A 72,089-nucleotide genomic window follows, 5' to 3' on the forward strand; every position below is an offset into this window, starting at 1 on the left:
TTGCCAGTAGTGGCAGAGAGAGGACTGGGCATTCAGAAGCAAACCAGAGAGCTCTAATAACCCATGGAGTCAGGCTGTGGTTGCTGGCCTGGGAAAACTGACAGTTGCACGAGCATTCCCTGTGTCATGGGGCCTGTGCCGACTCTTGAACAGTCTCTGGGAGTCTCGGGCTGCTGGCAGGACCCCTGGAAGTGAGTCAGTCACCAGCTCCATCCCTACTCAGCCGGCGCAGACTGGGAAGCATCAGGAGTCAAACCGTAGCTGTCAGCTTGGGGAACTGCGAGTGGCCTGTGCTTTCCAGGTGGCACGGGGCCTATGCCGGCTCTTGCCTTGGGGAATTGAGAGTCAGCTTTGCATTCCCTGTGGTGCGGGAACTGCTCCGGGTCTGGAATGGTCTTGGGGAGTCTCAGGCTGATGGCAGGGCCCCTGGAAGAGAGCCAGTCACCAACTCAATCCCTACTCAGCTGGCCCAGAATGGGAAGCACCAGAAATCAGGCCGTGGCTGTAGACTTGACAGAACTGTGTAGACTTGTCCTGTGTGTTCAGCCACAGCACAGGGAAAGGTCTGTGCCCAAGGCCTGCAAGGCCAGGAAAGCCTGGCTGGGAGTGTGCATCCTCACGCCAGACGAGGGCTGGAAAGTCTGGAGAAAAATGTGCTCTAAGTGGGGTGTGGGAGAGCACTGCCAGACTGGATCTTGGGAGGGAACTGGCAACACCAGTTGAGCTCACCGAAGCATGAGAAAGGCCACACTAAGAGCCCCTCGGGCTGCTGCAGGCAGTGAGACCAGAAGAAAAGGTTTGACCAGCTGGAAACCAACCAGAGGAGTAGGTGAAAGGGGAGAACACCATGATACCTACAGGAGAATGCACCACTAAAATTCACAGGTATCTTACCACAGAAGTTAACACCGTAAACCCAGGGAACCAGAACAGGTCAATTTAAGAAGATGAGGCAAACAAGAAGAGCATCACAAACAATGGGAAGATAAAGAAACAATACCCAAATGAAAGAAAAGGAGGAAGTCTCAGAAAGAAAGTTAGATGAAATAGAGGCAAGTCAACTATCAGATATTGAATGCAAAACACTGGTTATAAGGAAATTCAAAGAGCTTAAAACAAGCTACCAGAAACTACAGGGGAGCTACAATGAACTCTTCCAGAACTACACTAACATGAAAAAGGAAATAGAAACCATAAGCAAAGGCCAAGAAGAAATGAAGAATGCAATTTCTGAACTGAAGAACACAGTAGAAGGTATGAAGAGTAGGACTGATGAGGAGGAAGACCACATAAGCGAGCTCAAAGACAGGGTAGAAAGAATCTCCCAGATGAACCAAGAAATGGAAAAGAGAACAAGAAAAAATGAAGAGAGTTTAAGAGAAATGCAAGACAATATAAAATGTAATAATACCCGAATAATAGGAATACCAGAAGAAGAAGAAGAAGAACAAGGGATAGAAAAGCTACTTGAAAGAGTAATAACGGAAAATTTTCCTAAGTTGAGGAAAGAGAAAGTCACATGAATTTAGGGAACCGCAGAGAGGCCCATGGAGGTGGAACCCAAAAAGGCCTATTTCAAGACATATCATCATTAAAATGGTAGGCCTCCAAGACAAAGAGAGAATCCTAAAGACAGCAAGGGAAAAAAAAAAGGAAGAAACATACAAGGGTGTCCCAATGAGGTTGGCTACTGACTTCTCAATGGAAAGATTCCAAGCAAGAATAGAATGGCAGGAAACATTCCAAGTAATGAGAAAGAGAGGACTACAATCAAGGCTACTTTACCTAGAAAGGCTCTCAATCAAGACAGAAGGCCAAATAAAGAGCTTCCAAGACAAAAGAAGTCTAAAAGAATACGCCTCCGCCAAACCAGCTCTACAAGAATTACTAAAAGTGCTGCTTTAAGGAAAGGAAGGAAAAGAGAGAGACAAAGAGGAACTCTGGTACACAAATGGCAATGAATAACTACCTTTCAATAATAACCTTAAACATAAATAGATTAAATGAACCAATTAACGGACACAGAATAGCTGAATGGTTAAGAAAGCATGACCCACACATATGCTGCCTACAAGAGACCCACCTCAGGTCAAAAGACCACCACAGACTAAAAGTGAAAGGATATAAACAAAAGTTCCAAGCAAAAAGACAAGGAAAAAAAAGCCTCGGTAATGATACTAATATCAGACAAAATAGACTTAAAACAAAGGACAATAAAGAGAGACCCAGAAGGTCACTTCATAATACTCAAGGGAAGAATCCACCAAGAAGACATTAACATCGTAAATATATATGCACCCAACATAGGAGCACCCAAATATATAAAGAAAATCCCAGAGGACCTCAAGAAAGATATTGACAGCAACACAATTATAATAGGGGATTTTAACACCCCACTGTCAAAAATGGACAGATCTTCCAAACAAAATATCAACAAAGATATTGCAGCATTAAATGACACTCTAGATGAAATGGACCTAATTGATATATAGAGAGTCCTCCATCCCAAAGAAGCTAAATTCACATTCTTTTCAAGTGCGCATGGAACATTTTCAAAGATAGACCACATGATAGGACAGAAAAGACATCTCAACATTTTCAGGAAAATAGAAATTATACCAAGCATTTTCTCTGATCACAAGGGACTAAAATTGGAAACCAAACCCACAGGAAAAAACCAAAAACACCCAAAAGCATGGAGCCTGAAGAGTGTGCTATTAAACAACGAATGGGTCAAGATTGAAATTAGGGAAGAAATCGAAAAGCTTCTGGAAACAAATGAAAATGAACTCACAACAATCCAAACCTTATCAGACACAGCAAATGGGAAGTTCATAGCAATTCAAGCTTACCTAAGGAAGATAGAAACATTTCAAACAAACAACCTACCTCGATTCTGGCAAGAACTCGAGGAACAACAATAAGGGCAGCCCACAGCAAGTGGAAGGAAGAAAATAACCAAGATCAGAGCAGAATTAAATAACATAGAGACTAAAAGCACAATTCTAAGGATCAATGAATCCAGGAGTTGGTTTTTTGAAAAGGTAAACAAAATAGACAAGTCTTTAAATAGGCTCATCAAGAAAAGCAGAGAGAGGACACAAATAAACACAATGAGAAATGAAAGAGGAGAGATTACAACTGATACCACAGAAATAGAAGGAACTGTAAGAATTACTATGCAGAACTGTATGCCAAGAAATTTGAAAACCTAGGTGAAATGGACAAATTTCTAGAAAAAATATAATCTTCCAAAACTCAATGTAAAAGAAGTAGAAAACCTGAATAGGCCAATACCAGCAGCTCAAATTCAAGAAGTAATAAAAAAAACTCACATCACAAAAAAGCCCTGGAACAGATGGTTTCACAGGAGAATTCTACAAAGCATTTAAAGAAGAGCTAACCCCTGTTCTTCACAGACTACTCCAAAAAATCCAAAAGGATGGGAAACTCCCAAACTCTTTTTATGAAGACAGCATCACCCTAATTCCAAAACCAGATAGAGACACAACAAAGAAAGAAAACTTCAGGCCAATATCGCCAATGAACATAGATGCTAAAAGACCTCAACAAAATACTGCCAATCGCATCCAACAATACATCAAAAAGATCATACACCGTGACCAAGTGAGATTTATCCCAGGGATGCAAGGATGGTTCAATATTTGTAAATCAGTAACTGTAACACACCACATAAACAAAAGCAAAGGCAAAAACCACATGCTCATATCAATAGATGCAGAACAATCTTTTTTTTTTAAGATTTTATTTATTTATCTTCAGAGGGGGAGGGAAGGAGAGAAGGAGAGAAACATCAACGCATGATTGCCTCTCCCGAGTCCCCTGATGGGAACTGGCCTGCAGCCCAGGCATGTGCCCTGACTGGGAATCGAACCGCGATCTTGTGGCTCGCAGGCCCATGCTTAGTCCACTGAGCCACACCAGCCAGGGCCAGAAAAATCTTTTGATAAGTCACAACACCCATTTATGATAAAGGTACTCAGAAAAATGGGAATACAGGGAGCATTCCTCAATATAATAAAGGCCATATATGAAAGACCTATAGCCAACATCATACTCAATGGGCAAAAACTAAAATCTTTTCCACTAAGAACAGGAACAAGACAAGATTGCCCACTTTCACTACTTCTATTCAATATAGTATTAGAAGTTCTAGCCACAGCGATCAGACAAAAAAGGAAATAAAAGGGATCCAGATCAGAAAGGAGGAAACAAAACTGGCATTGTTTGTAGATGACATGATAGTATACATGGAAAAAACCTATAGACTTTACCAAAAAAAACCTGCTCGAACTAATAAATGAATTTGGCAAAACAGCAGGATACAAAGTCAATGTCCAGAAATCAAAGGCACTTTTGTATACCAACAATGAAACAGCAGAAGCAGAAATCAAGAAAAAATCCCATTCTATATAGCAAAAACAAAAATTAAATATCTGGGAATAAACCTAACCAAGGAGGTAAAAGACCTGTATGCAGAAAACTACACAATACTGAAGAAAGAAATCAAGGAAGACATAAAGAAATGGAAATATATACTATGCTCATGGATTGGAAGAATTAACATCATCAAAATGTCCATACTACCCAAATCAATTTACAGATTCAATGCAATAGCTATTAAAGTACCAATGGCATATTTCACAGACATAGAACAAACACTTCAAAAATTTATATGGAACCATAAAAGACCCCGAATAGCAGCTGCAATTTTGAGAAAGAAGAACAAAGTAGGAGGGATCACAATACCTGATGTCAAACTATTACAAGGCCACTGTAATCAAAACAGTCTGGTATTGGCATAAAAACCGGCACATAGACCAATGGAATAGAACAGAGAGCCTAGAAATAAACCCAACTCTCTACAGTTATTCAATATTCGACAAAGGGGGCAATAACATAAAATGGAGTAAAGATAACCTCTTCAACAAGTGGTGTTGGGACAACTGGACAGCTACATGCAAAAAAATTAAACTCGAGCACCAACTTACACCATACACCAAAATTAATTCAAGGTGGATAAAAGACTTAAATATAAGCGGGAAAACGTTAAAACCCTAGAGGAGAACACTGGCAGGAAAATCTCAGATATTCCATGCAGCAAGATTTTTACTGATACATCCCCTAGAGCAAGGGACATAAAGGAAAGAATAAACAAATGGGACCTCATCAAAATAAAAAGTTTCTGCATGGCTAAGGAAAACAGTATCAATATAAAAAAGGAAGCAACACTTTGGGAAAACATATTTGCCAATGATACCTCAGACAAAGGTTTAGTCTCCAAAATATACAAAGAACTCACTGGACTCCAGTCAAAGAAGATGAGCAACCCAATTAAAAAATGGGCAAAGGACTTGAACAGACATTTGTCCAAGGAGGACATGCAGAGGATCCAGAGACACATGAAAAGATGCTCGGTATTGCTAGCTATCAGAGAGATGCAAGTTAAAACCATAATGAGATACCACTTTATACCAGTCAGAATGGCTATCATAAACAGAGAAACAAACAACAAGTGCTGGAAAGGTTGTGAGGAAAAGGGGACCCTAGTTCACTGTTGGTGGGATTGCAGACTGGTACAACCACTATGGAAAACAGTATGGAACTTTCTAGGAAAAGTAAAAGTGAACGTGCCTTTTGACTCTGCAATTTGACTGTTAGGAGTATATCCTAAGAACCCTGAAACACCAATCCAAAAGAACCTATGCACCCCGATGTTCATAGCAGCACAATTTACAATAGCCAAGAGTTGGAAGCAACCTAGATGCCCATCGGTAAATGACGGGATCAAAAAGCTATGGTACATTTACACAATGGAATTCTACACTGCAGGAAGGAAGAAGGAACTCCTATCTTTTGCAACATCATGGATGGAACTGGAGGGCATTATGTTGAGCAAAATAAGCCAGGTGGTGAAAGAAAAATACCATATGATCTCACCATTAACAGGAATCTAAACAACAAAACAAACAAGCAAGCAAAATATGACCAATGACACTCAAATAGGGAACAGGCTGTTAGGGTCCAAAGAGGAGAGGGGAGAGAATCACAGGGGAAAAGGGGAAGGACTCACATGAACAAGTATAAGGGACACATGGACAATAATTAAGATGGGGCGTGGAAATGGGAGGGAGGTGGGAGCACAGGTGGGCAGGGCAGGGAATATAAAACAGAAAACTGTACTTGAATAAGAATTAAATAAATAAATAAATAATAAACCTCAGGTAGCAGGAAAGGAAACTAATATATTGTTAAAAATATCGCTACCACTTCAGAATTTTGTGAGAATGCAATCATTTGAAAAAATAAAATAGTTGTATTTGGGGGGCTAGTCTATATATGTATCGCAAAGTAATGTTGAAGTGGCGCAAAAAAATTAGAAAAAAAAAATAATGCACTGGCCTCTTTAAGAGTCCGACAGTTTGTTGGCGCTTTAATTGCATTTATTGTTTCTGCTATAGTTTTCCTGGCTACTGCTACCATGACAACCGCTGCCCTCGTTGGGTCAATTCAAAGTGCTCATACTGTTGATGTTCTCTTAACAAACTTAACTTTAGAAATGCTTCAACAGGCCCAGATTGATCAAGAAATCCTGACTGGACTTTCTGCAGTCGAATCAGTGCTCAACTGGATCAGTGAATGCCAGGATGTTCTAGTGACCCATCAGCAGCTGACCTGTGATCCTGGTTTCTCCAAACTGTGAGTCACCCCACTACAATGGAACTCCAGCCAATACTCCTGGAGTGATATTCAACATCACATAAGAGGAACTTTTTCTACTAATTTAAAAGGACAAATCAATAAATTGCAACTGGAGTTACACCAGCAGTTGTGAGACATTCAACACTTACCTAACTTTAGGTAAGACAACCTAAGATTGTGGGTCACTGGAGCCGCCGGTTGTTTACTGATTTTAATAATGTTTAGTATATTACGATGCATTTACAAATTATTTGCCAGGGTCACAAAAGAGACCAGCAAGTAGCAAATCTTGTTGGATGCATCACCACAACAGCCTTAAGAGAAAAAGAAAGAAAAAGGTTGGGGGGAGGTTGCAGGGGACTGGTTTGTTTAAGTCTGGCAAATGTGACTCAGCTATGTATGGAAAAACCTGCAGAAGAGAAGTGGTAGGCAGGAGCCAGATCTTCAAAGGGAGTTTTCCCATGGGAATCAGGCCTAGAAAATACTTACAGACTGTTATGCCTTGCTCTTGCTAAAACTCCATCACCTTAGTCTAAAACAACAAATGTGTATTGTCTATCTTCAAGGTAATTTCCAAAGCCTGTGTGAATTTTCCCAAGGACAGAGCTAATCAGCTTATCATCATCCCCCTCTGCATGTTATTTTCATTTCCTTGATTGTACCTAAAATGTAAACAATAATCTTCTATGTAGTAGGTAATAAATCTTTCTCTGATGTAAGACCCAAGGAAAACAATAAAATCCTGTCTAAGCAAGGGTCAAGGCGCTCCTCTCTTGAAGTAGTGGCCATCCATAGGCACTCTCCCCTTGAGAGAGTAGTCATGCCTGTTCCCTTTTTCTCCACAGGATTGTTGTTGCCTGTGCATTCATTCTCATCATTGGCCACAACAGGCAGACTCTGCTGGCTAGAGTCTACCACAATTCAGTGTTTTACTATCATGTTATTTAGCCACCATGACTTTTTATGGTTTTTTTGTTTGTTTGTTTTGGTTTTTCTTTTTCTTGTGGTTGATTTTGAGTTTCATATCACTAAGGTCAGAGAAGATGCTTGATAACATTTCAATCTTCTTAAATTGTTGACACTTGTTTTGTGGCTTAACAAGTTGTGTATGCTAGAAAATGTTCCATGTGCAATGGAAATAAAATGTATATTCTGCTGCTTTGGGATAAATTGCTGTAAAGATCAAATAAATCCACCTAATTATAATGCCAATGTTTCCTTGCTGATGTTCTATGTGGAGGATCTATTCGTTAGTGTCAGTGGGGTGTTAAAATTCCCTATTATGGCTGTGTTTTTGTTAATCTCTCCTTATATACCTGTCAAAATATCCTTTATATATTTAGCCACTCTTATTTGGTGTGCATAAATATCTACAAGATCTCTACCCTCTTGTTGGATTGCTCCTTTTATCATCATCTAATGTTTTTTGTCTCTTACTAAACATTTGTTTTTTAGTCCACTTTGTCAGATGTAAGTATTGCTACCCCAGCTTATTTTTCATTTCCATTTGCATGAGATATCTCATTCCATCCATTTAATTTTAGTTTTTGTATATTTTTATTTTGAGGTTGTTCCCTTTGACAGAATATATATGAGTCTTTCTTTCTCCACCATTCAGCTACCCTATGTACTCTCATTATAGCATTTAAGCCACTTACATGTAAATTGTTTATTGACAGATACATTTTTATTACCGTTTTATTTATCTCTATTTTTATTTTCTCTTCTTCTACTTTATAAAGCAAGCCCTTTAAGATTTCCTTTAGTGTTCTTTTTGTGGTAACATGTACCTTTAGTTTTTTCTTCCTTGGGAGTCTTTTTATTTCTCCTTCAGTTTTAAATGATAGCCTTGCTGGGTTAATTATTCTTAATTGTCGGTACTTTCTTTAAATCACTTTGAATATATTATTCAAACAGGCCACTTTCTTCTGTCATGTAACGTTTTTGTTGAGAAAGCAGACAGCTTTATGGGAGCTCCTTTGTAGATGGTTATTTGCTTTTCTCTTTCTGCTTTTCATATTCTCTGTGTCATTAACCTTCACCATTTTAATTATGATGTGTCTAGAGGTACGTGTGTTTGGGTTTATCTTGTTTGGGAATCTGTGCTTTTTGGACTTGTGTGTTTTGTTTTTTTTCCACGATGTGAAGGAAATTTGCTGTCATTATTTTTTCAAATATATTCTCATTCCCTTGTTCTCTCTTTCTTCTACTGCTGGTATCCCTGCGATGCAGATATTGTTATGTTTCATGTTGTGCCAAAGTTCCATTAAACTATTCTTATTCTTTTTATTTTTTTCATTTTGCTGTTCTTTATGTGTTTTGCTCTACCTAGTCTTCCAAATCACTGATTTCATACTCTCCTTCATCTGATCTACTTTTTACACTTTCCGATGTATTCTCGATATTAGATATAGAATTCTTTATTTCCAACTAGTTTTATTCCATGATTTCTATGTGCTTTTTCATGGAATTCTAGTCCTCACAAAGTTTCTTGAGCATCCTTATAACCATTTATTTGAACTGCATATCTGATGGATTGTTTGCCTCCATTACTTTTATTTATTTTTCTGGCATTTATTCTGTTATGGGCCTGTTTTATTTTTCCCCTCTCCATTTCAGCTGTAATTTTGTATTTGCTTCCATGTATTAAATAGATCTGCTGTGACTCCAAGTCATATAGTAGGTGATTTGTGAACCCAGTGGTGTAGTCCCCTTTAGCTCCTGAGCTGTGTGCCCTAATAATGTCCTTTGTTTGGGTCATCTGGGATTTCCTATTGTATTTGTGTTTTATTGTTCTTGACCTATTTGTTTGTGAGATTCTCCCTTAAGCTGGCTGACTATGAAGCTCAACCTTGATCATGACACAAAGCTGTTGTGCAGGTACTTTGAAAAATGATAATAATAAAAATAAATGATGCATATGATGAATAAAAATAAATAAATACATAAATAGAAATAGAAATAGAAATAAAAATAGATAATAGTAAAGTAAAATAAAATTTAAAAAGACCAAGAAAAGAAAACTGAAAGAGAAGAATAAAAAAGAATGCATAAAGGAAAAAGAAAATAAAGCAGGAAAAGGAGAAAAACAGAAATAGAAAACAAAGAAGAAACAAAATTTTAAATTTTCCTTGGCAGAATTTCATGTCTGCTGTGATCTCCCTCTGGATGTGATGTTTCTGAAATTTGTTAGATCCTGCTCTGATGTTGTCTGAAGCTGACCACTTTGTGTGTTGGTTTTGGGCCCCGTAGGAGGGACTCTGGAACAGGCCTGTGTCAGACTCTGTCCATTCCTGGCCCTCAGCAACCTGCTTAAACCTACAAGTGATCAGGTGATGCACAGTTTGAGGCTATCACTTCTGGGCCTGGATTCACAGAGGAAGGACCAATATGGGCTCCACACCCTGCTTTTTACCTGGGAGTAGGCCAGCTACCATCCTAAGGTAGGCTGGGATCTGGCTCCACCTCCCTCTGATCATCTGCTTCCTATTAGGCTCAGTCACTGATAGATTATCTGGTGGAATCTAGAAGATCAGGTTAATGGATCTCCTATAAAGTAGAGGTGCTGTTCAGACTTCAGAGATGTTGGTCAGTATGACTGACCCTTTTCCCCAGAGTCAACGTGACTGAGTATGTCCTGGATTTTTCCCTAACTATGGCAAGGCAGAGCCCCCATTAGGTAGAGTTAGCCACTGGAGCCCAGAGTTTGGATCTGCTGGGTGGGTATTTCCATGGAATTTCCTGTGAAGAGTACATTCTAGTCAGGTTTATAAGAAAGTGAGGGAAATTAGGTTGTTCTAAATTTAGTTTCTGACAATCCGGAATCTACCCAGACTTCTGTGGCCAACCCTATGTTAGTGACTTCTCAGCTGGAGTTAAGATCTGCTGGGTGGGGTGAGAGAAACTTCAGAGGCTAAGGTAATTGCTTTTCTCCATGTTGATGATGCTCAGAGAGGATTGCTCCACCTTGGTAAAATGGCATCTGTGGTATCTGAGAATGATGCAGCACTGGGATCTTGATGGCTGACCACCTCTGAGTCCCTCACTGACAGATCTCTCCCTAGTGCCACAATTCCCAGGCTCTTTTTAAGTAATACCAGTTTTCACTGTCTTCTCCCTCCCGTCCCCAAAGTAATTTGCTTCAAGTGAAATCCTCCTCATTAGCTGTTTAAGAGGTTGCTTATGTCTCCAGTGGCCTCCATCTCTTCTTGGTAGATAGAAACTCCCTACTTTTCACAGTTGGTTGCTACGTGCATGCTTCGTCCAAGTTGTGGTGCTCTTGTCTGGGGAGCCCAGCCTAGGGTTCAGGTCAACATTCTCACCTCTCAGAGAGAATTTCCTGCAGCTGAGATATCCCACTGGCACATCAGGCACCAACCGTGGAAATGGGTACCAGTGTCTTTTGTGTCTTTGCCCTTCTTACCAGTCTTGTTGTGGCTTCTTGATTATTAGTTATAAGGGTCTTCTTCCGCTGGACTTTATTTAGATTTTCAGTGTGGTTATTTCCCAACTTAGTAGTATTTCCACTTTGGTCCTAGGGGGTGGTGAATTCAAAATCCATCTACTCCCCTGCCACCTTGAAAAAAAAACCTGTCAGAGTTTTTATATATGATATATTTAGATACTTTTCAGCAAAACATTGGTATAAGGAGCAAAAATACCCAAACATTCTTTTCAAAAATTTTCATCCATGTTATGTTTACTTAGAAAGCATATAGTTTCTCATTATTAAATACATGCAAAGGGCTTGAAAAGACACTTCTCCAAGGAGAACATACGGAGGGCCCAAAGTCATATGAAAAGATGCTCAGTATCACTAGGCATCAGAGGGATGCAAATTAAAATCGCAATTAGATACCACTTCAAACTGGTCAAAATGGTCAACATAAACAAATCAACAAACAAGTGTTCGAGAGGATGCAGAGAAAAGGGAACCCTAGTGCACTGTGAGTGGGAATGCAGACTGGTGCCACTACTGTGGAAAACAGTATGGAATTTCCTCAGAAAACTAAAAATGGACCTGCTTTTTAACTCAGCAGTTACACTGCTGGGATTATACCCTAAGAATCAAGAAACACCAATCCAAAAGAAGCTATGCACTCCAATGTTCATAGCAGCACCATTTACAACAGCCAAGTGCTGGAAGCAACCTAAGTGCCCATCAGCAAATGAGTAAATCACGAAACTATGGTACATTTATACAATAGAATTCTACACAGCAGAGAGTAAGAAGGAGTTTATACCCTTTGTGATAGCATGGATGGAAATGGAAAGCATTATGCTAAATGAAATAAGCCAGGTGGTGAGGGACAAATACCATATGATCTCACTTTTAATTGGAACATAATCAACAACAACAAAAAGCAAACAAAATATAACCAGAGTTGTTGAAATAAAGACCAATCTAACAATACCTAGAGGTGGGGGCGGGGGAAGGGACACTGGAGTTTTCAGAAACTACTATCAAGGACACATGGACAAAACCAAGGGGGAGGGTGCAAGCAAGAGAGGGAGGTAGGTTTAAAGGAGGTGGGGAGAAGGGTGGGGAGAAACTACAGACAACTGTAATTGAACAACAATAAAATAATTAAAAATAAAAATAAATAAATATGTCATATTTCCATTCTACCAAATTAAATTTATTGGGACAAAATTGTTTTATAACATTATATAAATTTCATTTATCCATCTTTTTCTAAATTTAATTATTTTTCAAGTACAATTTTCTGTCTTTTACTCCCATCCCAGACCACCCATCGTGCTCCCCCCTCCCTCCCATTTCCACCCTTCTTAATTGTTGTCCATTTGTCCTTTATACTAGTCCCTGTAAATCCTTCCCCTTTTCCCCCTGAAATTCCCTCCCCTCTGTCCTCTGGTCATTGTCCCCCTGTTCTCTATTTCAGTGCTTTTATTTTTATTGTGTTTGCTTGTTTGTTTTGTTGTTTAGCTTCTTGTTAAAGGTGAGATCATATGGTATTTGTCTTTCACTGCCTGGCTTATTTCACTCAGCATAATGCTTTCCAGTTCCATCCATGCTGCTGCAAGGGGGATTAGCTCCTTCTTTCTTTCTGCTGCATAGAATTCCATTGTGTATATGTACCACAATTTTTTGATCCATTCATTTACTGACGGGCACCAAGGTTGCTTCCAACTCTTGGCTATTGTAAATTGTGCTGCTATGAACACTGGGGTGCATAGGTTCTTTTCAATTTGTGTTTTAGGGTTCTTAGAATATAATCCCAGCAGTGGAATTGCTGGGTCAAAAGGCAGGCCCATTTTTAGTTTTCTAAGAAAATTTCATACCGTTTTCCATAATGGTTGTACCAGTCTTCAATCCCACCAACAGTGAACTAGGGTCCCCTTTTCTCCACAACCTCTACATTTGTTGTTTGATGTTTTTTTTTTTTTTAATGATAACCATTCATTTATCCATCTTTTTTCACTTTTTCTCACCCGAGGATATGCTTACTGACTTTAGGGGTAAGGGAAGAGAAGGAAAAAGAAGGGAAGAAAATATTGATGTGGGAGAGAAACTTGAATCAATGCTTCTTGTATGTGCCCTGGCGAGGGACTGAACCTGTAACCTAGTCATGTGCCCTGACAGGGAATCAAACCCATGGCTCTTCGGTTTACAGGATGGTGATCCAACCAATTTAGCCATGCCATCCAGGGAAGATGTGCAGTTTTATAATCTATTATATGTATAATGTATTGTTGTTGCTGTAGACAGAATCAGAAATTTCTCCAGTTGGCCAAGATGGTGGTATGGGGAGGTTCTTACATTAAGCATGCTAAACCTAGGAAGATGAATGAACTGGGCCAGAGTACCAAAAGCTTGCAAGATAATTGGATAGAAGAAGAAAAAGCTCTCCCCTACTTACCCCTTTAAGAACCACAGACTTGAGAAGGAAGCAGGGGATGGCTTTTGAGATGGGAGCTCACTATTTGTATAGGTCATGGTACCTGGATAAGTTTCTTTCTTTTTGTACCAGTGACTTTCTCCCATGTCTGGTTTTTGTTGTTGTTGTTTTTTAAGTAGCAGCTGCCAGCCAAACCTGCATTTTCGGTTACATTATGTTATCACCACTCAAAGTTGCCCCCTTTACCATTGCATAATCTTCCTTTCCATCTTCTAACCTTCATATTGTTGGCTGTGTCTATGAGTTTCTTTATTTTGCTTGTTTGCTGCTTTTTGTTTTATACCCCATATGTGAGCAAATGATATGGTTATTAGCCTTTTTTATTCTGACTTATTTCTCTTAGCATGACACTCCTGGACAAATAAATGAAATTTATTTAATGGCTTAGTAGTACACCATTGTATATAGTATTTACCACATCTCCTTTAACCAATTCTCCTTCTTAAAGATAGTTAAATTGTTTCAGCTCTTGGATATGGTGAATAACACTGCAATGAACATAGTGGTGCATATATATTTATGAATAAGTGCTTACAAAATTTTCATATAGATACCAAGAGGATAGATATGGGTCATATGTTAACTTTATTCTTAGTTGTTTATTTTTTAAGAGATTCAATACTGTTTTGCATACTGGCTGCACAATTTTATATTTCCACCAGCAGTCAATAAGGGTTTACTTTTTTTCCCACGTGCTCTCCAACACATCATTTCTTGTCTTATTGTTAATAGATGTCCTAAGAGGTATGGATGGCATCTCATTGCTATTTTGCTTTGCAGTTCCCATATAGCTAGTGAAGGTGAGCATCTTTTCATATATCTAATGGCCATTTATATTTCTTCTCAGAAACAACAAAAATGTGTTTTAAATTATTCTGTCTATTTTTTAATTGGATTGTTTTAGATTCTTTTTCTCTTTTAAATTTTGAGTTGTTATGAGGTCTTTTTAACCTCATACAGAATAGAATAGAATATTAACCTAATAGAATATTAACCTCTATTCTCAGGTATTATTTGCAAATATCTTGTTCAATTTTTGTGGTTTCCATTTTGTTGTTGTTGTTCTTATTCTTTTTTTTTTTTTTTTTTTTGGCTGTGAAGAAACTTTTCAGTAGGATGTAGTCCTCTTCAAACATTTTTGGCTTTACCTTTCTTGCCTTTGGGAACAGTTTCACAAAAACTCCTCTGAGTCCAATGTCCTTAAGGTTTATTTTGTATGTTTTCTTCTATTCATTTAATCATTGCAGTCTTATAGTCAAGTATTTGATCCACCTTAACATTTGTGTGTGTGTGTGTGTGTGTGTGTGTGAGGGTGTCATGCAAAACAAGTCACAATTTTGCGTGTGAATTTCCATTTTTTCCAACACCATTTATTGAAAAGATTTTTCTGCCCTGGCCCCTATGGCTCACTGGATTGAGTGGTAGCCTGCAAATCAAAGGGTCACCAGTTCAATTTTCAGGCAGGGCACATGCCTTGTTTGTGGGTTAGGTCCCCAGATGGGAGCATGTGAGATGCAACCAGACAGTGATGTTTCTCTTTCTCTCTTTCCTCCTCCTTTTCCCTTTTTCTAAATATAAATAAGTAAAATATTTTTTTTAATGAAAAGGCTTTTCTTTCTTCATTTTATGTTGTTGACTTCTTTTAAAAAATGAGTTGTCAATAAATGTGTAAGTTTGTTTCCGGGCTCTTAATTTTGTTCCATTGGTCCCTGTGTCTATTTTTGGACCCCATGTTTTTTTTTTTAATTATTGTAGCTTTGAAGTATAATTTGAAGTCAGGGTATAATACCTCTGGCTTTGATCTTTTACTCAAGATTGCTTTGGCTTTTGTGGTTCCATACAAATTCAAGAATTTTTGTTCTATTTCTATAAAATATGCTACTGTGATTTTTATTGGGATTGAATTAAATCTGTATATTGCTTTGGGTAATATAGTTAACAATGTTCATTATTTGAATTAATGGGTACAAAACATCTTTTTTATTTCTTTGTGTCTTTTTTATTTCTTTCAAGAAGATCTTGCAATTTTTGGTGTATAGTTTTTTAATTTTCTTTATTAAGTTTATTTCTAGGTGTTTTATCCTTTTTGTTGCAATCACTATTTTGAGATGCTAAATGGAAAGTTTTCTTCATTTTTGTTTCTGTTAGTTTATTGTTAGTATATAAGAACACAATGGATTTTTGCACATTGATTTTGTATCCTGAAACTTTACTGTATTAGTTTACTGTATTTTATTGTATTACTATGTCTTAATTGTTCAGTTGCAGTTATTCCACCTTTTCCCCCATTGCTGTCCCCTTCCAACCTCCCACACTGTAATGCCCCTGACACTGTACATTCCCAAGAACAGTCCATTGCTCCTAATAATTTGTGGGGGTGTCTTTAGGGTTTTTAATGTACTTTGCAAGTAATGACCACTTTACTTCCTCATTTCTAATTTGGATAAGTTTTTTTTTTTCCCACTTTGGCTTGATTGCTCTAGTAAAAGCTATTAGTACTATATTAATAACTGTAGCAAAGTGTTCATCCTTGTCTTACTCCTGATCTTAGAGCAAAAGCTTTCAGTTTTACACCACTTAGTGCAATATCAGCTGATGATTTGTTATATATAACCTTTATTATGTTGTTATACTTCTTTTCCAAATTCATTTCATAAAATATTTATTTAAATCATTTTATTGTTCTCCAATTACAGTTGTCCGTATGTTTTAAAATTATAAGTGTGGTTGTATCTTGTTAAATGATATTTGTGTATTTATTGATATGATTACATGATATTTTTGCTTTTATTAATGTAGTGCATCACCTTGATTGATTTGTGTATGTTAAAATATTCATTGTATTTGATTTGCTAGTATTTTGTACATGATTTTTGCACCTAGTTCATCAGAAATATTGGCTTACAATTTTTTTTGTGTGTGTGTTCTCTTTTCTTAGTTTTGGTGTCTGGGTTTGCCTTGTAAATGAATTATGAAGTATTACTGCTTTAATTTTTTAGAAGAGTTTGAGTAGGATTGATATTTAATTTTTTTTAAGATTTTATTTATTTATCTTTAGAGGAAAATGGAAGGGGAGAGGGAGAGAAATATCAATATATGGTTGCTTCTCATGTGTCCCCTGCCGGGAACTGGCCTACAACCCAGGCATGTGCCCTGATTGGGAATCAAACCGCGGTTGTTTAGTTCGAAGGCCCACGCTCAATCCACTGAGCTACACCATCCAGGGTGATATTTAATCTTTTAAAATATTTGTTAGAATTCATTAGTGAAGCCATGTGGTCCTGAACTTTTGGTTTCTGAGAGGTTTTGATTACTGTTTTAATTTTTTTCTGTTGACTGATACATGTAGGTTCTTCAGTTCTTCATGGTTCAGTGCAGGGAGGTTATATATTACTAAGAATTATTGCATTTCTGATAAGTTATCAAATTTTGTGTTGTCAAGTTTTTTCAGACTTCCAGACAATATGGAGGTTAAGGTAGATACACTTTGCTTCACCTCACAACCTAAAGAAAGACAACAAAAAACTTAAAAACAAAAAATACCCAGAACTGCCAGAAACTCAAACTGTGTGGAAGTCTAACAAACAAGGAGTTAAACATAAGACACTCATCCAGACCTGTAGAAGGGAGTGAGACAGAACAAGAATCCCAGGGTTCCAGTGCAGGGAAACAAAGCCCCAAAACCTCTGATTGAAAAAAAAAACCTGTGGGAGTTGAGGTGGCAGGAGAAACTCCCAGTCTCACAGCAAAGTTCATTAGAGAGACCCATAGGGCCCTAGAATGTACACAAAATCACCTAACCAGGAATCAGCACCAGAAGAGTCAATATACTTGTAGGTGGTGAAGGAAATGACTGAAAACCAGCTGAGAGCTGAGCAAGTAGCATTGTTCCCTCTCAGACCCCTCCCCCTCATATAGCACCACAGTGTAGCAACCTGGGTTGCCTTGTCCTGGCAAATATCTAAGTTTCACCCCTCGCTACATGCCAAGACAAACAAAAGGCCCAAATGAAAGAACAAACCAAAGCTCCAGAAAAAAATTAACTAAGCAATGAATAGATGGACAACCTATCAGATGCACAGTTCAAAACACTGGTAATTAGGATGCACACAGAAATTGTTAGGCAAGTCACAAAATAGAGGAAAAAGTGAAGGTTATGAAAAGTGAAATAAATGAAAATGTACAAGGGAACCAACATTGATGGGAAGGAAACCGAGACTCAAATCAATGGGTTTGGACCAGAAGGAAGAAATAAACATTCGACCAGAACAGAATGAAGAAACACTATTTTTTTTTAAATGAGGAGAGCATTAGGAACCTCTGTAAAAACTTTAAACATTACAACATCTGAATCATAGGGATGCCAGAAGGAGAAGAGGAAGAGCAAGAAATTGAGAACTTCTTTGAAAAAATAATGGAGAAGTTTTCCTCTCTGGCAAAGGAAATAGACTTCCAGGAAGTCCAGGAAGCTCTGAGAATTCCAAAGAAGTTGTACCCAAGGAAGCACACACCAAGACACAATAATTAAGTCACCCAAACATAAAGATAAGAAGAGAATCTTAAAAGCAGCAAGGGAAAAGGAGACAGCAACCTACAAAGGAGTTCCCATAAGACTATCAGCTGATTTCTCAAAACAAACCTTGCAGGCAAGAAGGGGCTGGGAAGAAGTATTCAAGTCACGAAAGGTAGGGACCTACATCCAAGATTGCTCTATCCAGCCAAGCTATCATTTAGAATGGAAGGGCAGATAAAGTTTACCCCAGATAAGGGCAAATTAAAAGAGTTCATCATCACCAAGCCATTATTCTATGAAATGTTAAAGGGACTTTATCTATGAAAAAGAAGATAGAAAATATGAACAGTAAAATGACAACAAACTCACAACTATCAATCACTGCACCTAAAAAAAATAAAACTAACTAAGCAACAACTAGAACAGGAACAGATTCACAGAAATATAAATCTAATGGAGGGTTATCAGCAGGGAGGGCGAGGGTGGAGAATGGGGAAAAGGTACAGGGGAAAAGAAGCATTATTGGTAGGTACAAAATAGAGAGGGGGATGTTAGGAACAGTATAGGAAATGGAGAAACCAAATATATATATATATATATATATATATATATATATATATATATATATATATGGGATATATATATATATATNAGTGAGTTAACCTCTATCCACGTGGGCCTGGTCTGCTCTGTGGCCCTGGTACTTTTTCCAGTACAGGAAATTCACCATCTGTCCTCTCTCTGGCTTTTTGTTTTCTAGGCTAAACCATCAACAGCCATCTATATCATCTATATCTATATCTATATGTCTATATATCTATATATATATATCTGGAATATATATATATATTCCATGGACATGAACTAAGTTCAGGGCATGATGGCAGGGGGCACAGGACAGAGGGGAATAATGGGGAGGGAAAAATGGGACAAATGTAGTAGCATAGATTCTAAATTGTGATATCCTACGTATTTGTTTTCATGGACTTTTTTCACTTCTGCTTTAATCTCATTGTTAATCCCTTCATTGTTTTGTAATATGTTGTTTAGCTTCCATGTCTTTTTTTCTTGTGATTCATTTGAAATTTTATAATTAATTTCCAGTTATGGTCATAGAATATGCTTGATGTGATTTTAATATTCTTGTAATGGAATAGTTCAAGCCAGAGGTTCCTGGAAATCAGAAGAGATCCCAGGTCCAGGTGAAGCACCCTCACCAAACTTGCAAAAAGTAATGGAGCAAGATAGCTGCTGATGCTCATAGATTAAAATCCCCATGTCTTCTCCAAGGCAGGGAAAACTTCAAGGAGCATAAGACACAGTTACTTAAGGCACATTGAATAACAAAGGCAGATTAATGTATCCCATGCCTTTCAGAAGGAAGGGGCTGTGGGAAGAGGCTGCTGCCCAGGGTAAAGTGTTAAACAAAGATAACTTAACTGTGAGAACATTTGCAAGTAGAGTCACTCATGACATAGCCAGGGGAAAGCTCATACAGCCCCTGTGTAAGCTGTGGAGGCCGTATGCAAAACCCCAAATGAATGGATGCCTGTGTACCTTTGTGTGTCTGAAAATCTTTTCCCATAACTAAAGATGACAAACCAAACATGGCCAAAGATACTGAGGAGCTGACAAAAATATCAGACACTAATACATGGTATGAAAAGATGGACACCCCACAAGCTTCCTGTACACATGGGATTTTGGGAGGGACTTTTTTAAAAAAGGGCAGAAAGGCTCTCTCTTGTGCATGTTCTTATTATTTTTTTATCTTTTATTTTTATTTAACTCTTGTTCAAGTACAGTTTTCTTTCTTGTATTCCCAGCCCTGCACCTCCCCAGTGATCCCCACCTCCCTCCCATCTCTGACCCCCACCTTAGTTATTGTCTATGTGTCCTTTATACTTGTTTATGTGAGTCCTTCCCCTTTTGCCCTATGATTCTCTCCCCTCTCCCCTCTGGACCCTGTCAGCACGTTCTGTATTTCAGTGTCTTTGGTTACATTTTGCTTGCTTGTTTGTTTTGTTGTTTAGATTCCTGTTAAAGGTGATATAATATGGTATTTGTCTTTCACTGCCTGGCTTATTTCGCTCAGCATAATGCTTTCCAGTTCCATCCATGATGTTGCAAAGGGTAGTAGTTTCTTCTTCCTTTCTGCAGCATATAATTCCATTGTGTAAATGTACCATAGTTTTTTGATCCAGTCATTGACCAATGGGCATTTAGGTCGCTTCCAACTCTTGGCTATCGTAAATTGTGCTGCTATGAACATCGGGGTGCATAGGTTCTTTTGCATTGGTGTTTCAGGGTTCTTAGGATATACTCCTAGCAGTGGAATGGCTGGGTCAAAAGGCACGTTCATTTTTAGTTTTCTTAGAAAATGCCATACTGTTTTCCATAATGGTTGTACCAGGCTGCAATCCCACCAACAGTGAACTAGAGTCCCCTTTTCCCCACAATCTCTCCAACACTTGCTGTGTGTTTCTTTGTTCATGGTAGCCATTCTGACTGGTGTTAAGTGGTATCACATTATGGTTTTGATTTGCATCTCTCTGATAGCTAGCAATACCGAGCATCTTTTCATGTGTCTCTGGATCCTCTGTATGTCCTCCTTGGTGAAGTGTCTGTTCAAGTCATTTGTCCAATTTTTAATTGGGTTGCTCATCTTCTTTGAGTAGAGTTGTGAGATTTCTTTGTATATTTTGGAGATTAAACTTTTGTCTGTGGTGTCATTGGCAAATATATTTTCCCAAACAGTTACTTCTCTTTTTATCTTGATACTGTTTTCCTTGGCCATGCAGAAGCTTTTAAGTTTGATGAGATCCCATTCGTTTATTCTTTCCGTATGTCCCTTGTTCTAGGTGACATATCAGTAAAAATGTTGCTGAGTGGAATATCTGAGATTTTTTTGCCAATGCTCTCCTCTACAGCTTTAATGGTTTCCTGGATTATATTTAAGTCTTTTATCCACCTTGAATTAACTTTGGTGTATGGTGTAAGTTGGTGTTTGAGTTTCATTTTTTTCCACGTAGCTGTCCAGTTCTGCCAACACCATTTGTTCAAAGGCTATCTTTACTCCATTTTATGTTACTGCCCCCTTTGTCGAATATTAATTGACTATAGAGATTTGGGTTTATTTCTGTGCTCTCTGTTCTAGTCCATTGGTCTATGTGCCTGTTTTTATGCCAGTACCAGGCTGTTTTGATTACAGTGGCCTTGTAATGCAGTTTGATATCAGGTATTGTGATCCCTCCTACTTTGTTCTTCTTTCTCAAAATTGCAGCTGCTATTCGTGGTCTTTTGTGGTTCCATATAAACTTTTGAAGTGTTTGTTCTATGTCTGTGAAATATGCCATTGGTACTTTAATAGGCATTGCATTGAATCTGTAAATTGCTTTGGGTAGTATGGACATTTTGATGATGTTAATTCCTCCAATCCATTAACACGGTATATGTTTCCATTTGTTTGTGTCTTCCTTGATTTCTGTCTTCAGTGTTGTGCAGTTTTCTGCATACAGGTCTTTAACCTCCTTGGTTAGGTTTATTCCCAGATATTTTATTTTTCTTTTTGCTATATAGAATGGGATTTTTTCTTGATTTCTGCCTTTGCTGTTTCATTGTTAGTATACAAAAATTCCTTTGATTTCTGGATATTGACTTTGTAACCTGCTGTTTTGCCAAATTAATTTATTAGTTCCAGCATTTTTTTGGTAGAGTCTATAGGATTTTCCATGTACAGTATCATGTCATATGCAAACAATGACAGTTTTGTTTCCTCCTTTCCGATTTCAATGCCTTTTATTTCCTTTTCTTGTCTGATTGCTGTGGCTAGAACTTCCAATACTATATTGAATAGACCTGGTGAAAGTGGACAACCTTGTCTTGTTCCCGATCTTAGTGGAAAAGCTTGTAGTTTTTATCCATTGAGTATGATTTGGCTGTAGGTCTTTCATATATAACCTTTATTATATTGAGGAATGCTCCCTCTATTCCCACTTTGCTGAGTACCTTTATCATAAATGGGTGTTGTACCTTATCAAAAGGTTTTTCCACATCTATTGATATGATCATGTGGTTTTTGTCTTTGCTTTAGTTTATGTGGTGTATTACATTTACTGATTTAGGAATATTTAACCATCCTTGCATCCCTGGGATGAATCCCACATGGTCATGGTGTATGATCTTTTTGATGTATTGTTGGATGCGATTTGACAATATTTTATTGAGGATTTTAGCATCTATGTTCCTCAGTGATATTGGCCTGAAGTTTTCTTTCTTTGTTTTGTCTCTATCTGGTTTTCGAATTAGGATGATGCTCGCTTCATAAAAAGAGTTGGGGAGTTTTCCCTCCTTTGGGGTTTTCTGAAATAGTCTGTGAAGAATTGGGGTTAGTTCTTGCTTAATAACTTCGTAGAATTCTCCTGAGAAAACATCTGGTCCAGGGCTTTTGTGTGATGGGAGTTTTTTGATTACTGCTTCAATTTCATCTGCTGTTATTGGCCTGTTCAGGTTTTCTACTTCTTTTTCATTGAGTTTTGGAACATTATATTTTTCTAGAAATTTGTCTATTTCATTTAGGTTTTCAAATGTCTTGGCATTCAGCTCTGCATAGTAATTCCTTACAATCCCTTCTGTTTCTGTGGTATCAGTTGTAATCACTCCTCTTTCATTTCTGATTGTTTTTATTTGGGTCCTCTCCCTTTTTTTCTTGATGAGCCTACTTAAAGGTTCATCTATTTTGTTTATCTTTTCAAAAACCACTCCTGGAATCATTGATCCTTAGAATTGTGCTTTTAGTCTCTATGTCGTTTAATTCTGCTCTGATCTTGGTTATTTCCTTCCTTCTACTTGCTCTGGGCTGTCTCTGTTGTTCTTCCTCGAGTTCTTGCAGGCATTGTGTTATGTTGTTTGTTTGAAATGTTTCTACTTTCTTTAGGTAAGCCTGTATCAGTATGAACTTCCCTCTCAGGAGTGCCTTCACTGTGTCCCATAAATTTTGGATTGTTGTGAGTTCATTTTCCTTTGTTTCTGAAACTTTTATATTTCTTCCCTGATTTCTATTTTGACCCATTGGTTGTTTAATAGCATACCATTCAGTCTCCATGCTTTTGGGTGTTTTGGGTTTTTTCCTGTGGGGTTAGATTCCAATTTCAGTCCCTTTTGATCAGAGAAATGCTTGGTATGATTTCTATTTTCCTAAATTTGTTGAGTCTCATTTTGTGATCTGTCTTGGAAAATGTTCCGTGTGCATTTGAAAAGAATGTGTATTTAGATTCTTTAGAATGAAGGGTTCTATATATATCGATTAGGTCCATTTCATCTAGAGTGTCATTTAATGCTGCAATATCTTTGTTGATATTTTGTTTGGAAGATCTGTCCATTTTTGACAGTTGGGTGTTAAAATCCCCTACTAAAGTTGTGTTGCTGTCAATATCTTTTTTGAGGTCCTCTAGGATTTTCTTTATATATTTGGGTGCTCCTATATTGGGTGCATATATATTTATGATGTTAATGTCTTCTTGATGGATTCTTCCCTTGAGTATTATGAAGTGACCTTCTGGGTCTCTCTTTATGGTCCTGTTTTTGAAGTCTCTTTTGTCTGATATGAGAATTGCTACACCAGCTTTTTTTTCTTGTCCATTGGTTTGGAAAATTTGTTTCCATCCTTTCACTTTTAGTCTGTGATGGTCTTTTGACCTGAGGTGGGTCTCTTATAGGCAGCATATGTGTGGGCAGCATCTGTCATTGTGTGCAGCATGCTTTCTTGTCCATTCAGCAATTCTGTGTCTTTTAATTGGTGCATTTAATCCATTTACATTTAAGGTTATTGTTGAAAGGTACTTATTCATTGCCATTTATTTACCTGTGTTCCTCTCCATCTCTCTCTTTTCCTTCCTTTCCTTAAAGCTGCCCTTTTAGTAATTCTTATAGAGCTGGTTTGTTGGAAGCGTATTCTTTTAGACTTCTTTTGTCTTGGAAACTCTTTATTTGGCCTTCTATCTTGATTGAGAGCCTTGCTGGGTACATTAGCCTTGGTTGTAGGCCTCTGTTTCTCATTACTTGGAACATTTCTTGCCATTCTCTTCTTGCTTGGGATGTTTCCATTGAGGAGTCAGTAGCCAGCCTTATTGGGACCCCCTTGTATGTCACTTCCTTTTTTTCCCTTGCTGCGTTTAGATTTTTCTCTTTGTCTTGGAGGTTTGCCATTTTAATGATGATGTGTCTTGCAGTAGGCCTCTTTGGGTTCCACCTGCTGGAGACTCAGCAATTCCTGGATCCATGCGACTCTATCTCTCCTCAACTTAGGAAAATTTTCTGTTATTACTCTTTCAAGTACGTTTTCTATCCCTTGTTCCTCTTCCCCTCCTTCTTGTATTCCTATTATTCGCATATTATTACTTTTTACATTGTCTTGCATTTCTCTTAAATTCTCTTCATTTTTTCTGATTCTCTTTTCTCTTACTTGGTCCGCTGTGAGATTTTTTCTATCCTGTCTTCAATCTCACTTATGCAATCTTCCACCATATCGACTGTATTCTTCCTACCTTCTACTATGTTCTTCAGTTTAGAAATTGTATTCTTCATTTCCTCTTGGCCTTTACTGATGGTTTCTATTTCCTTTTTCATGTTGGTGTAGTTTGCAGAGAGTTCCTTGTAGCTCCCGTGTAGTTTCTGGTAGCTCGTTATAATCTCTTTGAATTTCCTGAAAAGCAGTGCTTTGAATTCCACATCTGATAGTTGACTTGCCTCTACTTCATCTAACATTCTTTCTGAGGCTTCCTCCTTTTCTTTTATTTGGGGATTGTTTCTTTGTCTTCCCATTGTTTGTGATACTCTTCTTTTCGGCCTCTGCTTCTTAAACTGATCTGTTCTGGTTCCCTGGGTTTATGGTGTGAACTTCTGTAGTAGGATACCTGTGAAAGTCAGCGGTGCAGTCTCCTGCAGTTATCTTGGTGTTCTTCACTTCCACCTACTCCTTTCTTTATTGTGTGTGTGTGATCAGTTGGGGCGGAGGCAAAATGGTTTATGATAGCAGAAGATTATTTTATGTTATTTACAGACACAGTGGGCAGAGAAGAAATAGACAATTTTTAAGCTATGTATGGAGTTAACCGTGCTCTTCCACCCAGCTTACCACTTTTAGGAAAGGATGGGCATAAGTTAAGTGTCTTGTTAAGGGGAGGGGGGCTTGTGAGTTGTATCTAGAAAGCAATGTGGTTGTGGGTGGTCAGAATTGATGTAAGGTGACAGTACAGGTTAGTAACTGGTTGTAGCGCACCAGTAAATAGAGTAATATAATTTAGGCACCTGTAAGGTGGTCTAAGGTCTGAGAGATGTGTTATGAAGTATTACTGTTGTACAGAACAGCTCTTATTTACAATAATATTAGAGCAACACTCACGTGATAGATTCTATGTGATCTGTCTAAATGGGGGTTATAGAGCTTGGGTAGTATAGCAAAGGAGAGCACGTGAAGTATAGAAAATTAGCAAAACACTGTGGAGGAAAGAGCAGTGGGAACCTGTCAGGTAGTACAATTTACCCAGCCAGGACTAAAAAACCTGTTCAGAAAAAGGAGGGATACAAAGATATTCTTAAAATAAAAAAAGGGGGTATGAATAATGCAAAAAAAATAAATAATAGACCTAAAAGAAAATTAAGCAACACACAAACAAACAATCCAACACACACACACACACATACACAGACACACACACACACACACTCAAAAGTCAGGAGAAAAGGGGAATAAGCAGAAAATTTGGGAGGAACAGAAGGACTAAAACTGGAGAAAAAGAAAAAGAAATGAAGGACAGAGTATTGAAAGATAGAGCAACAATACAGTTTACAAGATATAAGATTAATTACAAAAGAGGTTGAGAGAGAAAAAAAAGTGGGAAGGGAAAACACACATACACACACACTAGAGAAGGAAAAAAAAAAAAAAAAGGAAGCACCCTTCATTTGTTGGTTTCAAACTGTCCAAATAGGTTTTTCTGGTTCCGGTGTCTCTGAGGGCAGGTATGCAGGCAAGCGCGAGCATGCTGCTGATTGGTCTGTGGTTGCACACAGCCTCCGGAAGCTGCCTGTGTCCCTCGGTATCAGGCACAGTCCTCCTCAGTCCCCTGGAGGGACCCAGGAGTTTCCACCCCTCCCCTGGATGGCTGCTGGGTGGGTGGGCCGTGAGGCAAGCTTCGGTCTTAGAGCCACTCAGTTCACTTTCCAATAGAGACTCTCCACAAAGCCTGTCTCTCAGTCCAGCCCAATCCCAAAAGACCAGCAATGACAGTGTCCTTAAATCCCTTGGGCTGGCGGGCTGGCAGGCTGGCAACCACAGAGTCCACAGTTGCCACCCTTTACGTTAACTTAAGCACACAGATTTCTGCCTAGTATTAACCTGCCGGCCTAGACGGGGAGGGAGGAGTCAGTTCTCTCCCATGGAGTCTGTTGCGGACCCACCGGGTGCTAGTCCTCCAGCATTCACTCCGTCACCAGCGCCCTGGCCCTGGATTCAGACAAGGCTTCTGTTTCCCACTGAAGGTGCCAGCCCCCATTGTGCTCGAATTCTCGTTGGTACTCATGCTCCGCAGGAGGTTGCCTGTCCTGGGCTCGCCCGGGCGCAGCCCGCAGCCTAGGAAGCCGCGGGTGCGGGTGCGCAGCTGCTCTTGTCCTCACTCACCTTCCATAGTCCTCGCCGACCTACAGCTGTCTGGTTCCTCTGTCACACTCTCTGGTCTCCTATTTTCATAAATGTTGGAGAACTGTTGGTTTACTATGTTGTTCTTCGGTAGATCCACCCGGATTTTACACCAGATGCACGAGAGCTGGGTTCCCTCGGTGCTACTCTGTCGCCATCTTAACCCCGGATACTCACTCTCTTGTGCATGTTCTTGTTAGAGAGAAGTCACTATCTTGCTTTGGAGTTTGGTGTGCACTTTCTGCTTGGCCTTTTGGCATTTGGATGTTCTGGGCCTCTGGCCCTACTCCCTGCATGAACAAGAGCATTCATGGGACCAGGCAGATACCAGGCCCACCAAGGATTTAGACCCTGCATAGATGGGATCCCAGTTCTGAAGGCGGGGTCCCATGCTGGGATATGTGCTCACCTAGTCTACAGCCTCTGGGACAATACGCAGGGCATGTGGTTCCTGGACCACTACAGGGAATTGGGAGCAGTATACCCCAGATCCCGAAAGAGAGAGCTGCTGTGAGAAGATGGCAACTCTGAAACCACATGTGCACATGCCAAAGAGGATGGAGATCTGTTTATGAGAACAGTCTAAGGACAGTAAAGGAAATGGGCAACTTCTGGGCATGTTTTTTGCTCATAGCATTTTGGGGAGCAGGAGAAGTTCTAGTTCTCAAGGGAGAGAAGGGCTAAGAGCAGGAGTGCTCAGCCTCCACAAGATTGGAACCCTGTTAATAAAAATTTGTCTCCTTCAACACAAGTCATTGTGTCATATATAAGGGTACCAAGCAGTTGAAACCCAGTTTTCATGGTTACATTCTTAAACTTACTGAGACTTGTTTTGTGTCATAACATGTGGCAAATTTTATAAAATGTTCCATGTGTACTGCAAAATAATACATTTTCTGCCATTTAGGCATAAAAAAAGCTCTGAAGATATAAATTAAATTAATCTAATCTCGTGTGTCATTTAAGGCCACAGTTTTTTGATGGTTTTCTGTCTGGAGGAACTATCCATTGATGTCAATGTGGTGTTAAAATCTTCTACCTTGACTGTACTACTATCAGTCTCCTTTATGTCTATTAATTTCAACATATTTTTAAATATCCCAAATCTATTCCATTATTTTCCAATTTAATTGCATTGTGTTTGGGAAATATATTTTGTATAAATTTAATCATTTTATATTTACTGAGATTTGTTGTATGTCTTCACATATAGACAATTATAGAAACTATTAAATGTTCACGTGTCAAAAAATGTGTCCCTTCTGTACTGGAATGGAATGTTTTATAGGTTTCTGTTAGGTCTACTTAGTTTACAATGTGGTTTAAGTCTTTTATTTTCTTTTTGGTATTATCCCTACTTGTCTTATCCATTATCAAATGTGGATATTTAAGTCTCCAACATTATTGTTGAATATTTTTGTTATTTTTTCATTTAGTTCTATCATTTTAAAAAATGTGTGTATTTTTATTCTCTTTTTTTAGGTCCAAAAATGTTTACAACTTAAATACCTTATTAATCTACCCTTGTTTCACTATAAAGTCTTATCTCTAGTCTTGTTTTTGTTTTAAATTCTACATTTTAAGTCATCAAGTTGCTTCAGCATTCTCATGGTTGCTTTTGGTCTGATATTTTTTATGTATATAGGTTACAAACCAAAACGTCATACATAGTATTTTATATAATTTTACATTTTTATAGCTGCAGAGTAATGGAGATCATTTTTATATTTATTTAGCTTGTTATCTTAACTTTCCTATTTAACATATCTGGTTATTTTAATTTTTTCCCTGTTGATTCGCATTACAATCTGGTGATTTTTCCTTATTACAAACAACTTGGATATATTCTTTGGTGTGTAACTGCACATGTAGGTTGCTTTCACATCTTGAATATTATGAATAGTTCTCATGGGAGTGTTAATATCTCCTCAATGTCATGATTTTAAATCTTTTGAGTACATACCACATAATGAGATTGCTACATTATATAAGGGTTTTAATTTTAATTATTTGGAAAAATTCAATACTGTTTTCCACAGAGACAATAGCATTTTACTTTCCTCCAACAGTGCGCATTGATTCCATTCTCTTCACATTCTTGTCTGTCACTTGCTGTATTTTTTTTTTTTAACAATAGCCATCCTGACCAGTATGAGGTGATGTCTCATTCTGGTACAGATTTGCATTTGACTGATAATTAGTGATGATGCTTATTTTTTTAAATAATTCTTTTAAAGATTTCATTTATTTATCTTTAGAGGTGAAGAGAAGGAGAGAGGGAGAGAAATATCAATGTATGGCTGCCTCTTGTGCATTTCCTGCTGGGAACTGACCTGCAACCCAGGCATGTGCTCTGACTTGGAATTGAGCCCTGATCCTTTGGTTCACAGTCCTGCACTCAATCCACTGAGCTACACCAGCCAGTAAATGATGATTCTTATTTTTTATCCACCACTGACCATTTATATATTTTCATTGAAATTTATCTATTCATGCCCTTCATATTTTTAAAATCAAATAATTAGCTTTATTGTTATTAAGTTCTAAACCCCTGATTAGTTATATGGTTTTCAAATATTGTCTTTCATTTCATAGGTTGCGGTTACTTTTTTCTTGCAGAATCTGTTTAGATTGATGCAGTCCTACTAAATCTGAGTTGTTGCCTATACTTTTGTTGTCATGACCATTGAATAATTGCCAAGACCAATATATAAAGCTATTTTCCTGTGCTTTATTTTTTTATTTGTTCATGTCTTTCATTAATTTTGAGTTGATATGTGTGTGGTAAAACATAATAGTCTAATTTCATTTTTTAAACATATGACTATCTATATTTCTCAACACAGTTGAAGAAACTATTATTTCCCTATTTTTTATTCTTGGAACTATTGTCAAAGATCAACTGACCATAAATATGTGTATTTATTTCTGTGCTTTCTCTTCCGTTTCCTTGTTCTTTGTGTCTGTCTTTATGCTAGTACTATACTTGTAAATTACTGTAACTTCATAATCCATTTTGAAATCAGGGATGGCAATACTCAATGCTTTGTTTCTTCATGAGATTAGTTTGATAATTAAAGAATTTTTGTGGTTTCATGTGAATTTTAGAATTGCTTTTATTCTATTTCTGCTTAAAAAAGCATTTGGGTTATTCATTGAATTTTTAGATATCTTTAGCTAATACAGATCCTTTAACAATATTTATTCCATGAAAATGGGGTGTTTTTATTTTCTTTTGTCCTTCTTAATTTCATTGATTTTCGTAGTTTTGCATAAAATCATACATATCCATATTTAACTATGGTTGTAAATGTTTTATCATTATTTTTAAATGGTTTTATTGAGATATACTTTATATACCATGCAACACTCCATTTGAAGTATATAACTCAAAGGTTTCTTTAAATGTATTCACAGATACATGCAACCATCACCATAAGCAATTTTAGAATATATATATTACCATAAAGTAAATCCTGTGCCCATTTACCTATTACCTAAAAATCCTCAACACCCAATCTGACAAGAACAATCACTAAGCTATGTTCTCTCTTTATAGCTTTCCTTATACTCAATATTTCATATGAATGTAGTTATATACTGTATTTTGGGACCATAAGACACAGCTAGGTTTTAAAGGAGGAAAATAGGAAAAAAATTGAACCAAAAAGTGTGGTAAAATATTTAATAACATAAGTAACATAATATTTCACCAATGTAAATGTAAACATAGCTCAACAGCAGCATTAACAACCAACATTTTTCCCAAATTTGGAGGCGGTGCATCATAGTCCAAAAATATGGTAATATTCAATATTTTGTTATTGGCTTCTTTTACTCAGCATAATGCTCTCATGGTTCATCTTTGTTGCAGTATTTTATTACTTTTTGTGGTCAAATAATATATATTGCCTAAATATGTTACATACTAGATATATTCACAAATCAACGAAAATTTGTTTTCTTCTACTGTGGTGTTGGCCATGGTTCCCCAGGGAAAACAAAATCAATAGAATATATGTGTGCATATCTGTATATTATCTATCTAACTGTCTATCTACCTATCTATCATTTACCTATCTAATCTATACATATGTGTATGTGTGTATGTGAAAGAGATTTATTATAAGCAACTAGCTCATGTGATTTTAGAAGCTGTCAAGTTTATATCTGCGGTGTAGGCAGACAGGCGTGACACTCAGTGTAGTCTAGAGTGCAGTGCCAGTTTAAAAATTGGTAAACAGAAACTGCAGAGGCAATTGTGTAGATAAATTTCAAATTCTATCTTCTAGAGAATTCCTTCTAGCTCAAAAAAGCTGGGTTTTTTTTTGTTCTATTCAGGCATTTAATTGATTTGAAGAGATCCATCACATTTACTCAAAGCTTATAGATTTAAACTTTAATCCCATCCAAAATCAGTCTCCATTTTGGCAACCACAAATAATCATTATGAACTATGCTGCTATGATTATTTCTGTACAAGTTTTGGTGTGGACATATAAATTCATTACTTTTGGAAATATGCCTTAAAGTAGAATTGCTAGGTCATATGATAACTATGTGTTTGCTTGAAAACCTAGCAGATTTCTTTTTATAGTAACTGCATTATTTTAAATTATTACCAGCAGTGTATGAGAGATCATCATATTTTCCATATCTTCAACAATGCTTATTTCCTGACTTTTTAAAATTTCAGCCATCTTGCTGGCTGTAATGTGGTACCCATTTGTGGTTTAGAGTTATGCTTTCCTAATGACAAATAATGTCACACATTTTCCAGGAGCTTATTGGCCATTGCATTTCACTTTGAAATTTTTCTATTAAGATATTTTGCCAATAAAATACATTAAAATATTTTACTAGTTTAGTATTTTACTTCTTAAATATAATTATTTGAATTATTGTGACTTACTTTTATTAAATGATGTGTGATGATGTTTAACTATTATTTTGCATGTGGCTCTCCAATTATACCAATGCCACTTTCAGAAAAAAGTATAAAGGACACATGGACAAAACCAAAGTGGGGTAGGATCAAGGATGAGATGGATGAGGTCAGGGAGAGTGGTGGGTGGAAAGGGAGTACAATTGTACTTGAACAATAATAAGAAGTGTGAAAAAATTAAATAAAAAAAATAAAGCAAACTATGGCCCACATACAAAAGAGCCCATGACCTGTTCATAAATAAAGTTTTATTGTTTAACACACACATACGCACAAAAAGTATTGAATAGACCTTGATTTCTGTCAGAAAGTCAATTGACAATATATACAAGTTTATTTCTGAACAATCTATTCTATTCCACTGGATTCCAGTATCAAAGTGACTCAATTATGATTGCATTATAAGTTTTGAAATAATGTGAGGCTTCTAACTTTGTTTTTATTTTAAAGACTAACTTAGCTATTTTTTACTTCTTGAATTTTTAAATTGTAAGTTCTATTTACCAATACCTGCCAAAAATCCATCTTAAACTTATATGAATTGCTTTAAATCAGTAGTTCAACTTGGAAAGTATTGCAATTCACCTAATATTCAGTGTTTTTATTGATTATTGTGGGATATTTATTTATTTATTTATATATTATTTCATTTCTTTAAAGAACATTTTCACTTTTGAGAATGTAAGTTTCCACTATGCTTAGTTATTTAAGTGAGGCTGAGAAATAAAAATACCATGTGATTCCACTTGCATGTGGAACAAAAAATAAATAAACAAACAATACAGAAACAAACTTATAAATACAGATAATGAATTTGGTGGTCACCAGATGAGAGAAGTGTTGGGGAAATTAATAAAACATGGAAAGTGATTAATATATACTAACTCAGATAAAATATAAACTATAATAGGGATGTAAAGTACAGCATATGGAATATAGACCGTAATATCATAATACGTATGTACAGTGTTAGAAGAATATTAAATTTACTGGGGTTATTACTTTGTAAGTAATATGTTGAATTGGCCAAAAAGTTATTTTTTTCCCCAGAAGATGGCTCTAGGAGTGCTTAGTTGTCTTTAACTTCATTAGAAATAATCGTGTTAGATTGTATGGTGACAGCTGTCATAGAAGCATGCATTAAAAATCTATTTATCAAATTGGAGAATTTTCATGTAGCCATTTTAATATTGAAGATGGAAGAAAATAAACAACATTTTTGGCACACTATGCTTTATTATTTCAACAAAAGTAAAAACACAAAAAAAATATGTTTGCAGTGTATGAAAGTGCCGTGACTAAACATGTCAAAATGATTTGCAAAGGGTTTTTTTATTCAGTCATTGTTCAAGTACAGTTTTCTGTCTTTTACTATTTGCAAAGTTTTCGTTAGGAAATTTCTCACTGGACAATGCTCCCCAGTTGGGCAGACCAGTTAATGTTGATAGTAATCCAATCAAGACATTATTTAAGAGCAATAAACATTATACCACATGGGAGATAGCCATTATATGCAAAATATTTAAATCAATAAAGTTGTTGCTGAAAATAAAAAATGTATTTTATGAAAACAATTCTAAATAGACAGCTTAGCCAATCCAATAGCATGCTTCTCTCTGAGTTAGTGACCTTCATTATGAGCTAAGCACTCAGTGAAAAAGGAAATAGCTTGCTTCTCTTGGATTAGGACCACTGCACTACAAGCCAGGTAAGAGTGATCAGGACCTTAGTATTTTCAGACTGTCACATCCAAAACAGAGCTCCCATTCCAGAAGTGGAAAATTCAGGAAACAAACAATCCCCCATTCTTAGGTCCAGAACTTAGCCTAAGCAAAAATTAGCTGAGGGTAGCATTGGAATGCTAAAATTTTGTCTTCCAGAGGACACTTTTCAACTAGGCCTGAGGTAGAGGCAGCACTTTCCTCTTGGCTGCTCCAGCCTGGTGTAGACTTCTAGGTGGGATAGTTAGACAAAAAGTAATCATTCTTGTTTAAAATACACAGCCTCTCACTTTTCTTAGTAAATTTTCATAGGATATACTGAATATGTCTTATTTTTTATTTGCTATATGCCTTGAGAATAATTTCCGAGAGGCTTCACTTTTTAAAAAATATTGTTTTCATTAGTTTTGCTATTGGAGATAGGGGTGATTCCTTGGTTTCTCAGAGCTGTCATATTAGAAGTCAACTTTTGGGCCAAGATGAAGGCATAAGTAGATACACTGTGCCTCATCGCACAACCAAAATTGACCCATGCACGGGCCCACAGTGTCAGTGGCATTATGGATGAGACACAAGACAAATTAACACTGACTACTGACTCCTGTGGAGGAAAAGGGATAGCACTTCTACCCTCTCAAGGGGAGAATGTCCCGGATGGACCTGACCACTCTCTCAAGAGGAGAGCGCCACATGCCCTTGTCTTGGCACACCTTTATTGAGTTTAATTTGCACAGGAATACAGGTAAAGCTCATTAATCATTGTCAGGCAGTAAAGATCAATAGGTAGCATACAAAGAGCTACTAGGGCTTAGTCTGAGTCAGGTCTATTAGGTAAAAGGCTACAAAATTTTGGGAAACAAGCTCATTTCCTGCTCAGACCCTTATCATTTAATTGAGAGCATTCTTAGAAAAGCAGGTTTCTCAGGATTTTATATATTCTTTCTCAGGCCTGATCACCCAGGGAACTCACCCTTTCCAGCACAGGGCTGCACTGCCTTTTGACATTGTTTCAGGTTTAAGTCAGGGAGGGGAAGAAACCAGCCAAGAGATTAGGAGACTCCTTGCAGACAGAATGAGAACTAAGGCTATGTCAAAGCTGAAGGGCCAGGGTCCATCACCCCATTTTGTTGTAGCCCCCCAAGTCCTTCCTCGAGGCCTCCACGTGATTGTGCCTGTCTTAGGTCATTCCCCCCTTGGGGAATCTTACCTGTCATTGGCTAACTGACCAAGCACTGGGGGCCAGTTATGGGTGAAGTAAAAGAAGCAGAGGTGGTACCCCTGCCAGGGAGATAAGCTTTGTCTCCTTAGTGGCTTATGGTCTGATGTGGGGAGTTACTGCTCCTGAAACCAGGCAAGGCAGCTCCCAACACAAAAGAAGGATAACAACAAGTAAAAAAAAAAAAAAAAACCAGAACTGACAGAAAATTTAACTGTATGGAAGCCTGACAAGCAAGGAGTTAAAGAAGAAACATTCACTTAGGCTGGTAAGAGGGGCGGAAATAGCAGCTAGGTGTGGAGGACTTGCAGCAAGATGGAGGCTGGAGGACCTGTAAAGGTGATGGCTGGTAGAGTGGATGGTCCCATATTTGTGTGTGGATAAACTGAGAGGAACAACTGGAGAGCGAGACAGACCTTGCCACCCAGGGTTCCAGCACAGAGGGAGATAAAGCCTCAAAGCCTCTGGTTATAGAAACCTGGGGAAGAGGTTGGGGAGGTGGTAGAAGCTCCCAGGCTCACAGGAGAGTTTGCTGGAGAGACTCATAGGGTCATAGAACATACACAAACCCACTCACCTAGGAATCATCCCCAAAAGAGCCCAATTTGCTTGCAGGTAGTGGCAGATGTGACTGAAAGCTGAAAGAGAGCTGAATAAGCTGTATTGTTCCCTCTTGGATCCCTTCCCCACATACAGCAGTGTGACAATGTAGAAGCATGGGTTGCTCTGCCCTGGAGAATACCTAAGGCTCTGCCCTTTACCACATAATAGGTGGGCCAAGACAAAAGAAACTAGCCCAAATGAATGAGCAGATCAAAGCTCCACAGAAAATAGAACTAAGCAATGAAGAGATAGCCACCCTATGGGATGGCTATCTAGTAATGGAGATGTTCACAGAATTGGTTGAGTATGGTCACAAAATAGAAGAAAAATGAAGGCTTTGAAAAGTGAAATGAAGGAAAATATACAGGAAAACAACAGTGACAAGAAGAAAACCAGGACTCAAATTAGTAGTTCAGACCACAATGAAGAAATAAACATTCAACCAGAATAGTATGAAGAAACAAGCATTCAAAAAAAACAACAACAAAAAAAAGAGAGAGAGGTTTAGGAACCTCAGGGACAACTTTAAACATTCCAACATCCAAATCATAATGGTGCCCAAAGGAGGAGAAGATGGCCAAGAAATTGAAAACTTATTTGAAGAAATAATGAAAGAGAACTTCCCCAATCTGGTAAAGGAAATAAACTTCCAGGAAGCGCAGGAAGCTCAGAGAGTTCCAAAGAAGTTAGACTGAAGGAAACACACAAGGCACATCATGATTACATTACCCAGGATTAATGGTAAGGAGGGAATCTTCAAAGCAGCAAAATAATTGGAGACAAAAAAGAGTTACCTACAAAAGATTGCCCATAAGACTATCAGGTGATTTCTCGAAAGAAACCTTACAGGCCAGGAGGGGCTGGAAAGAAGTATTTGAAGTCAGGAAAGGCAAGGACCTATATCCAAGATGACTCTATCCAGCAAAGCTGTCATTTAGAATGGAAGGGCAGATAAAGTGCTTCCCAGATAAGGTCAAGATGATCACCAATTTCTTATTAATGTTAAAGGGACTGTTAAATTTTAAAGGGACTTATCTGAGAAAAAGAAGACAAAAATGTGAACCATAAAAGAACAAAAACTCACAACTATCAAAAACCTTACTTTAAAAAAAAAAGAAAGAAAAAAGAAAAATGAACTAAGCAACAACTAGAACAGAAACGGTTTCACAGAATAGAGATCACGTGGAGGGTTATCAGTGGAGAGGTGGTCGGGGGAGAAGGCATGAAAAGGTACAGGGGATAACAATTATAAATGATAGGTACAGAATAGACAGGGGGAGATTGAGAATAGTGTGGGAAATTGAAAAGACAAAGAACTCATATGTATGACTCATGAACATAAACTATGGTGGGGGTAATGCTGGCAGGAGGGGCTGCGCAAGGTAGAGGGGAATAAAAGAGATGAAATGGGACAACTGTAATAGCATAATCAATAAAATATATTTTAAAAAGAAGTCAATTTATTACATAGAAGGAAGAAAACTAATTTTATTTGATAGTATACCTTTCTTTTTTAAATTTATTTAATTATTTTTCAAGTACAGTTTTCTGTCTGTTACTCCCATCCCACCCTCCTTCGTGCTCCCCACCTCCCTCCCATTTCCACCCTTCTTAGTTTTTGCCCATGTATCCTTTATATTTGTCCCTCTAAATCCCTCCCGTATTTCCCCTGAAATTCCCTCCCCTCTCCCCTCTAGTCGCTGTCCCCCTGTTCTCTATTTCAGTGTCTTTGGTTATATTTTGCTTGCTTGTTTGTTTTGTTGTTTACCTTCCTGTTAAAGGTGAGATCATATGGTATTTTTCCTTCAACACCTGGCTTATTTCACTCAGCATAATGTTTCCAGTTCTATCCATGCTGTTGCAAAAGGTAGGAGCTCCTTCTTTCTTTCTGAGGCATAGAATTCCACTGTGTAAATGTACCATAGGTTTTGGATCCATTCATTTACTGACGGGCACCGAGGTTGCTTTCAACTCTTGGCTATTGTAAATTGTGCTGCTATGAACATTGGGGCATATAGGTTCTTTGGGATTGGGGTTTTAGGTTTCTTAGGATACAATCCCAGCAGTGGAATTGCTGAGTCAAAAGGCAGGTCCAATTTTAGTTTCCTGAGAAAATTCCATACTATTTTCCATAATGGTTGTACCAGTCTGCAATCCCACCAACAGTGGACTAGAGTCCCCTTTTCCCCACACCCTCTCCAACATTTGTTGTTTATTGCTTTGTTTATGATAGCCATTCTCACCAGTATAGAGACACAACAAAGAAAGAAAACTCCAGGCCAATATCGCTGATGAACATAGATGCTAAAATCCTCAACAAAATATTGGCAAATCGCATCCAACAATACATCAAAAAGATCACACACCACCACCAAGTGGGATTCATCCCAGGGATGCAAGGATGATTAAATATTCGTAAATCAGTAAATGTAATATACCACATAAACAAAAGCAAAGACAAAAACCACATGATCATATCAATAGATGTGGAAAAAGCTTTTGATAAGGTACAACGGCCATTTATGATAAAGGCACTCTGCAAAGATAGTATACCTGTCTTTAAAAATAAAAATAGATTAATCTTTTCTGGACATAAACTAATATGTAAACATAATCACACTGCTATTAAGAATGATTTAACAAAAATTAAATACTTAAATGAATATCATTTAAAAATGACAAAAATTTAAAGTGCCTATACAAAAAATTTAGAATGTAATTAATTTTATGATATTTAACAAAATTTTTTATTTGATTTGATGTAATATTTATTACATTCTCCATTGCCTTTTAGCCCCCTTTTACCTTACTGTCTCCAGCAATCAGCACACTGTTGTCCATGTCCATGACTTCTTTTTCATTTTTGCTCAATCCTTCCATTCCCTCACCTCCCCTGCAGCTTTCATCCTGGTCTTCAGGATGAGTTGATACCCATTTCCTTGTTAGTTCAGTTTATTTATTAGATTCCACATATGAGTGAAATCATATGGTATTTTTTTTTTCTCTGACTGGCTTATTTCACTTAGCATAATGTTCACTAGGTCCATCTATACTGTCACAAATAGTAAGTTTTTATTCATATCGTTTTGTGTAAATATCCAAAAGTTGTTTTATCCATACATCTACTGAGGAACACTTGGGCCATTTCCCTTTCTTGGTGATTGTAAATAACACTGCAAAGAACATAGGAGTGCTTTTATTCTTTCTAATTAGTGTTTAGAGTTCCTTCAGCTATATTCCCAGAAGTGGGATTGCTGAGTTAAAAGGTAGATCTATTTTTAACTTTTTGAGGCATCTGCATACCACTTTCCACAGTGGCTTCCCCAATCAGCATTCACACCAACAGTGCAAAAGTGTTCCTAACTTTCTCCACATCCTTGCCAGGACTTTTTGTTTATTAACTTATTGATGATAGCCATTCTGTCAAGAGTAAGATGATATCTCATAGTGGTTTTAATTTGCATTCCCTTAATGATTAATGATATTGAGCATTTTTTCATGTCTATTGGTCATCTGTATATCCTCTTGGAGAAGTGTCTATTTAGATCTTTTGACCATTTTTCATTTATTTTTGGAGTTGAGTTTTATAAGTTCTTGATAAATTTTGGATATTAATTACTCATCAGATGTATTGACAAATATGTTCTCTGATTCTGTGGGTTTTCTTTTTATGATAATTTTATTTTCTGTGCAAGACATTTTAGTTTGATATAATCCAATTTATTTATATTTTCTATTTTTTCTTGCCTGGGAGATGTATCCAATAAAATATTTCTTTGAGCAGCATCCAAGATTTTGCTGATTATATTTTCTTCTAGGAATTTTATGGTTTCAAGTCTAACATTTAAGTTTTTGATTTTTGATTTCATTCTTGTGTGTGGTATCAGAAGTTGGTCTTGTTTCATTTTTCTGCGTGTACCATATTTTTAAGACTGTAAGATGCAGTCTTTTCCTCCCAAATTTGGGAGGGAAATGGGGAGCATCTTACAATCTGAATGTAGCTTATCTGGCTCTCTGTGGCATGGGGCGTGCTGGCAGCAATGGAGTGGGGTCACAGGAGGCAGGATCCTCCTTTTTTTTCCTGCTCTAAAACCTAGGTGTGTCTTATAGCCTGAAGAATATGCTATCTGTCCAATTTTTCCAACACCATTTATTGGATAAACTGTCTTTAGCCCATTGTAAGTGCTTCTTTTCTCTGTCAATTACTACTTGACTATAAAAGTGTGGGTTTATTTATAAGAACCCAATTCTGTTCCATTGATCAATGTGTCTGTTTTTTATGTCAATACCATCCTGTTTTGATTACCATGGCCTTACAGTAGAGTTTGATATTAGGTAGTGTGATTTTCCAACTTTGCTCTTCTTTCTCAGGATAGGTGGTGCTATGTGGGACTTTCTGGTAAATTTTTGAAATATTTATTCTAGTTCAGTGAAATAAGTAATTACAATCATGATAGGAATGACATTGATTCTATAGGTTGCTTTGGGAAGTATGGACATTTTAATGATGTTAATTCTTTCCATCCAGTAACATGACATGTGCTTTCATTTATTTGTATCTTCTTCAATTTCCTTCTTCAGTTTCTTACAATTTTCTCAGAACAAATCTTCAACATCCTTGGTTAGGTTTGTTCCTAGGTAGTTTATTTATTTATTTTTGTAGCAATTGTGAATGAGATTATTTTCTTAATTTCCTTTTTTAGTTCATTATTGGCATGTAAAAATGCAACTGACTTCTGAATATTACTTTTGTACCTTGCTATTTTGCTAAATTCATTTATCAGTTCTAGTTATTCCTCAGTTAGTATTTGCACTTCTTTTTGCACAGAATCATGTCATCTGCAAATAATGATTGTTTATTTCTTCCTCTCCAATTTAGATACCTTTTATTTCTTCTTCTCTTATGATTGCTTTGGCTAGGACTTCCAGTACAGTGTTGAATAAGAAAGGTGGAAGTCGACATACCTGACTTGTTCCATCTTAAATAGAAGGCTAGTAGTTTTTACCCATTGAGTATGATGTTGGAAATTGGTTTGTAATATATGACTTGTATTATGTTTAGGTATGTGCCCTCTAATCCCACTTTTCTGAGAGTTACTTATTTATCATAAATGGCTGCTAGATTATATCCAATGATTTTCCTCATCTATTGATATGATCATGTGGTTATTATTCTTCATTTTGGTTTTTTTTTGTTTTTTTAAATAATTTCTTTTATTTAATTCTTGTTCAAGTACAGCTTTCTGTCTTATATTCCCAACCCTGCCCTCCCCCCGCCCCATGCTCCCCACCTCCCTCCCATTTCTGCCCCCCACCCTTAGTTATTGTCCATGTGTCCTTTATACTTTATACTTGTTCATGTGAGTCCATCCCCTTTTCCCTTATGATTCTCTCCCCTCTCCTCTTTGGACCCTGTCAGCCTGTTCTGTATTTGAGTGTCATTGGTCATATTTTGCTTGTTTGTTTGTTTTGTTTAAATCCCCGTTAATGGTGATATCATATGGTACATATTCTTCATTTTGTTGATGTGGTGAATTACATTCATTGATTTGTAAATGTTGCACCAACCTTGCATTCCCAGAACAAATCCCACTTGAACATGGTGTATGATCTTTTTGATGAATTACTATATTCAGTTTGCTAATATTATGTTCAATATTTTTTGTTTAGGTTTTGTTGCTTATGTTCCTATTATAGGAGAGATCATATGCTATTTGTCTTTCACTGCCTGGCTTAATTCGCTTAAACAAACAAGCAAAACATAACCAAAGACACTGAAATAGAGAACAGGCTGACAGTGACCAGAGCAGAGAGGGGAGGGAATTTCAGGGGAAAAAAAAGGAAGGGTTTACAGGACACATGGGCAAAGTATAAAGGACACATGGATGAAAACTAGGGTGGAAGAAATGGGAGGGAGGTGGAGAGGGCTGGGGAATGGGCTGGGATGGGAATAAAAGAAAACTATATGTGAACAACAATTAAAATAAAATTCAAAAAAGAAAACTATTTTATTATTTTTTAAATTTATATTTTAATTTTAGTTACTTTTTAAAATATTTTTAAATATTATTTATTTCTCTTTAGAGGGAAAGGGAAAAGAGAGGGAGAGAAATATCAATGTATGGTTGCCTCTCATGCGTCCACTACCTGGAACATGCCTGCAATCCAGGCATGTGCCCTGACTGAAAATTGAATCATGATCTTTTGGTTCACAGGCCCACCTCAAACCACTGAGCTACACCAGCCAGGGCTATCTACTTTTTTTTTAGAGAGTGGGGAAGGAAGGGAGAAAGAGAGGGAGAGAAACATCAATGTGTAGTTGCTCTCGCATGCCCACCCTACTGGGGACCTGGCCCAAAACCCAAGCATGTAACCTGGCTGGAATTGAACCAGTGACCCTTTCATTCACAGGCTGGCACTCAGTCCACTGGGCCACACCAATCAGAGCTATGTTCAAGATTTTAGCATGAATATTCATTAGGGGTTTGGACTTTAGTTTTCTTCCTTGTTAGTGTCTTTATCTGCTTTTGGAATTAGCATAATGCTGTCATAAAATGATATTGGGAGTCATTCCTCCTCTTGACTGCCTGTAATAATTTGAGAAGGAAAGGTGTCAGTTATTCTCAGAATATTTGGCAAATTCATCTTGGAAACCATAAGGTATAGGGCCTTCATTTGGGGGAATTTTTTATTAGTGTTTCAATTTCACTAGGTGTAATCTATTTAGATTCTCTAATTCTTCCTCATTATGGTTTGGCATATTGTATTTTTCTAGAAATACATCCATATTTCTCAGATTGTCCAATCTCTTGGCACACAGTTGTTCATAATATTTTCATACAATCCTTTGCATTTGTTTAGTGTCAGCTGTTATTTTTCCTGTTTCATTTCTGATTTTACTTGTTTGGGTCCTTTCTCTCTTTTTTTTTTCTTAACAAGTCTGGTTAAAAGTTTGTCAATCTTACTTATTTTTCCAAAGAACTAGCTCTGAGATTCATTGACCTTTTGAATCATTTTTAGACTTTATTTAATTTACTTCTGCTCTGCCCCTTATTATTTTTATGCATCTACTAATTTTAGGCTTCCTTTGTTTGTCTTTTTAAGTGTTTTTATTTTTGCTCAAGTATAGTTGTCTCCATTTTCTCACTACCACTCTCATTTCCAGCCAATCATACCCACCTCCCACTCTCAAACTTACCCCACTTTGGGAATGTGTATATGTCCTTACAAGTTTCTTGATGAGACTTCTGCTTTTCCCCACCATTATCCTCTCCTCCCTCCTGTCTGGTTACTGTCAGTTTGTTCTTGATTTCATTGATTCTGGTTATATTTTGCTTGCTTGTTTGTTTCATTGCTGAGGTTCCTGTATAGGTGAGATCATATGGTATTTGTCTTTCACCGCCTGGCTTATTTCACTTAGCATAATGCTCTACAGATCCACCCATTCTACCATGAAAGTTAGAAGTTTCTTCTTTCTTTCTGCTGCATAGTATTCCATTGTATAAGTGTACCACTAATTTCTGATCCAGTCATTTACTAATGGGCACTTAGGTTGCTTTCAGCACTTGGTTATTGTAAATTGTGAGGCTATGAACTTTGGGGTGCATAGGTTCTTTTCCATTGGTGTTTCAGTGTTATTAGGGTATAATAGCAGCAGTGAAATTGTTGGGTCAAAAAGGTGTTCTATTTTTAGTTTTCTGAGAAAACATGATATGGTTTTACACAGTAGCTGCACCAGTCTGCATTCTCACCAACAATTTACTAGGGTTACCTAAACTCTACAATTTCACCAATACTTGTTATTTGTTGATTTGTTTAAGATGGCCACTCTCACTGGTGCAAAGTGACATCTCATTGGGATTTTAATTTGCATCTCTCTGATAGCTAGTGATCCTGAGCATACTTCAATATGTTTCTGGGACCTTCGTATGTCCTCCTTGAAGAAATGTCAGTTCAATCACTTTGCCCGCTTTTGTATTGGATTATTTGTCTTCCTGGTGTGTAGTTGTGTGAGTCCATGCCTTTATATATATTTGGAGATGAAACCCTTGTCTGACATATCATTGGAAAATATATTTTCACACATAGTTGGCCCCCTTTTGTTTTGCTAATGTTTTCTTTAGCCAAGCAGAAGCTTTTTGTTTTTATAAAGTCATATCTCTTTATTCTTTCCTTTATGTTCCTTGCTCTGGAGGGTATATTGCTGAAAATATTGCTGCATGGAATATCTGAGACTTTTCAGCCTATCTTCTCCTTGAGGACTTTTATGGTGTCACAACTTCTGTTTAAGTCTTTTATCCATCATGAGTATATTTTTGTGTATGGTGTAAGTCAGTGCTCCAGTTTCATCATTTTGTGTGTGTGTGTGTGTAACTGTCCAGTTCTCCCAACACCATTTGTTGAAGAGACTATTTTGACTCAATTTTATGTTTCTGCAAACTTTGTCAAATATTAATTGACAATAGAAAGTTGGATTTATTTCTGGTCTCACTATTCTGTTACACTGATATGTGTGTGTATGTATCGTTTTGCTAATACCAGACTGCTTTCATTACCATGGCCTTGTGATAGCTTGATGTCAGGTATTTTGATCCCACTTACCTTGTCCTTTGTCAAAATTTCTCTGACTATTCAGGTTCATTTATAGTTCCATGTAAATTTTTGAAATATTTGTTCTATATCTGCAAAATATGTCATTGGTACTTTGATAGGTGTTGTGTTAAATGTGTAAATTGATTGGAGTTGTATGGACAGCTTGATTATATTAATTACTCAAATACATGAACACAGTGTATGCTTCCATTTGTTTGTGTCTTCCTTACTTTTTTTGTTCAGTGTTGTGTAGTTTTCTGGGAACAGATCAGTACGTTGCCTCAGTAAGTTTATTTCTAGACTCTTTATATTTCTTGTTGCTGTAGCAAATGGGATTTCTCCCCTGATTTATGTTTCTGATACTTATTATTGGTGTAAAATGTCTTTGATTTCTAAATATTGACTTTGTATTGTGTTGTTATACCCAATTAACTTATTATTTGGAGTAGGTTTTTGGTGAAGTCTATAGAATTTTCTATATACACTATCATATCATCTGCAAACAATGACAGGTTTGCTTCCTCCTTTCCAATTTGGATACCTTGTAATTATTTTTTTGTCTGATCACCTTGGCTAGGACTTCCAATACTCTGTTGAATAGAAGTGTTGAAAGCAAACACACTTTTTTGTTCTGATCTTAGTGGGAAGAAATTTAGTTTTTGCCCATGGACTATGATGTTGGCAGTAGGTTCCTTATATATGGCCTTTGTTTCGTTCATGCATGCTCTCTCTATTTCCAGTTTGCTGAATGTTTTTATCATGAATGGATGCTGTACCTTATCAAATGCTGTTCTGCATCTATTGATTTGATCATGTGATTTTTGTCTTTCCTTTCTGTTTGTGATATATTATGTTGTTGTTGTTTTTTAAATTTCCGAATATGGTAGCATCCTTGCATCCCTGGGCTGAATCCTAATTGGGCATGGTGTATAATCTTTTTGATGTATTGCTAAATGTGGTTTGCTAATTGTATTTTATTATTTTTTTTAGAATTTAGCATCTATATTCATCAGTGATACTGACATGCAGTTTTCTTTCATTGTTGTGCCTTTATCTGGTTTTGGGACAAGGATGATACTGATTTCTTAAAAAGAGTTTGGGAGTCTTCCATTTTCTTGGTTTCCTAGGAATAGTTTGTGAAGGACAGGGGTTAACTCTTCCTTAAATGTTTTGTAAAATAGCCCTGGGAAACTTCCCAGAATAGAGAGTTTGTGTTTAAGGAGTCTTTTGATTACTGCTTCAATTTCATCAGCTGTTATCAGTGTGTTCATGCTTTCTGCTCCTTCATCATTCAGTTTTGAAAAAATATATTTTTCTAGAAATTTATCCATTACACCCAGATTGTCCAGTTTCATGACATATAACTGTTAATAGTTATTTCTTACACTCCATTGTATTTTTGTGGTAGCATTTGTAATCTCTCCTCTTTCATTTCTGTGTTTACTTGGGTCCTCTCTCTTTTTCTCTTGATGAATCCACCTAAAGGCTTGATGATTTTATATATCTTTTCAAATAAACAGCTGTTGAATTTATTGATTCTTAGAATTGTGCTTTTAGATGATAGGTCATTTAATTCTGCTCCAGTCTTGGTTATTTCATTCCTTCTACTTGTTTTGGGAGGTCTTTGTTGTTGTTCTTCAAGTTCTTGTAAGAGTAGGGTTAGGTTGTTTGTTTGAAATGTTTCTATCTTCTTTAGGTAGGCCTATATTGCTATGAACTTCCCTCTAAAGACTGCCTTAACTGTGTCCCATAAGTTTTGGGTTGTTGTGAATTCATTTTTGTTTGTTTCCAAAAACATTTTTATTTCTCCCATGAACTTATTTTTGACCCATTCATTGTTTAATAGCATGCTATTTAATCTCCATTATTTTGAGTGTTTTGGGATTTTTCCTTGAAGATGGTTTCTACTTTTAGACCCTTGTGGTCAAAGAAAATGCTTGATATAATTTCAATTTTCTTGAATTTGTTGAGGCTTGTTTTGTGTCCTATCATGTGGTCTGTCTTTGAAAATGTTCCATGTGCCTTTGAAAATAATGTGTTTTGTATTTTGGGGATGAAAGGCTCTCTCTATATATACACACCAGTTAAGTTTGTTTGAATATTGTTCAACGCAGCAATATTTTTGTTGATATTTTCTTTGAAAGAGCTATCCATTTTTGACAGTTGGGTTTTGAAATCTCCTACTATAATTTTGCTGCTATCAATATCTTTCTTGAAGTCCTCCAAGATTTTCTTTATGTATTTGGGTGCTGCTATGTTGGGTGCATATATATTTACAATGTATATTTTCTTAATGGATTTTTCCCTAGAGTATTATGAAATGGAATTCTGGGTCTGTCTTTATGGCCCTTTTTGCAGTCTATTTTTGTCTAATATGAGTATTGCTACCCTTGCTGTTTTTTCCTGACCGTGTGCTTGTAAAATTTGTGTTCAGCCCTTTACTTTCAGTCTGCACAGGTCTTTTGTCCTGAGGTGAGTCCCTTGTAGGCAGCACATGTGTGGGTCAGGCTTTCTTATCTGTTCAGCTATTCTATGTCTTTTGATTGGAGTATTTACTCCAATTACATGTAAGGTTATTATTCATAGGTATTATTCCTTGCCATATTTTTCATATTTGTGTTCCTCTGTCTCTCACTCTTTTCCTTCCTTTCCTTAAAGCAGTCCCTTTAGAATCTCTTGCAGATCTGTTTGAGTGGAGGTGTATTATTTTAGACTTCTTTTGTCTGGAAAGTTCCTTATATGGCCTTCCATTTTAATTGAGAGCCCTGCTGGGTAGAGCAGTCTCAGTTCCAGGCCTCTGGTTCTCATACTTGGAATATATCTTGCTATTCCCTTATTGCTTGGTGTGTTTCCATCGAGAAGTCAGCTACTAGCCTTATCAGGGCTCCCTTGTGTATTATTTCATGTTTCTTCCTTGCTGCTCTTAAGATTCTCTCTTTGTCTTGAAATTCTAATATTTTAATTATGATGTATCTTGAAGCCGGCCTCTTTAGGTTCCTCGTGATTGGGAACTCTGTGTTTCCTAAATTTGTGTGAGTTTTTCTCTCATCTAACTTGGGAAATTTTCCATTATTACTTTTTCAAGCAGGTTTTTTATCCCCTGCTCTTCTTCCTGTCCTTCTGGTATCCCATTATATGGATATTGTTACATATCATTTTGTCTTACAGCTTTCTTACCACGTATGCATTCTTTCTTTTTTTAAAGCATTTTTCTTTTACTTTTTTCTTTTTTAATTAATTATTGTTCAAGTACAGTTTTCTGCCCCCCACTCCCATCCCAGCTCACCTCCATGCTTTCCACCTCCCTCCCATTTGCACCCACCTTAGTTGTTCTCTGTGTGTCCTTTCTACTAGTTTCTGTGAATCCTTCCCCTTTTCCCCTGAAATTATCTCCCTTCTATCCTCTGGTCCCGGTCACCTTGTTCTGAATTTAAGTGTGTTTGGTCATATTTTGCTTGCTTGTTTGTTTTGTTGTTTAGGTTCCTGTTAAAGGTGAGATCATATGGTATTTGTCTTTCATGGCCTGGCTTATTTCACTCAGCATAATGCTTTCCAGTTCCAACTATCATGTTGAAAAGAGTAGTAGCTCTTTCTTTCTTTCTGCTGCATAAAATTCCATTATGTAAACATGCCACAGTTTTTTGATCCATTCATTTACCGATGGGCATCTAGGTTGCTTCCAGCACTTGGCTATTGTAAATTGTGCTGCTATGAACATTGGAATGCACAGGTTCTTTTGGTTTGGTGTTTTAGGGTTCTTAGGATATAATCCCAGCAGTGAAATTGCTGGATCAAAAGGCAGGTCCATTTTTAGTTTTCTGAGAAAATTCCATACTGTTTTCCATAGGGGTTGTACCAGTCTGCAATCCCACCAAAAGGGAACTAGGGTCCCCGTTTTCCCATGATCTCTCCAACATTTGTTGTTTGTTGCTTTGTTTATGATGGCCATTCTGACTGGTGTAAAGTGGTATCTCATTGTAGTTTTAATTTGCATCTCTCTGATAGCTAGCGATATCGAGCATCTTTTCATGTGTCTCTGGATGCCCTGGATGCCCTCCTTGGAGAAGTGTCTGTTCAAGTCCTTTGCCCAATTTTTAATTGGGTTGCTTGTCTTTTTAGAGTGGAGTCGAGTAAGTTCTTTGTATATTTTGGAGATTAAACCTTTGTCTGAGGTGTCATTGGCAAATATGTTTTCCCAAACAGTTGCTTCTCTTTGTATCTTGATACTCTTTTCCTTAGCCATGCAGAAGCTTTTTATTTTTGATGAGATTCCATTTGTTTATTCTTTCCTTTATATTCCTTGCTCTAGGGGAAATATCGGTAAAATGTTGCTGCTTTAAATATCTGAGATTCTTCTGCCAATGTTCTACTCTAAAACTTTAATGGTTTCACAGTTTATATTTAAGTCTTTTATCCACCTTGAATTTATGTTGCTATATGGTGTAAGTTGGTGCTCAAGTTTCATTGTTTTGCACGTAGCTGTTCAGTTTTCCCAGCACCATTTGTTGAAGAGGCTATTTTTACTCCATTTTATGTCATTGCCCCCTTTCTCAAATATTAATTGACTGTAGAGAGTTGGATTTAATTCTGGGCTCTCTGTTTTGTTCCATTGGTCTATATGCCTGTTCTTGTGCCAGTACCAGGCTGTTTGATTACAGTGGCCTTGTAATACAGTTTGACGTGAGATATTGGGATCCCTCCTACTTTGTTCTTCTTTCTGAACATTGCAGATGCCATTCGGGGTCGTTTATGGTTCCATATAATTTTTTTAAGTGTTTGTTCTACGTCTGTGAAATATGCCATTGGTACTTTAATAGGTATTGCATTGAATCTATAAATTGCTTTGGGTAGTGTGGACATTTTGATGATGTTAATTCTGCCAATCCATGAACAGGGTAATTGTTTCCATTTGTTTGTGTTTTCCTTGATTACTTTCTTCAGTGTTGTGTAGTTTTCAGCATACAGGTCTTTTACCTCCTTGGTTAGGTTTATTCCCAGATATTTAATTTTTGTTTTCGCTATATCGAATGGGATTTTTTTCTGGATTTCTGCTTCTGCTGCCTCATTGTTAGTGTATAAAAATGCCTTTGATTTCTGATTATTGACTTTGTATCCCGCTATTTTGCCAAATTCATTTATTAGGTCAAGCAGTTTTGGGGTAGATTCTATAGGATTGTCCATATACACTATCATGTCATCTGCAAACACTGACAGTTTTGTTTTTTCCTCTTCGATTTGGATGCCTTTTATTTCCTTTTCTCTTCTGATCACTGTGACTAAAACTTCTAATACTATATTGAATTGAAGTGGCAAAAGTGGACAACCTTGTCTTGTTCCTGATCTTAGTGGAAAAGATTTTAATTTTTGTCCATTAAGTATGATGTTGACTGTAGGTATTTTATATATGGCATTTATTATACTGAGGGATGCTCCCTCTATTCCCACTTTGCTGAGTGCTTTTATCATAAATGGGTGTTGTACCTTATCAAAAGCTTTTTCCGCATCTATTGATATGATTTTGTGATTTTTGATTTTGCTTTTGTTTATGTGAGGTATTACATTTACTGATTTGTGGACATTAAACCATCCTTGCCTCCCTGGAATGAATCCCACTTCGTCATGGTGTATGATCTTTATAATGTGTTGTTGGATGCGATTTGCCAATATTTTGTTGAGGATTTTAGCATCTATGTTCCTCAGTGATATTGGCCTGCAGTTTTCTTTCTTTGTTGTGTCTCTATCTGTTTTTGGAATTAGGATGATGCTGGCTTCATAAAAAGAGTTTGGGAGTTTTCCCTCCTTTTGGATTTTTTCGAATAGTCTGTGAAGAATAGGGGTTAGCTCTTCCTTAAATGCATTTTACAATTCTCCTGTGTAACCATCTGGTGCAGGGCTTTTGTGTGACAGGAGATTTTTGATTACTGCTTCTGTTTCATCTGCTGTTATTGGTCTGTTCAGGCTTTCTACTTCTTCTACATTGAGTTTTGGAAGATTATATTTTTCTAGAAATTTCTCCATTTCACCTAGGTTTTCAAATTTCTTGGCATACAGTTCTTCATAGTAATTTATTACAATCCCTTCTATTTCCGTGGTATCAGTTGTAATCTCTCCTCTTTCATTTTTGATTGTGTTTATTTTGGTCCTCTCTCCTCTCTTCTTTCTGAGCCTACTTAAATGCATGTCTGTTTTCTTATTTTTTTCAAAAAATCAACTCCTGGATTCATTGATTTTTAAAATGATACTTTTAGTCTTCATGTCATTAAATTCTGCTCTGATCTCAGTTATTTCTGTCCTTCCACTTGTTCTGGGCTGTCTTTGTTGTTGTTCCTTGAGTTCTTGCAGGTGTAGGGTTAGGTTTTTTTTTGTTTGAAATGTTTCTATCTTCTTTAGGTAGGCCTGTATTGCTATGAACTACCCTCGCAAGACTGACTTTGCTGTGTCCCATTAGTTTGGGATTGTTGTGTGTTAATTTTCATTTTTTTCAGAAAGTTTTTGATTTCTTTCCTAATTTAATTCTTGACCCATTCATTGTTTAATAGCATTCCCTCCAGTCTCCATGATTTTGGGTGTTTGGGGTATTTTCCTTTGGGGTTGATTTCAAATTTCAGTCCCTTGTGGTCAGAGAAAATGCTTGGTATGATTTCAACTTTCTTGAATTTGTTGAGGCTCATTTTGTGTCCTATCATGTGGCCTATCTTTGAAAATGTTCCATGTGCATTTGAAAAGAATATGTATTTAGATTCTTTGGGATGAAGGGCTGTATATATATCAGTTAAGTCCATTTCATCTAGGGCATTGTTCAATGCCACAATATCTTTGTTGATATTTTGTTTAGAAGATCTGTCCATTTTTGACAGTGGGGTGTTAAAATCTCCTACTATAATTGTGTTGCTGTCAATATCTTTCTTTAGGTCCTCTATGGTTTTCCTTATATATTTGGGTGCTCCTTTGTTGGGTGCATACATATTTATGATGTTAATGTCTTCTTGGTGGATTCTTCCCTTGAGTATTATGAAGTGACCTTCTGGGTCTCTCTTTATGGCCCTTTTTTTGAAGTCTATTTTGTCTGATATGAGAATGGCTACCCTGACTTTTTTTTTTCTTCTTTGTTTGCTTGGCAAATGTGTTTCCAGCCTTCAGTTTTAGTCTGTGATGGTCTTTTGACATCAGGTGGGTCTCTTGTAGGCAGCATATGTGTGGGTCATGCTTGCTTATCCATTCAGCTCTTCTGTCTTTTGATTGGAGCATTTATTCCATTTACGTTTAAGGTTATTATTAAAAGGTACTTATTCATTGCCATTTATGTACCTGTGTTCCTGTCTGTCTCTTCTTTTCCTTAAAGCAGCCCTTTTAGTAATTCTTGTAGAGCTGGTGGAGACATATTCTTGTAGAGCTGGTGGAGGCATATTCTTTTAGACTTCTTTTGTCTTGGAAGCTCTTTATTTGGCCTTCTATGTTGATTGAGAGCCTTGCTCAGTAAAGTAGCCTTGGTTGTAGGCCTCTGGTTCTCATTACTTAAAATATTTCTTGCCATTCTTCTCTTGCTTGGAGTGTTTCCATTGAGAAGTCAGTAGCCAGCCTTATTTGGGCTCCCTTATATGTTACCTCCTTATTCTAACTTGCTGCTCTATTATTCTCTGTTTGCCTTGGTGTTTGGCCATTTTAATGATGATGTGTCTTGAAGTGGGCCTCTTTGGGTTACTCTTGATTGGGACTTTCTGCGATTCCTGGATTTGTGTGACTCTTCTTTCATCAAATTAGGGAAATTTTCCGTTTTTACTCTTTCAAATAGGTTTTCCATCTCTTCTTCTCCTCCTCCTTCTGGTATTTCATTTTTTGGATATTATTATGTTTCATGTTGTCTTGCATTTCTCTTAATCTCTCCTCATTCTTTCTGAGCCCCCTTTCCTTTTACTGCTCTTTGTGGGAGTTTCTTTCTACTTTGTCCTCCAACTCACTGATCGGATCTTCTGCTTCATCGAACCAGCTTTTCCACTCTTCTACTGTGTTCTTCCGTTCAGAAATTGCATTCTTTATTTTCTCTTGGCCTTTCCTGATGGTTTTTATATCCTTTTTCATGTTGATATAGTTTGTGGAGAGTTCACTATAGCCGCCCCCCCCCCTCCCCACTAGTTTCTGGTAGCTCATTGTGAGCTCTTTGAATTTCCTGATAACCAGTACTTTGAAGTCAGTAACTGAGAGCTGACTTGCCTCTATTTCATCTAACATTCTTTCTGAGGTTTCCTCCTTTTCTTTCATTTGGGGATTGTTTTCCTTTCTTCCCATTGTTTTTGAGCCTCTTCTTGTTAGCTTCAGTCTCTTAAATTGATCTCTTCTGACTCCCTGGGTTAATGGTGTGAATTTCTGTGGTAGAATACCTGTGAAATTCAGTGGTGCAGTCTCCTGCATGTATCTTGATGTTTTCCGCTTCCACCTAGTCCTTTATTTGTGTATGTGTGTGTGTGTAGTCAGTTGGATTGGGAGGCAAATGGTTTATGACAGCAGTAGAGTATTTTATGTTATTTACAGTCACAGGCGGTAGAGAAGAGATAGGAGATCTTTAGGCTATATATAGTGTTAACTGTACTCTTCAACCCAACTTGCCACTTTTAAGAAAGGATGGACAGAAGACAAGTCTCTTGTTGGGAAGGGAAGGCTTGTGAGTTGGATGTAGAAAGCAGTGAGGTTGTGGGTGGTCGGATTTTGAGGTAAGGTAATATTAAAGAATAGTAACTAGATGTAGCATGTGAGCAAATAGAGTTAATAACTACAGTAATAGAATTCAGGAACCTGTAAAGTGGGCTAAGATATGAGAGATGTGTTGTGAAGTATTTACCGTTGTATAGTACAGCTATTATTTACAATAATATTAGCACAACAGTTATATGACAGACTCTATGTGATCTGTCTGAATGGGGGTATAGATCTTTGGGTAGTATCCCAAAGGAAAACAAGTGGCGTGAATTATAGAAAATTAGCAGTACACTGTAAAGGAAAGAACAGGGGCAACCTGTCAAATAATACTATATAACCAGCCAAGACTAAGAAACCTATACAGAAAGAGGAGGAATACAAAGATACTATGGAAATATAAAATAAGTGAGGATAATGAAAAAAATAATATAACTATGCAGCAACTTGAGGCTTCTCTGCTATAGCAAAGTGAAATTTGTCTCTCTGTCTCTATTGTTGAGATACCCCCTCTTTGGGTCCCACTCTGGTCATTTTGCAATTCCCAATTATTTGTGTGTCTTGTGGGTAAAAGAAAACAAAGCAACAAACAAACAAACACACACACACACAAAAAGGCAGGAGAAAGGAGGAATAAGTGGTAAGCTTGGAAAGAAAGGAAGGACTAAAACAGGAAAAAAGAAAGGAGAGGAACAAAGTATTGAAAGATAAAGCAATAATAAAATTAAAAAATATAAGATTACTTTTTTAAAAGTTGCTAAACAAACAAACAAACAAACAAAACTTTCTCTTGTTGGTTTCAAATTGTCCAAACCGTTCTTTCTGGTTGCAGCAGTACCTCTCTGCAGGCCAGGGTGCAGGTGGCAGGCTACCATACTTGAATGTGGGCGCCTGCACACCCAGCAGGCTGCCTGGGTCCTGCGGGATCTGGCACTTGAGTCCCAGAGAAGGGGTGGGACTCAAGTGCTTTTGCCCCTCTTCTGGATGGCTGCTGGTCTGGGTGGGAAGTAAGGCAAGGTGCTATTGCAGGAGAACATTTCAGTTCACTTTCCAATGAAGACTTCTCTGCCAAATAAGTCTTCCAATGAAGACTTCTTCTTTCCAAATAAGACTTCTCTTATTTCCCTTTCCCCTCCCCTCTAAGCCTGCCTCTCAGCCCAGCCCAGCCCAATCCCCAGAAGACCGTGATGACAATGCTCTTCTCAATTCTCTCGGGCTGGCAGGCTGACTGGCTGGTGGGCTGGCAGGCTGGCAGGCTGGCAAGCTGGCGACCAGAGTCTGCACTTGAACATGGCCCTCTGTCCTTGTTACCCTTTATGTGAACTTAAGCAGACAAGTGTCTGCTCCGTATTGCCCAGCCTTGCTTAGATGGGGAGGGAGGGAATCAGTTCTCTCCCAGGGACCCTGTAGCAGGCCTAAGACTCCCAAAGAGTCTGCAGTAGACCTGCCGGGTTCTGGGCTTCCAAAGCTTCCTCCGAGGCCCCCCCCCACCCGGCGCTGGTCCCAGACTGAAGCCGCTGTACCCTGGCCATGGCAGCGGCACTGAGGCCATTAGGCACTGGCCCCACTGCCGCTGCCATTGCAACTTTTGTCTTTACTCATGTCCTATAGTCCACATTCACCTGCAGTTGTCTGGTCCCTCTGTCACACTCTCTGGTCTCTTATTTTCATAAATTCTGGGGAAGTGTTGGTTGATTGCACTGTTCCTCAGTAGATCTGCCAGGATTTTCTCTCAGTGGTACAGGAACTGGAATTGCTCTGTCCTACTCCGTCGCCAACTTCCTGCCTCTACCAGGTCTTATATTTTAAAATTTAATTCATTATGAGTCAGTTTTTATGAGTGACATAAGATGGTGTCTAATTTAATTTTCTACATGTTATTTACCCAGATTTGTTAGCACCATTTCTTGAAGTAATTATTCTTTCCTCATTGAGCATTCTTGATATATGTTTCAAACATTAGTGAACCATTTATGAAGAGTTCCTTCCTATTTCTGAGCTTCCTATTCTGTTCCATTGGTCTAAATGGTTATACCTTTGTAGTATTGTTTGAAATCAGAAAATATGATGCTTCTAGCTTTGTTCCTCTTTCTCAAACTGCTTAGGTTATTCAGGTTTTGTGTGTGTGTGTTTTCATACAAATTTTAGGTATTTTTTTATTTCTATAAAAATTGACATTGGAATTTTGTTAAAGAGTGCATTCAATGTACATAGGGCTTTGTGTGTAGTGTGGTCATTTCAACAATAATACTTTTCCTGACCCATGAACATGAAATATCTTTTCACTGTTTATGTCTTTTAAAATTATTTTATCAAATTGTATACTTTTTATTGTATGTATTTCAATTATTTAAGGAGTTATATTTTCTTATTTTTGATGGTATTGTGTATGAGTTTTTAAATATATGTTTTTGGAATATAGATACACAACTAATATCTGTACATCGATATTTTATGCAGTGACTCTACTGAATTTGTTGATTATTTCAACTATTTTTGGTTGAGTCTTTAGGAATGTATATATGTATTCATGTTGTCTATAAATAAAATTTTATTCTGTTTTTCTAGATTAGGATATATTTCCTCCTCCGCCCCCCCCCACACCTATTACTCTAACTAGGACTTCCAGTAATGTGTTAAATAAGTATTGTGAAAACCTTGTCCTGTTTCTAACTTTCAGAAAAAGCTTTCATTTAAAACATTCACCACTCAGTATGCCGGATACCAAATTGTTTCATATTCCATTTATTATGTTGATTTATATCCCTTACTAACAAATTATTGAAGATTTTTATAATAAAGGGATGTTGTATTTATCTACTGAGATAATCATATCATTTTTATTGATTTTTGAATACAGTTGTCTTCATTTTCCCACCAACACTTTCCCTCTGCCCTACCTATACCCATCTCCCACCCTCAATCTCATCCCCAGTTGGCTCCATCCATAGGTCCCTTATTTGTGTTCATTTACATCCCATTCCTTTATTTCCCACCTTATTTCCCTTTCCCCTCCCCTCTGGTTTCTCCCAGTTTATTGATTTCAATGCCTCTGGCTATATTTTGTTTGCCAGTTTGTTTTGATAATTAGGTTCCACTGATAGGTGAGATCATATGGTGTATGTCTTTCACCACCTGACTTACTTATATAAGCATAATATTTTCCAGTTCCATCCATATCTTTAATTACGTTAATGTGGCATAAAACATTATCGATTTGTGTGTGTTAATCAATTTTAGTGTCCCAGGAATAAATAGCACTTGTCATGAGGTGTGATTCTTTTAATATGCTATTAAGTTCAGTTTACTATTATTTTGCTGATAATTTTGCATTTATATTTATCAGTTATATTAATCTATAGTTTTCTTATAGTATCATAATTTGTCTTTGTAATACCAGATAATGCTGACCTTACAAAATGAGTTTGGGAGTTGTTGCTCTTCAATTTTTTTTAATTTATTTAATTATTTTTCAAGTACAGTTTAGTTTGACATTAATTTTCCTTTAAACATTTGGCAGGATTCAACAGTAAAACTATATTGTTATGAACATATTTTTGTGGGGGCAGGGGGTAAGTTTTATGTTACTGATTCATGTTCTTTACTCAATTGGTTTACTCATATTTCTATTTTTTCATAGTTCTGTTTTGGTAAATAGTATGTCTCTAAAAGTTTATTAATTTCTTCTAGGCTGTCCAATATTTGACATATAATTGTTCATTGTTATCTTTTATAATGCTATGTAGTTCAGTGTTATCAGTTGTAATGTCTCCTCTTTTATTTCTTATTGTTTGTAGCTTCTCTCTTCTCTCCTCATTAGTCTACTTTGTCAGTTGTGCTCATCTTTTAAACAAGTTTTAGTTTTGTTAAACTTTTCTATTGTTTACTTGGTCTCCATTTCACTTATTTCTGCTCTGACTTTTTTCTCCTTTCTGCTATCTTTAGATTTAGTTTACTCTGTTTCTAGTTTCTTGAAATATGAAGTTAGATTGCTTATTTGACATATTTTGCTTTTCTTAGCTATAAATATCCATTTTAAATGTTTTGCCACACCACATAGATTTTGATGTGTTGTGTTTTCATTTTTATTTGTTTGAAGATTTAAAGAAAATGACCTTTTTCGTTTATGTTTTTGAACTACTGGTTTTCAGTAGTGTGTTGCTTAGTGTCCACATATTCATAATATTTTCCAGCTTTTATTTTGTTGTTAATTCTAGTTGTACACCATTGTGGTTGGAAAGATACTTGTTATGATTTTTGCTAAGACTCGTTTTGTTACCTATTGTATGATCTCCCCAGAGTGATTAACCATGTACACATGAGAAATATGTGCATTTTACTGCTGTTGGAGGGAATGTCTATATATTTCTGTTAGGTCCATTTGGTCTAACATTTGGCTTATATCTGATGTGCCTTTGCTGATTTTACATCTGCACAATCTGTTTATTGTTAAAAGTTGGGTACAAAAGTGTTTTATTATTGCATTGTTGTGTTCCTTTCCCTTTAGATTTCCCTGGTTTTGCATAATATATTTAGATGCTTCAATGTTGGTTGTGTATATATTTATAATTATTAAATCTTCTTGATGCATTGGCCCTTTTTATCACTATATAATGAACTTCTTTGTCAACAAATAAGACCATTTTATCTCAAAGACCATTTGTACTCAAAGACCATTTTACCTGATGTAAGTGTTGAGGCCCTTGCTTTCTTCTGTTTTTTATGTGAAAAAATTTGTGTTTTTTCTGAAAGAATTAAGATATTTGATATCAAGAGAGTTCTATAAATGAGCACAAGCAATTGGAAAGACAAGAGGGCAAGGACTATACAGAATAGGATGTATCTTGACAATCTGTCACCATCTGTCAGCCCTCTCATGAATTATAGATTAAGTGTTTTGTTAGTGAGGCTTTGTCATCCTGGTATAAAAGTAGTCTCTGATATTTTCTTGTAATCTGTTTTAATAACATTTCTTGTTATTTATAATTATCTTAAAATCTATCTATATTGGTTTTATTGGTTTTGCTTGTGGTTGACTATTTTTCCTGTACATAAAGATCCAATTGTTTAAAATTTTTCCCCCAATTTTTTAATTTAATTATTTTTCAAGTACAGTTTTCTATCTATTACTTCTATCCCATTTAAATTTTTTATTGAATGACTTATTCTTCCCTTTGGTCTAAACTCTATAATGATGATCTATACCTTTCTTACTTCTCTATTTTATTTATTTTTATTGTTGATACTATTACCGATTTCCCCATTTCCCCTTTGTGGTCACCTCTATCTAGCTCCCTCCCACCCCCTTTCTTCTGTCCATTACAATACTGTTATCTGTGTCTATGTATTATGTACAAATGTTCTCTGGCTAATAACTTCACTTTCTTCCATCCAGGTAACTTGTGTTCCCTCCCCTATGATAGCTGTGAGTCTATTCCATATATCCAAGTCTCTTATTAATTTGTTTGTCAGTTTATTTTGTTCACTAGTTTCCATATATAAGTAAATTTATATGATCTTTCTCTGACTGGCTTATTTAACCTAGCATAATAATTTCCAGGCCCATACATGCTATTGCAAAAGGTAAGATTTCCTTCATTTTTATGACCACATAGTATTCCATTGTGTAAATGTACCACTGCTTTTTAAAAATATTTTATTTATTTATTTTTAGAGAGAGGGAAAGAGAAGGAGAGAGAGGGAGAGAACTAACAATGTATGGCTGCCTCTCATGCGTCCCCTGCTGGGAATTGGCCTGCAACCCAGGCATGTGCCCTGACTGAGAATCAAACCACAGTTGTTTGGTTCGCAGGCCTGCACTCAATCCACTAAGCGACACCAGCCAGGGTACCACTGCTTTTTAATCCACTCATCTTATCTCTTGTATACATAAGCTGTTTATAGGTCTTGGCTATTGTAAATAATTCTTCTTTGAACATAGGTGTACATATATTCTTTTAAATGTTTATTTTAAGATTCTTGAATATATTCTAAGAAATAGGATCACTGGGTCAAAAGGAAGTTCCATTTTTAATTATCGGAGGTAACTTTATACTGCTTCTCACAATGGCTGCAAAAATCTGCATTTCTACCAACAGTGCATTAGGTTTTCCTTTTCTCCATGTCTTCATCAGCACTTATGATTTGTGATTTGTTAGTGGAAGCCATTCTGACAGGTGTGAAATAATATCTCATTGTGGTTTTAATTTGCATCTCTCTAATGATTTAAGATTTTTTTCATATCTCTTTTGGCCAATTTTATTGGGCTGCTTTATTGATGTTGAGTTTTTTTAATTTTTGGATATTAACTCCTTATCAGATGAATCATTGGCAAATACATTCTCCCATTCACTGGGGTGTCTTTTCATTCATTGATGGTTTCCATTGCTATGCATAACTTTTCTATTCTTTTTAACTTTTATTTATTTACTTATTTATAAGTTCAACCTTTGTTGTATTTTTTCATTACCATTTAGTTCCCTTATACCCACCTCTCCCCAGCAATCACCACCCTGTTGTTAATGACCATGAGTCCTTTTTCTTTTTTGCTCAATCCCTCCACCCCCTAACCTCTTCCCACCCATTAGCTGTCATCTATGTGTCTGTCTCTCTTTTACTTGTTAGTTCAATTTGTTCATTGAATTCTACATATGAGTGAAATCATATGGTATTTGTCTTTTTCTGATTGGCTTATCTCCCTTAACATAATGTTCTCCAGGTCCATCAATATTGTCGGATACGGTAAAATTTTCTTCTTTTTTATGACCAAGTAGTATTCCATTCTGTAAATGGCTCATAGTTGTTTCATCCACTTATGTATTGATGGATACTTGGGCTGCTTCCATATATGTATCTTGGGAATTATAAATAATGCTGCAGTGAATAAGTGGTACTTCTATTCTTTTGAATGAGTGTTTTGGGTTCCTTTCAATATATTCCCAGAAGTGGGATTGCTGGGTCAAAGGGCAAATCCATTTTTACTTTTATTGATGTATCTCCATACTGCTTTCCACAGTGGCCACACCAATCTGCATTATCACCAATAGTGCAAAAGTGTTTTCCTTTCTCCACAGCCTTTCCAGCACTTGTTTGTTGGCGTATTGATTATAGCCATTATGATAGGTGTAAGATACTGTCTCACTGTGGTTTTTATTTGCATTTCTGTGAGACTAGTGATGTTGAACATGTTTGCATATGTCCCTTGGCTATCTGTATGCCCTTCTTGGGGAAGTAACTATTCATGTCTTTTTCCAATTTTTAAATTAGGCTCTTTGCCTTTTTTGATGTTGAGTTTTGTAACTACTTTATACATTTTAGATATTATCATTTATCATATGTATTGGTGAATATGTTCTCCAATTCTGTGGGTTGTCTTTTTATTTTTTTAATTTTTATTTCTTGATGATTTTCTCTGCTGTGCAAAACTTTTAGTCTGATGGATTTAGTCCATTTGTTTCTTTTTTTTTTCTTTTGTTTCCTTTGCCTGGGAACCTGTATCTGATAAAAAATCACTATAAGCAATGCCCAACATTTTTCTGCTTATGTTTTCTTCTAAGATTTTTATTGTTTTGGGTCTACATTTAAATCTTTGATTCATTTTGAATTTATTTTTGTGTGTGGTGTAAGAAGGTGATCTAGCTTCTATGCATAATGTTTTAGTTTGATGTCATCCCATTTGTCTATTTTCTTTTTTAAATTTCCCTTGCCTGGAGTATTATATCAAAAAATACTACTACGATGACTGTTCAAGATTTTGCTGCCTATCATTTTCTATGATTTTTTTTGTGGTTTCAAGTCTAAAATTTGAGTCATTAAGCTATTTTGAGTTTATTCTTGTGTATGATGTAAGAAGATTGTGTAGTCTCATTTTCTTGCATATATGTCTAATTTCCTAATACCATTTATTCAATAGACTATCTTTACCCCATTGTACATCTTTCCTATTTTGTAAAATATCAAATATATGCTTTAATAAACTTAGTGACCTTGTGAAAGCTATCATATTTTATGTTCTGGGTTGATGCATGGGGAAAAAGTAGTTTCAATCCAGAACCAACAAAAGGCATTATTAGATATCAGATTAAAGAGCAGAGGACCCCACAATTTTAAAGTGAATTACTTGAGAATTTAATGGCTGTTAAACTTTCTGAGGCCTAATGGGTACCACGAGGAAACATGATATTCAATTGTAGATAAACTGTAAAATGCTAGGTGGCTTTTACAATATTCTTTCTCTTGTCTTTTCAGTATTCTATCAAAAATTTATAATTTATTACAATGTTGAAATATCTTTAAGTGCTTTCATTGGTAGCATATTTATTGATTTTTCTTACTCCACACACTTACTATCCCTCCAAGGTTTTTTTTTTTTTTAATCTTATGGAGCCTACCGCAATTTTTATTTCAAGTCCTGGTGTGTTTTCTGACCACTGGTGCAATCCTAATTATATTCTTCAGTATAATGAAAAACATATGCAATTTTTAAACCTACTATACATTTTGATCAAGAAAGATAGCAAAGGGCTTGTATATCATGGTAGACACCTAAGTGTTTATTGATGTAAAAAGGGAAATCATCTGAAAATCAACATTTGCTTATTTATGACTAATTATATCGTGAGATGTACTTCACTCAAATAAAAGTTAAAATTTCTTATGTTCTTTGCATATTTAAAATCATAAAGGTGAGTTATTCCTATTTAAAATAAAAGCTACAGGTGGGGAAATGGATGAATATCTAGAAGCTGAGTCCATTCGCTTTTGCCCCCAACTTGGATTTTTGGCTAATCTTCAAACAATTAACCTGAAAAATCAATGAATATTAGCTTATTTGAAGTTTTGAAGAGTATGGAAGACACTTTGTACCATCTGGTAAGGATATTTTATAATTTGAAGTGGAAATAACCTGGTGTGGCACTTTCAGCAACAGAAGTATAATGGGGCATAGACTGAGAAGCCACAGGGGCCCCCACAAGCCTAGCTTGGGAGCTGGGAAAAGTAGCAGAGTTATATTGCATATCAATAATAGCAGACTAGCCTCCTAGCCCACATAGAGCCTGGAAGGGACACATGACTTTAACCCATGATGTAATTAGGAGGTACCTCCCCCAGTTACAGTGCCTGCACAAGAGCTTGGAGATGGTTTGCTCCATGCCATGGGGCTACACCTTCTGGGACTAACTATGGCAGCCAAGAAAGTCAGAGAATATGGGAGTGCTAGCAGGTGTTGCCAATTGTGGGGGGAGTCAGAAATGGGATAACAGAGGAAGTTGTAGGCTGGGATTTAAACTAAAAGATGGATTGGCATGAAGGAAGGGGGAACAATGGGACACCATGTAAGAAGAAAAAGGGTGAAAGGACCATCATTAGTGGGCCATAAGGAGGTGCCATGTGGTTTTGGATTAAAAACTAGAGATCATGGCAACACAGCTGCCACCAGCTGGGAACTACAGGAGACTTGGCCAACTGAGCAGGAATTACTGAGAGGTACTGGGAGTCTGTCCAAGCTACAGACTTCTATGTCTTTTCCTGAAATGCAGTACCCTTGACTGGCCTGGTTTAGCAAGCAAAGGCAAGACTGTGTGCATGTTGGTGGTTGTTTTAAAGGGATCTTGAGACTTAATAGTGACATTCCACCATTACTCTAAACCTGTATAACTTTTGAATAAATAGTTCATTTCCTTTTTACCAAGATATGGCATTGAGATCCACAGTGCATACTGGTGGCAGGCAAAGCTGAACCTAGAACAGAAAGACCTGAGTAGGGGGTGTTTTGGTGACAGTATCTGGGCTCCCAAACAGGTAAATTCTGTAACAGAAGGACCAGACAGAAATTGCAGTTTTGGAGCTCCTTTCCCTCTCAGACCAGGGGGCCCCAGTCCTTCCCAAATCTCCCCAGCTCTAATCAGAATGTTTGGGGAGGATGTATGGAGTCTTGGAGATCCAGGTTATACACACACAGCCAACAACATTTCCATAGTTGTAGCAACTACTTGGAGAATGCAAGATAGGGACCCAAACTTCTGAATCTAACCAGTGTCAAGACACACTGGATCTCTGAGTTTTCTCCCGCTGAGATCAGCTTGGAGGAGACATCAGAGACTGGCATAACAATGCAAGGAGACCAGAACAGAGGTATTGTTGAGCAGATTGGGGAAGGAAGCCAGTTTTCCCAGTTTTTTGTCTGTGAGAGGTATCTTGCCTCCACCCTCCAGAATGAGCTAATCAGCAGCTGCTGATGCAGCAACAAAGAGGAACCTTGCAGAGTGGGAAAACCTATTTTTGACCCATTCAGAAATTTCCTCAATGCATCAGGTTACGCTAGAGCTCCAAGTTCTTCCCATTGAATCCAGCTGGGAAGACAGATCAGAAAGTTGCACAATGAGAGGTTTTCTGGGCCTTACTTAGTTCAGTTAGCAAATAACCTGGAGTGTGTGCAGAACAGAGAGGTCTGGACTGTGTATCTCATGAAAACAAACAAACAAACAAAAAACGGTGGATTGGCAGTTATACGGGCAAGAGTTGAGCACCTGAGATCCTTTGTAACCAGGTAGATCACTCCCCCACAGAGTATAAACCTCTAGGAAGGAAAAGACATGCCCGCCCCCACCTGTGGAATTTCAAAAAAATACACCAAACAGAGAAATTCTGCAGAAAAGTCTTAGGTTCAAGATCCGTTTGCTGTTTTCTGGGCACATTTCCAAAAAGGAAAGAAAGATAAATTCCAATGGGGACATTTCTGAAATTTTCTCAGCTTGACAAGCCACGCTCAGTCCCTGGAATCTATTTCACTGAAACCAGTTATGAGGGCATAAATAGGTGAAATAAAGGATAATCAGGTCCTTGTTCAGCCTTGGCTCATACAGAGCTGCCATCCATGCCAAGTAGGAAAGAGCTTACCTTTTTACATGTTTTTGCCCCTCATGTGAAATAAGCAGCTAACTTCTCAGAAACTATACATTACTAAAAATAAATCTGGAATAGACCAAGATGTGGGATGCAGGGGTAGGGGAACACAATATCTTCCCTGAAGGCTGAGGAGCACCAGGGGAGATCCAGAGGTCCCATCCTCCAGATCACACCAGAAGCCCTCTCAGAATAAAATTGATCCAGAGTGAGGGTAAGACTAACGGCAAGGCCACACATAGAGGCAGGTTGAGGTAGTAACTGTGGTGCTTTTGGACTTCAGATGACCCACCTTTGGGTTTTGCTCTTGGGCATAAAATGCCAGCAGTGAAGAGCAGCAAGGTCCATCTTGGATGTACGCAAGCCTGAAAGAGACAGCCACAGACTGTGGATTGCTTGCAGCCTCAAACAGGTTGTCTAGAGACAGACGGGAACAGCACTTTACATTACCAGAGACATATTAAAAAGGAAAAGCTAGCAGAAAGCACTAAACTCTACTGAGATAAATCCCACCCTGTTTTTTTTGTTGTTGTTGTTATTTGCATTATTATTCCTCTTCCGTGGCTTTTTAATATTTTTATTTTTTTCAATTTTTCTATGTATTTGCTATTTTAAATTCAAATCTCTTATTTTATTCTTCCATTTTATACTTTTTTAAACCTCTCCCTTCCCTTTCTTATTTTCATTTTATATTTTAATTTGTTTCACTTTGTTTATATATCTTTCTCTTATTCTTTCTTCCCTCTAGCCTCTCAAAATAATTTTATTCTTTTAGTCTTTTTATACTCATTTTTTCTTTCTTTTGATATTCTTATCTTTCTACTTTTATTATTTTTTCTTATTTGTCACTGATATTGCTATTGTTTGGGGGATATACTTTTGCTGTTGTGGGTTTTGTTTTCTGTACTCTTTTGTTTTCTTCTATCAACACTTAGATGGCAGTATACAAGATGTGGTGAGAGTTAAGACCCTTAGACAGTGAGCCTGAGGTGAGAACCCACCACCAAATAAGGCAAAAATCAAAACCCAAATACAACAATAGAGCCCACATAAACTGCATAAAATACATACTTATAGCATCCAATTTAGGAGATCAAGAACACTGAGCCAGTGAGTCCCAAAGGACTCCTACCACAGAAGGCAACCCCACAAAGACAGGGAGACAAAGCAGATATATCTAATACTTAGAAACAAACAATCCATTATCTAAAATGGAGAGACACAGAAATAACTCCTAATCAAAAGAAAAAAGAAATCTCCAGAAAAAAAGCTAAGTTAAATTGAGGTAAGCAATTTATCAGACATAGAGTTCAAAGTTATGGTTGTAAGGATTCTCAAGGACCTTAGTGAAAACAACAAAGAAACTTATGCAAGTAACAAGAACTTCATGGGAATAACATCAGTTGAAAATTGACATAGAAACTATGAATAAGAAGGAGGTGTAGGTGAAGAACACAATATCTGAAATGAAAAATAATCTAAAGCTAATTAAAAGGCTAGGTGAAGCAGAGGATTAAGTCCTCGAGTTAAAGATAAGGTAGGAAATAAACACCCAGTCAGGGAAATAAAGCAAGTCTCAAAAAGAATGTGGATAGTTTAAGGGAGTTTGGGGACAACATAAAACATAACAATATTCATATCACAAGAATACCAGAAGGAGAAGAAAAAAAAGCAAGTGATTGATATTCTGTTTGAAAAAATAATGAAAGAAAACTCCACTACTAGGTAAGGAAAAAAAAAAACACACATGACCAGGAAGTACAGATAGTTCCCAAAAGGAACCCAAAGAGACCCACTCAAAAACACATTATGATCAAATGTCAAAATTTAAAGACAAACTGAGAATCTTAAAGGCAGCAAGGGAGAAACAGTAGTAACATATGAAAGAGTTCTGATAAGGCTGTGTCAGCTGAATGCCCAACAGAAACACTACAAGCCAGAAAGGAATGACAAGTAATGCTTCAAGTAATGAAAAGCAAGGACCTGCAAATAAGACTATATCCAGCAAGGTTCTCATTGAAAATGCAAAATAAAGCCTTTTCAGACAAAAAAAAGAAAAAAAGAAAAGCATGCACCTCCACCAAAAGTAACATTGAAAGATATGATGAAAAGATTGCTTTAAGAAGAAGAAATAGAGAGAGGTACACATATAAAAAGGGGAAATGGCAATAAGTATTTAACAATAATAGCCTTAAATTTAAATGGATTGAATGCTCCACTCAAAACACAGATGACACCCGAATGAATAAGAAAACATGACTTATGCCCTGGCTGGTGTTGCTCAGTGGATTGAGTATGGGCCCATGAACCAAAGGATCGTGGTTCTATTTCCAGTCAGGGCACATGCCTAGGTTGCTGGCCAGTTACCAACAGAGGACCCATGAGAGGCAATTGTACATTGATACGCCTCTCCCTTTCTCCTTCCCTTCTCCTCTAAAGATAAATAAATAAAATCTTAAAAAAAAAAGAAAACTTGACTTACATATTTGCTGTCTTCAAGAGACTCACCTCAAAACAAAAAAATATACATAGACTGAAAGTGAAGGGACAAAAAAATTATTCCATGCAAATGGGTATGAATAAAGGGTGTGGTAGAAATACTTATATTAGACAAAATAGACTTCCAAACAGAGGCCATAACAAGAGAAAGCAGGTCACTACATAATATTTGGGCATTAGTCCAACAAAAAGATGTAACTCTTGTAAACATATATGCACCCTATATCTATATCTATATCTATATCTATATCTATATCTATATCTATATCATCTATATCTATATCTATATACATAAAATCTTAGAAGACTTTAAGAAAGAAATAAACATCATACAGTCATTGTAAGTGATTTTAACACCATATGGTCAATAATGAATAGATCTTCCAAACTAAAAACCAAAAAGAATATTGTGGCATTGAATGATACCCTAGATCAAATGGACATAATTCATATTTATAGAACACTTCGCCATGATGAACAAAATATACATCTTTCTCAAAGCCACATACATGATTTTCAAAGATGAACCACATAGTAGAACACAAAACAAACCTTAATAAATTCAAGAAAATTGGAAAAATATCAAGCATCATCTGAAATCAAAATGGCTTGAGACTAGAATCCAACCACAAGAAAAAAAAACTTATAAATATTCAAATACATGGAGACTGAATAATCTGTTACTAAATAATATATGTGTTAACAATGAGATAAAGGAAGAAATAAAAACATATCTGGAAGCAAATTAAAATGTACACACAACAAGCCATAACCTTAGGACAGAGCAAAAGGAGCCCTGAGAGGGAAGTCCATAGCAATATAGTCCCACCTAAAGAACATAGAAAAAAATCTCAAATAAACAACCTAACCCTACATATCAAAGAAGTAGAGGGGGAAAAACAACAAATAAACCTCAAGACTAGTAGAAGGAAGGAAATAATCAAGATCAGAACAGAATTAAATGACATAGAGAAAAAAAAAAGGATCAATAACTCCAGGAGTTGGTTCTTTGAAAAGATAAATACAATTGACAAATCTTTAACCAAACTCACCATGAAAAAGAGGACCCAAATAAATAAAATAAGAATTATCAGAGGAGAAGCAATATTTGGTATCACAGAAATAAAAATAATAGTAAAAATTACTATCAACAACTATATACCAAAAAATTGGACAACCTGTGCAAAAATTGATACATTTCTGGAAATACATAATCTTCCAAAACTAAATCAGAAAGAAGCAGAAAACCTGAATAGACCGATAACAATTGGTTAAATTGAAGTAGTAATCAAAAATCTCCCAGCACACAAAATGCCTGGAGCAGATGGCTTCACAGGTGAATTTTACCAAACATTTAGAGAAGAGCTCACTCCTATATTTCTAAAACTATTACAAACCTTTCCAAAAGAAAGAAGCCTCCCAAACTCATTTAACAAGGCCAGTATCATCTTAATTTCAAAACCAGATAAAGACACAACAAAGAAAGTAAATTACAGGCCACTGTTGTTGATGAAGATAGATGCTAAAATCCTCAACAAAACATTAGCAATCCAAATCCAGCCATACAATAATATGATCATGCACCATGGTGAAATGGGATTTGTTCTAGGGATATAGATGCAAGGTAGGTACAATATTCACAAATCAATAAACTGTGATATGTGGTTTAAGTAAAACTTCTTTATATAAGGTTTATAACCTCACATAAAGAAAATGAAGGACAAAAATCACATGATCATATCATTAGATGCAAAAAAAGCATTTTATAAAACCCAACACAATTTATGATAAAACCACTCAGCAATGTGAGAATAGAATGAGCATACTTCAATATAATAAAGCCCATATATAAAAAACCTTACAGCCAACATGGCACTCTGTGCAAAAACTAAAAGGATTTTCCATATGATCAGAAAGAAGACAATGGTGTCCACTTTTACCACTCTTATTCAACATAGTACTAGAAGTCCTAGTCACAGCAATCAAGAAAGAAGAAATAAAACACATCCAAATTGGAAAGGAGGAAATAAAACTACCATTATTTACAAATGACGTGATAGTGTACATAGAAAGCTCCATAGGCTCCAGGAAACACACACACACACACACACACACACACACACCAAAACTATTCAACCTAATAAGTGCATTTGGCAAAGTAGTGAGCTACAAAGTCAATATGCAGAAATCATTGGCATTTTTGTACACAATGAACTATCAGGTTTTCCCCTGAATCTGTGGCTTCTGTATTCCAATACTTTAACACAAATAAACTTGTGAACTGTTTCACAGTCTCAGATTTCTACTGTTTGGAATTGCATGGTGTCAGATGTGTGGGAGCTAAAGCAACTGGCCTCTTCTTCTGCTACTGCTGTGAATTTGAGTGAGGAACCAAAAATCATTGTGCTTTACTGTCTCCTTGGTGGCCCATGATTCATGTGGTAAGTCCTCTTGGACTTAAACCTTTTATCTTGGTCAAAATTCAGTTTATTCAGCTGTCCTCTGTTGCTAGCTTTTGTCTATGATAAGTAACAAGTCTATATGTTGACTGCTTACTGTACTCTTCTCAGGAGTTCATGTTCTGGGAGAACAGTTGCTGCTTAGCTACCTTCTCCAACTCTAGATGTTTGAAAACATGCTCTCATCTTGCAAATTTATTTCTTCCTAGACAATGATTACCTGGATAATTTAGACCTAAATTAGTCATTAAGGTTTTGTTTTAGCTCCCTAAGTTGCCTTTTTTTGTGTGTTTAAAACTAAATTAGAAAATTGTGGCTCTAAAATAAAACATACGGCATACTGCACCTACTTTAATTGGTTCCTTGAGTTTTCCAAAGTAATTTAGGACTCTAAATTAACCTTGGTGAATAGACAATTGGGAAAAGAAAAAAAATAAAAATGATTTCTTAGGCCTTTCTTTCTCTCCTCTGTCTATTTTCTTTCTGGAGAGGGGTTGGGGGTTTAGAAGATAGACATGTTTGTACAGGCTTGGCCTCTGTAAACATCTTGCCCCTTTTAGGAAAAACCTGCTCTTTTAAACTCAGGCCTTCTGGGACTATCCTTTTTGTATTATGGGTTTTCCAACTTTAATATGTGCATTTCCTTTCTATATTTTGTTTGTATTTTTCAATAGGTCTACATTGAAAGTCACCCTTAAAAGCTACCCTTTAAGATAGTACAGATAGAACTGCAGAGCATTATGCTAAGTGAAATAAGCCTGACGGTGAGGGACAAATACCATACAATCTCACCTTTAACTGGAACATAATTAACAAAAGAAAAAAAGCAAACAAAATATAACCAGAGACATTGAAATTAAGAACAATCTAACAATAGCCAGAAGGGAGGGGGGAGGGGACCATAGGGGGGAAGAGTTTTCAGGAACTACTATAAAGGACATATGGACAAAACCAAGGGCCAGAGCAGAAGCAAGGGAGGGAGGTGAGATTGGCTGGGGTGGGGAGAGTGGTGGGGAGAAAATGCCGACAAGTGTAATTAAACAACAATAAAATAATTGAAAAAGAGAAAATTTAAAAAATTCTTAGAAAAGATGCAATGCATTCTTTGATTTATATAAGAAGCTGCTAAAAAACCAAATTATCTTTAAAAACCAGTCATAAAGTATACTTAAAGCACCTGAAAATAATAATTGGAGGGAAATCTTATCTTGGCCATGTGAGCAAAACTCCTTAAACTAGTTAATTGGCAAGAAAAATAATTTGGATTCATTTTTTTAAATGTGTATTGCTGTATTTAAAACATAAATAATGTTTTATTTTTTTATTGTTTTTCAAGTACAGTTTTCTGCCTTCCCCCCCACCCCAACCCTCCCCAGCACCCCAGCACTCTCCACCTCCCTCCCTCATTTTCACCCCTACCTTGTTCTTGTCTATATGTCCTTTATGTTTTAAGTGAAATCTATGAGATCTCTGTCTGCATCTGCCTTATGTGTGTATCTATGTATGAATATTGTAGATTTTATTTTTATTCCTGTGGATTATATTGGAAAAATTAATTTATAAACTTAAAGTTAGATTGTAAAGTAGCCCTATCCAGTCAGCTTAAAAGGAAATGGCAATGCCCTGGCTAGCATAGCTAGGTGGATTGAGCGCGGGCCTGTGAACCACACTATCACAGTTCAATTCCCAATCAGGGCACACAATTGCGTTGCAGGCCAGTTCCGAGCAGGGGATTCACAAGAGGCAACCATACATTGATACTTCTCTCCTTCCCTTCCCCTCTAAAGATAAATAAATAAAATTGTTTAAAATTTAAAACAAAAAGCAAATGGCCATTTATATAAATCAAATAAATATAAAAGAAATGAACGCAAATGTGTTTTGGATATATGTGATCTAGTATTAATCTTTAGTAAATAAAAGCTAGCTTTTTTGCCTGGGCTTATTAATCAACTGAGCTCCTATTTTCTCTATTCAAACTATAGAAACAAACAATTAATGCAAACAATTAATGACCTAAGAACTTTAAAGTTTCATGAAATCTTTAGGAGTAATTTAACTATGATTGTTTAAAAATTATTTTAATTAGCCCTGGCTGGTGTAGCTCAGTGGATTGAGCACGGGCCTGTGAAGCAAAAGGTGCCAGTTGGATTCCCAGTCAGGGCACATGCTTGCAGGCCAGGTCCCCAGTAAGGCATACATGAGAGGCAACCACACATTGGTGTTTCTCTTCCACTCTTTCTCATTCCCTTCCCCTCTCTCTAAAAAAAACTAAAATATTTAAAATGTTGTTTTAATTAGAGATTAATGAGATTAAAGTTTCTAGGTGACTTTTTTAAGCAAATAATGTTTCCAATATCATTTGGCTTCTCAAACTTTAAAGTTTGCTAAGTTAAATGATAAACTAAACAAAACTTTAAAGAAAGTCTGAGATTGGGAGAAAAACATGTGATTGTCCACTGCTCTGCTAGCATTGGTGCTGGCAGACAAGATGGGAAAGCAAGGTAATCAACTGGAGGTCTTCATGTACCACTTTGCAAGGCACAAGATGCCTTAGATTAGGATACAAACAATAGTGACAAAGCCTGAATAAGATGCTAAACATTGAAATCTCTGGGAAATAAATTAAAATAAAGAGGATGTTATGGCAATTTAATATTATTGTATATGGAAAGGAAGATGGATGTATTTGGTAAAAGAAAGTCTGAGAAATAGACATTTATTTTCATTAAAGAAAAAGAAAGTTATTTTGTCCAAAAGTAATAAAGTTTCCAAAATTAAAATGGACAAAAAGGTAGGACAATAGCTGAATGCTTTAGAAATTTTTCAAAATCTTTGTGAAATTTGCAGAGGGATTTTGGAAAAGGAAACATAAAACATAGAAATTGTATGTATAGTGTAGCTTACTTAAATTAAAAGGTTTTACTTAAGTTAACTTTTTTATATAAAAAGTACTGATAATTATAATTTGGTTTTCTCTGTAAAAAGTAAAAAGCTTTCTTATACTATTGACACACTTTTACTCAGAAACTATAAAGGAAAAACAAAGCTTTTGTTGTGTTAAAATGATTTCTATTGTTTGCATTATCAAATCTTTGCTTAAGTAAACCAAATTTATTAACATTAAAATAACTAAATTTTGTTTCCAATCATTTATTATTTTATTTGTTTTCAATGACAACTAAGTATTATTTCACAGTAAACTGTAGGGTTATTTGATGAAATGTTTTATAGTTTTGATATGTTTGATAACATTTCCAAATTTCAATAACTAACTCACTAATTAAATATATAAGTAACAGACTTTTAACCTGAAAACATAACTGGTATTTTTCAAAATGATTCCTAAAGTATGTTAAGAAAAAATATTTCTCTCTTTATAAGAGGGGGTATTAAAATAATTAGGCTTAATGATGTGCCTAAATTGTATAGTTTGTCAAGTAGACTTTATCCAGTGGCCTTCCTCTCAGGGAAATATGTACTAACATGGTATGTATTCTCATTGGATAGATGCTTTCCCATACCAAAAGACTACAGCCATAGCAGTTACTAAAATACTACTATGTTTTTCTTTCAATTTGTGAATTCCCAATGAACTTCATAA

Source organism: Sturnira hondurensis, unplaced genomic scaffold (genome assembly GCF_014824575.4).
Source record: "Sturnira hondurensis isolate 20B ecotype Veracruz unplaced genomic scaffold, ASM1482457v3 Scaffold0012541, whole genome shotgun sequence".
In the NCBI taxonomy this organism is placed as follows: Eukaryota; Metazoa; Chordata; class Mammalia; order Chiroptera; family Phyllostomidae; genus Sturnira; species Sturnira hondurensis.